Source organism: Primulina tabacum, chromosome 1 (assembly GCF_025594145.1).
Source record: "Primulina tabacum isolate GXHZ01 chromosome 1, ASM2559414v2, whole genome shotgun sequence".
Lineage (NCBI taxonomy): Eukaryota > Viridiplantae > Streptophyta > Magnoliopsida > Lamiales > Gesneriaceae > Primulina > Primulina tabacum.
The window spans coordinates 6,566,316-6,618,346 of NC_134550.1; the positions used below are offsets into that span (position 1 = coordinate 6,566,316).

The 52,031-nt window shown below is 32.7% G+C and overlaps 6 protein-coding genes across 7 annotated transcripts; 2 read left to right on the forward strand and 4 right to left on the reverse strand.

Annotated features, from left to right (window-relative positions):
• Nucleotides 1–1,798: 1,798 nt before the first annotated feature.
• LOC142537773 (uncharacterized) lies at nt 1,799–4,773 on the reverse strand. 2 transcript variants are annotated; one of them, XM_075643273.1, is made up of 10 exons: nt 4,512–4,773; nt 3,896–4,056; nt 3,770–3,807; nt 3,541–3,649; nt 3,404–3,427; nt 3,229–3,297; nt 3,100–3,141; nt 2,794–2,890; nt 2,653–2,704; nt 1,799–2,533 (listed from the first exon to the last, which is right to left on the reverse strand). In XM_075643273.1, exons 1-10 carry the CDS (start codon nt 4,567–4,569, stop codon nt 2,227–2,229), a joined length of 957 nt encoding a protein of 318 aa, XP_075499388.1. In that variant the 5' UTR covers nt 4,570–4,773; the 3' UTR covers nt 1,799–2,226. The 2 variants fall into 2 exon arrangements, with proteins under 2 accessions (XP_075499388.1, XP_075499385.1); XM_075643270.1 differs by having other exon boundaries at nt 2,794–2,899.
• Nucleotides 4,774–6,123: 1,350 nt separating this feature from the next.
• Nucleotides 6,124–11,242, forward strand: LOC142537783 (putative pectate lyase 12). Its single transcript, XM_075643281.1, has 5 exons — nt 6,124–6,711; nt 7,384–8,101; nt 8,219–8,410; nt 9,071–9,276; nt 10,958–11,242. The coding sequence occupies exons 1-5, from the start codon at nt 6,575–6,577 to the stop codon at nt 11,166–11,168; spliced, it is 1,464 nt and encodes a 487-aa protein (XP_075499396.1). The 5' UTR covers nt 6,124–6,574; the 3' UTR covers nt 11,169–11,242.
• A 689-nt stretch (nt 11,243–11,931) lies between these two features.
• LOC142537791 (serine/threonine protein phosphatase 2A 57 kDa regulatory subunit B' beta isoform-like) lies at nt 11,932–16,392 on the reverse strand. Its single transcript, XM_075643287.1, has 3 exons — nt 16,031–16,392; nt 14,587–15,890; nt 11,932–12,572 (listed from the first exon to the last, which is right to left on the reverse strand). The coding sequence occupies exons 2-3, from the start codon at nt 15,718–15,720 to the stop codon at nt 12,267–12,269; spliced, it is 1,440 nt and encodes a 479-aa protein (XP_075499402.1). The 5' UTR covers nt 15,721–15,890; nt 16,031–16,392; the 3' UTR covers nt 11,932–12,266.
• Nucleotides 16,393–21,370: 4,978 nt separating this feature from the next.
• On the forward strand, nt 21,371–23,383 carry LOC142517161 (protein NUCLEAR FUSION DEFECTIVE 4-like). Its single transcript, XM_075619904.1, has one exon. It carries the CDS (start codon nt 21,464–21,466, stop codon nt 23,249–23,251), a length of 1,788 nt encoding a protein of 595 aa, XP_075476019.1. The 5' UTR covers nt 21,371–21,463; the 3' UTR covers nt 23,252–23,383.
• Nucleotides 23,384–26,045: 2,662 nt separating this feature from the next.
• On the reverse strand, nt 26,046–28,082 carry LOC142537797 (protein NUCLEAR FUSION DEFECTIVE 4). Its single transcript, XM_075643292.1, has one exon. The coding sequence runs from the start codon at nt 27,938–27,940 to the stop codon at nt 26,150–26,152; it is 1,791 nt and encodes a 596-aa protein (XP_075499407.1). The 5' UTR covers nt 27,941–28,082; the 3' UTR covers nt 26,046–26,149.
• An 11,291-nt stretch (nt 28,083–39,373) lies between these two features.
• LOC142537804 (glycine-rich RNA-binding protein RZ1C-like) lies at nt 39,374–44,303 on the reverse strand. The gene is given in 6 exon segments (XM_075643297.1): nt 39,374–39,748; nt 39,750–39,807; nt 39,978–40,210; nt 40,212–40,475; nt 43,963–44,081; nt 44,169–44,303. Coding segments are annotated over 5 exon segments (861 nt in total). The 5' UTR covers nt 44,077–44,081; nt 44,169–44,303; the 3' UTR covers nt 39,374–39,556.
• Between the last annotated feature and the right edge of the window lie 7,728 nt (nt 44,304–52,031).

The window sequence follows — 52,031 nt, forward strand, 5'->3', positions numbered from 1 at the left end:
AGAATTGAATTATTATCGATTATGAGATATTGGAAGTGATATCTGACTAATATGATATTGTTGGGTATATCGATATTGTACCGTTATGCCATCGATAGTGAATTAGATTGAGTATTGAGCAGAACAGATTTAATTGGAGTAATGTATTGATATTATACTCCTCGATATTGTTATTGCCAGATTGATATTGTCAGGCTTTGAGTTCGAGACTTTGACAGAGTCAGAGTGACAGAAAGAAATGTATAAATTAATGTTGAGTTGGGATTGCACAACTCGAGTGAGGTTTGACTCGAGTTTCCCTAAATCACATACTTAGTTTATTGCATTGATATTTGTAATTGATGTGATTGATGTTTGTAGTCTATTGATTTATAGCCACTGCATGTATTGACTACTGATTCGTTTAGTCATTGGCTAATTCGCCTAGTCACCGACTGATTCGTCTGGTTATTAACTGATTCGTCTAGTTATTGACTGATTCGTTTAAACTTTGGCTGATTCGCTTAATTACTGGCTGATTCGTCTAGTTATTGGCTGATTCGGTTAATTCTTGACTGATTCGTCAATTCTGCGGCTGTTTCGCCCAGACACTGGATATATGAATTATATCGATGTCGTTTAGGGTTGATTCATTCCTATCGACTGAGATTCGATATAATTATCAATATCAAGACATTGGGATCCCTAGGTTAGAGTTGAATCGAGTCTGAGACGACGCGTTGTTTGAGTCAAGTCTGATACGACTAGTTGATTTACAGTTTTGATATCATACATGTTTGTTGATTGGCTGCATGTGAATGATATTTGTTATATGCTTTTGTATATGTTTATATATGATTGCGTGTTTACATTGTTTATACTGGGATTTATTCTCACCGGAGTTATCCGGCTGTTGTCTTGTTTTGTATATGTGCATGACAACAGGTGGGGCTGGATCAGGGTCAAGAAGAGGATGAGAGAAGACAGTTAGCGTGGAGATCCGGACTTAGGAGTATATCTGTTATATCACCTGAGATGTAGTGAAGAAACAGTAGTTATTATGATTTACGATTGTACAGGACTTGTACTTAGATCTGAATAATGATCTTGTAAATGATATAGGACTTATCTTATATGCTGCGTACTCTCGTATTTTAAAAAAAAAATTAAACCATGTTTATTTTAATTGATTAATTATTCCCAGAAAGTGATTAAGAACATGATTAGCGTCCGGGTCCCCACAACAATATTAGTGTAAACTAGTTTGATATGAATTCAATGCCTGGGTGAAGAAATTTGATAAAATCTAAATAATCGAAGAAATCGTTAATTTCATCAATTTTATTATATCAATAATTAATTTATCCAAATATTTGTAAGCTGTATTCAGATAGCAAATCTATGAAACAAAGATAATTTGCATCATCTTCTTACACCAGAAATTACGCACATCTAAAATGAGAAGAAGCTTAGGAAGCCCTTTATGTAAGTTTTTCGATGGAAACAACAGTTGAAAACCTATTCGAATCGTTCCATTTTCATTTATGATGAGATTGATCAATAGAAATGTTCTGCTTGGTTTTTTGCATTTCGGTTCCATCGAACCAAAACCAACCAAATGCAGACCCTTGATTTTTAAAAATGCTAATCAAATGAAAAAGACTGTATGTTTGACTCCGCTCTATGAGTCCAACAAACTTAAGAAGGGAGACGGCCGGTCACTACACAACCATCTAGAAATTATAACATCAGGAGTAGAAGACGATTTATAATGCCATAGCCAACGGGATATCAACCAATACTCAATAGGAGGCAAAAACATGATGATACTTACCTTTAATATTGCAATCCATCCTAAAGTTTAAATTCAACACAGGGTAATGCAGAAAAGAAGATTGCATGCATATAGAAATTTAGAACATTGTATACAGCCACTGGATTAGAATTATATTTCGCAAATCCCACAAAGTATCGATGCAATTTGGTTCTCATGTCAAACTAACCTACCTAGTCAAACTCACAAGCACATTAACATCTTTAACCTAAAATTTTATCAGGATGTGTTTTTGTAATGCACAGTAAAGGATTGTCATCAGATCTCACAAGATTTCAGTTACTCGGATGAAAAATACAACCAGAAAATATGGTTTTTGCATGTGCAGGGAGACAGATATTTGATATGCGTTGTCAGGTTAGCCAGAGGCCATGCAATGTTCTTAGCTAAAAGTTGGAAAGAGAAATAAGCCTTTACTCAGGTCTGCGCATTTTGACATTTAATGGAATCTCCTTGTAGGATTGAACCTTTCTGGCTGCTACGCGTGATGGCCTGCATTGATACGATCTTTCTAATTCTTGAGAGTCATATTGAAGGTCAGAAATGCATTCTTTATCTTCATGTTTTAATGATTCGATCACAAAAATTGGGCCATCCTCTAGATCCTGATTATCAGGCGATACAAGTTTCGAAAAATTGGTACCATCTTCATCATTCAAATTCTCAATTGGTTTTGATTCTGCCTTTTTGAATCTGGTAGATTGCCTCCTCACAATGGTCCTGGCTCAACAAACCAACCCAAAAGGGACCAAAAGTCAAGGACAGGGAAATAATCAAACAAAAGTTTCTCTATAGCATATACAAACCACATTTGACAGCAATTTAATGAAATAAAGAACCTTTTATTTTCAGACTTCCCGTCACATTGTACTTCCTCAGAAGAGGCGGAGCCTATGCATGACCAAAAGGAGAAACAATTTGTATAAAACCATGATTTCTTCAATATATTTATATGTGGTATTTCCAGGGTAGTTACTCACTGTTTGATTGCAATCTCCTTTTGGTACTATGAGGTTGTTCACGTTCTTCACCTTCTTTTGAGGACACCTCTTCCTCTCGAAACTTTCTCAATTTCGCCTGAAGGCACTCAAAAACAGAAAATTTACTGCATGTATCATAAAAAATAAAGATGTAGGTGACGGCGATACATAGAAATACCAGATGTATGCACAGGTTTGCATATATATAAAAAAAAAAACAATGTATAGCTACATCAAATATGCACATATCAATAAGTATCACAGGTGGAAAATACAAATAAATAATTCAAACTGCATTTTGCATACCTCGGGCTCAGCATTTTGGCATCTATTTGTTCTTTTTTCTTCCTGAGTAACAGCAGACTAACTGGTTAAAGATGATATGCTACGACAATTTTGCTAGCAGCAGGCTGCTATGACTTTAGACACACCGACCTCGAGTTTCAGTTTTAGAGCTTTAAACAAACCATTTTTGCATCCAAGCTCATGCTGTAATGCTTTCAACTGAAACAACGGAGATATCACATAAAGTTTTAGTTCCATACAGATAACATATGGAGTCAAATCATAGACATTGAGAGGCAATATTCATTCAAGATATTGCACCTACCCGATCTTTCCCTGAATTTAACTCCTGAAAAATTTAATAGAAGTAATATAAGTCAACACAATTTGGAATCAAAATTTTCAGAAAATCAATAAATATAAATTCACATGATAAAAAAATAAAAATAAAAAATAACAGACCGCGAGAAATTGTGAGTTTGAAAAAGCTAGCTGATGATTCTGTTCCTGCAATTTTAGCACATTCGCTCTCAACATATTCAAATCAATTCCACTCTTTTCAATGATTTCGCTGGCACATAACAATATAAAGGTATCCCATAAGTATAATGCGATTAGAAGCTAATTCACAGAAAAGATAAGTTTCTAACAAAAAGAAATGACAATCGTAAGCAGGTCCAAGAAGAAATACTTTCTCTGCACCAACATCTTCTTTAAAGCCAGGTTTTCCTGAATCATAGAAATAAATGTAAATTATAGACAGACATAAACTCCGCCAATCTTGAAATAATTTAACTCGTAAATAGCACAATTAAACCTTCTGGAGCTGGTCAATATGTTTGTTAGTGGTTGTTTGCATAGGCTGCGACTTCTCAGCTTTAATTTTTGGCCGAGGCTTTCGAGGCAAGTTGCTAATGTCTCCCAGCTGCCTCTGTGCCATGCTTCCAGGACATGGCTTTGTTGCGTTCACAATTTTATCTGGCCATTAACCAATCTTTTAGATTTGATAAATCTAACCCCAAAAATCAATTCAGCACACGATCTCTAATGAACAAGTCCCAATGCCACCAAATAACTTAAATAAAAGAAGGGACAATGTTGAACTGTGTAAAGTTATCAAATATCGTATAGTTCTAGCTATCAAATTCCTCGAAACAATTAACCCCACATTCTGTCGAAATCGTAATCCCTACACCCCCAATCTGTATCAAGCGATTAATCTGCTTCGCAAAAATCTGTCGCCAGTGAACCCTCAAGAACAAAAAAGCATTTTTAAGCTACAGATACACTTCACACGAATGCCCGTGATAAATAAACCCGAACAACTGAAGGGCGACAAGATGGACAATAAAAAAATTTCCAAATTCACCGCAATAATGTAAACCAATAGCCCTAGCAGACTGTTAACATCGAAACTAGATTCAAACATTAACCTCCGATGTTCCCAGCTTTCTCTGTCTCGAGGATGAGAAAACTGTCCGAATTCGACATCTCCGCGGGTTCCCAATCTCTCGACTTATGCTGTGATCTTCTAAATTTCTCTCTTCGTGGCCGATTGTACAGCCATTCCTCTGCAAGTGTGTGTATCAGTGCGTGTTTAGAGTGTTCGCCTCGAATGAGGAGAGGAGTTTTGAAAATGGGAGACGTCAAAACATTTGAAGTTGGGAGGCAACAAATATGGTTCTGTCTGCTTATTTTCAAAAACATCTGCTCAAAATTATCTGTTTTACAATGGGTGATTAAACTTTTGAATAAAATAGAAAAAATCGAAAATTAAACTCAATCAAAATATAATTTTAATTCGGATATAATTATTAAATCCAAAAATTTATATAATTTATTTTAAATTTTATTTGTTGAACTTAATCGATCGAAAAAACAAAAATTTAATCAAATTAATAATTTTATTTATTTAGATCATATATTTTATGAGATAATATTTAGTGAATTAAGAAATTTTTTAAATGTTAGTTGATTGTTACTCATTTAATTTATTTAGATTTTACGTTTTAAATTTTTACTAAAAAATTAACAAAAAATTAATATATTATATTTTAATTACTAATATAAATATTTATCAAAATCGAATAAATCGAATAGAAATAATCAAACCGTTGTTAGAAAATCGAAACGAATAGAAGGAAAACACTTCAGATATCGGATTATACATTTTCAAAATCGGAAACCAAAAAAACGAAATAAAAAATCAAAAACCGAATCGACCCATGAATATCTTTATTTTTTATATCATATTTTAGATTTTTATCATCTAATTTGTCGAAATCGGGTTTTATTTTCTGACATTGATAAGAATTATGATGATGTGATAATTATTGTTCTATTAGGTGAAAATTAGTTGTTTTAAATTTATTTTAGGCCAACGTGGTTGTGAAGGTTAATTATGGACAACTACATCAGTAGTTTCATGCAAACGATCAATTTATGCTTTGTTTTCTTTTTATGTGTCATGTTAGTTGTTTTTTTTTTTCAAGAAATACGTGATAAATATATTTACCTTTAAGTAAGATAAAATCACAGTCAAAATAATAAAAAAAATGAATAATGAACTGACTTTTTATTTGATGATATTTCAATTTAAATTCATGGTTCGAATCGAACCGCGACGAGACTTATTTGATGTTATGTGACACTACTTTAGTCTAACACATGTTTGCAGTTTTTTTGTTGTTATAAGATCATTTATACATTGGTTGGTAAAACATTTTACATGTTTCAGTGATTATTCATTTGACTCGTGGCAAGAGATGATGAATGACGAGATGATAAGATAAAAGATAAATATAATATAACTATTTTTTTAACTCAAATTATTATAAAAACTTTTGAATCAAACACGAAATGAAACAAAAATGTTGATTTTATAACATATAAATAAAGAACAAACAAAAATTTAATGGAGATGATGTCATTAATGGTCCTCAAAAGTTCAAAAGGAACAGCAGATGGAGCCTTCTTTGGCCAACCAACTTCTTAATAATCATCAGTATGAACCCAAAATCTAACCCAAAAGTTCCTCCAAAAAATTATTATATAATCAATGCCCAAAGTTTTAAAAAATCAAACTTTGCTGGATTGGCATTTCTTTTTAAAATATTTCTTCATGATATCACCTTTTTTTGGTAGTTTTTTATACAGTGATTTACCCCTATTTAGTCAGCAAGTTGGGAATGTGAACAGAGAGCTTCAGAGAGCTGCAGCCGGCAGACTGAGACTCTCTCTCTCTCTTCATTGCTTCCTCTCAGATCTTTTGTCTCTTTCATGGTGAAATTAATCAAGAAATCGTTATTAAAGTAATCCCAGGTGAATACAATTACGCATCTGCAATCTTTGTAGGATTTGTAGTGATTACTCTGCGTAAGCTTCGCATTTCCCGGATTCCGATTCCAAGAAAACGAGACTTGTTTCAGAAACCGAGTGCGAACAAAAGAAAATCTTTAGCTCTGCCTCCGGCATTGTGATTTTTCTGATTTTAAAGATGCTTTTTCGAAATCCCATTATCTTGTTTTGTCTCTTAGCCTATATTTGTTCCTCAATTTCCGCTGCTGGATTCTTGAATCTGACCGTCGCTCATCAACACCCCAACCCTGATGCTGTTGTTCAAGAAACGCAGAGGTACATATAAGATATTGAAAAATGAATACATATAATTTTTGTACATTTTTCAGTTGCATTTTACTTATCAAGCTTTGAATCTTGTGGGCTTTACTTGTTGGAGCAGTTTCATTGTTGTCTGGGTAGAATGTTTGAGGATTTACTAGGTTTTACTCTGTTGGAGATTTAGGAAGCTGGGTTTTGTTCTTTTGTTGTAATTTTAAACAGTCTGGATCTTTGTTGAGCTCCTGCATTGTGTTTTGGGCACATCTATTTACAGGACGTCTTAATTATTTCTCGGGTTATTTTGTTGTTCTGCTACATTTTTCTTTTCACCATGTTTTTGGATTATATTATGTGATAGCTTAATGGATTTTAACTTATTTTTGCATTTCAAGATCTGTGAACTATTTCTAGTATTGCCATGTTTTACTATTTCTCCCCTGTTATGTTGTGGTATTTTCTGCCTGCATATTACCCCCTTTAACATCGTAATCATTGCATGTTTGTTGATCTAGCAATCATTTTTTTAAAAAAAAACTGGCAATTGCTGTTTTTAATATTTCTTCAGTCTGTTTTCTAATTTTACTGCTTCGTTCATTTACTTTTACTGCTTTGTTCATTTACTTTTGGAATTATTTTGTACTCTCGGTTGTTTGCTACGTTTTCTGAAATAATGTGATACTCATATAGGAAAGTAAATGAATCCATATCAAGAAGGAGTATACTGCTTTCAACACCAATAATCCATGACCAGTCTCAATGTCTGACGGGGAACCCCATCGATGACTGCTGGAAGTGCGACTCAAATTGGTCAACCAATCGCCAGCGACTAGCCGACTGTGGTATCGGATTTGGACAGTCGGCAATGGGTGGCAAAGGCGGCCGCTTTTATGTTGTTACCGATTCCTCAGATCACGACACAGTGAACCCTACCCCTGGCACATTACGTCACGCCGTAATTCAAGATGAACCCCTGTGGATAGTATTCCAATCAAACATGGTTATCAAGCTTAAACACGAGTTGATGTTCAATAGCTATAAAACGATAGATGGGCGTGGTGCCAATGTGCAAATCACGGGCAATGGATGCATTACATTGCAGTATGTTAGTAATGTGATCATCCACAATGTGCATGTTTACAATTGTATGCCATCAGGGAATACTAATATTCGGTCGAGTCCTACTCACATTGGGTGGAGGGGAAAATCAGATGGCGATGGGATCTCGATCTTTGGGTCCAGAAATATCTGGATTGATCACTGTGCTTTGTCACATTGTACAGATGGGTTGGTGGATGCCATTATGGGATCAACTGCTATTACCATTTCTAATAACTATTTTTCTCACCATGATGAGGTTATGTTGTTAGGACACGACGATAAGTTCTTGCCAGACTCCGGGATGCAGGTCTGATTTTCGATTTTACATTTGAGTCGTCATGAAACATAAATTCATGGCTTCTTTGAGTTTTGAGTGATTATATTCATGATGCTAATGTTAATTGTCTTGTTTCGGATTAAATAGGTGACAATAGCTTTTAATCACTTTGGAGAGGGGCTTGTGCAGAGGATGCCTAGGTGTAGGAGAGGCTACATACATGTGGTGAACAACGATTTTACGCAATGGGAAATGTATGCAATAGGTGGAAGTGGTAATCCCACGATTAATAGTCAGGGCAATCGTTATACTGCACCGACAGATCCTAGTGCTAAAGAGGTATTTGTTAAATAATTTATACGACTGGCTGAATATTTACAGTGTGTATCTTGATAAAATACAAGGCGGCGTGTGCTCGATGCGGTAGAGTATTAATCACCAAATATTTGAACTGTCACCCATATGTTTAGTCGGGGCGGTTAAAAGAGATACATCACTTGCATTGACCTATGTGATCACAAAAGTTGTATTGATGTGGAAATAATGTCTTTTCATAAAGAAACTTTTCCAAGTTGAATGTCTATTAATTTGCTGACGTTTGACAGTTTGAATTAAACAACTTAACATGATAGGCATGGTTTTCCTTGTGCTTTAATTTCAGGCTCAAGAAGGAAGTGATATTTCATTTTTCTTTTTCCGAATTATGTTACTAATGTTGTGTTGAAGTGGTAATTATGACAATCTGAATTCTTGGGACATGATTTCGTTCCTTTCTTGCTCTACCATATGATCAATGAAATCTTGATTTCATAGCAACATTTCTACATGAACAATTATTTTGTTCGTCCGATTGTACATGAATTTGACCTTTTTATTTTATCATAAACTAGTAGACTCTTTGGATGTTGAATCATATTTATGATCTCTCAAGTATAATACATTATTTCCTTTAAAAATGTTTGTAATCTTGATAATGAATGTGGAACTACATGTGAATAGGTTACAAAACGCGTGGACACGAACGAGGGAGACTGGTCCGACTGGAACTGGAGGACAGACGGGGACATAATGGTAAATGGTGCATTCTTTGTGCCATCGGGAGGAGGGCTGAGCATGCAATATGCCAAGGCCTCTAGTGTCGAGCCCAAATCTGTGTCCCTCATCGATAGACTCACCATGAATGCTGGTGTTCTTGGTGGCCCCAGGTATGCAGCCTGTATTATAGTTTCTTGCCTTTGATACGTGTTTTTTTAACGATTATCATCAGTATCCCTTGATATTGACTAGATATGACGATAAAACATAAGAACACAAGGATCGATTTTCGGCGAGGGTGGCCTTGAAATTTAAAATAAAGTGATGAAACTTGCTGGTTTAGGTGTATTCCACATTGAACTCGAAGAATTTTTTTGTTTAAAAGAACAATCTGACAGACACAACGGATAACAACATGCCTCGCAATATTCTATAGCTGGTGACCTTTTCTACCCTCAACATCTTTGCTATATAGTTGCTACTGAGTCCTAAAACCGAAAACAATCGCTATTTTATACCTCATGAATCGAGGGTTTTATCGTCTTCTCACTCCATTGCTGGAGATTTTCCTGAGATCAAACCACTTGCTGGGATTTTATTTGGTCCATTTGGATCTTTTACAGTTTTCCTTTTTCACTTTTTGTGTCAAGTACCCCTCTGTCTTCCACTTAATTGAAGACGGCTCCTAAAGGTTTTACTTTTCCCACCTTCATAGAATGATAAGTATGGTATATATAGTAATTGATTTGATTCTGAATTTGGGACTTGGCTATAGAATTTATCCACCGCACTCTTTAAGCCCTCTATACCAGGCTTACCACTACCTTTGCTACCCATTTCACCCGTAAAAGCAATGCGTCTCCGAGGCGCGAAGAAAAGTGCCTTGACGTGTAGCGTGCTTATACAAGCTCCTTGAGCGTAAAGCGTGTTTCGTTGGTGCCGTAAAGGATCAAGGTGTGTTGAGCATTGTGTGTTACAAATTACAAGGGAAATCCAATAATGTAATGATCATCATGTTTACTGCCGCTCAATGTTTTTCTCCCTCCTTTGTAAAATTCATGTTTATTTTGTTATAATTATCATTAATATATATATATATATATATATATATATATAATTAAAATAAAATAAACAGATAAATATGGAAAGAAGCTCCTTGCCAGTTTATGTGACATTTTGTGGATACTTTTATTCTCCGATGTATGCTTTCCAGCCCATAGGTGTGGGGCCATTTGCTTTGGAAATTGTGTGGGGGGGCCCATTAAAGCGACCTATATAGTTTGGGCCCACTGGGCAACTTGCTACATGCATGTTCCTTGTGGCCCTCAGATATTTGACCGATGGATCAGATGTGTGTAGGATATATAATTGTGATATGACGAAATTTTAGCCGTCGGATCCTTGGAATATGACATGAATTTCCATTAAAATATGAGGGCTGTTCATTCAATACGAAAATGCATGTTGCTTCAATCCTTATTTTTGTCTTTCTTTCACTCATGTTCGTATATTTTTGTGTAAAATTAAAGAACATTATCTATATTGCATGATCCATCGCATACATATATAGACAAAAACTTGTGTGAGATGATCTCACGGGTCGTACTTTGTAAGACGGATATTTATTTGGATCATTCATGAAAAAATATTATTTTTTATGTTAAGAGTATTATTTTTTTATTGTGAATATTGGTAGGGTTGATCCGTCTCACAAATAAAGATTCGTAACACCGTGTCACAAGAGACCTATTTAATATATATATATATATATATATATATATATATATATGGAATGGAAAAAATCTTGTGAAATTAGTGATTCCAAATTGCTTTGTGCTTGTTATGAATTAGGGACAATGCTGTGAGCATATCATACGGTGGAGGGGCCATGACCGGAGGAGGCGGCACGGGTGGTGGTGATTACTTCGGAATGAATTTTGCGGGTGGCTCCGCCGCAACACTAACGTCTCCGACCGGTGCATTGTTTCTGTCTCTTCAATTTATTATGATTTTGTATGTAAGCAACACCAACCATGGTGGTCTCCTGTCTTTACTTCTATAGCTACTGGACAAATTTGACTCAAACTGCAATTAAATATATCAACGACGGGGGAATTTTTTTCTATTCCCAAATTATATTAATCTTTTAATTTCATGATTTTGACTAAAAAGATTAAAATTGATTAAAAAATTAAATAATAATAAGATAATAATTAATTTATCAAAACATATATACTAAAAACGGCATACATCAATACATACCAGACTAAAATCAACACTTTGCTTTTATTTGAACATTAACATATGAATTGTTTTGCTTTTTTTTTTCCCAATAAATTATAATTTAATATTATTCAGATATATATACAATAATTTCTAAATTTTAAAATTGCGCACTGTATTTTAAAATTAACATATTATCATTTAGCTTGGGGATGAAATATGAGATAAGGATAACATGATTTTTTTTTTTTTTGTATTCTAATTATTATAAAATTTGTGTTAAACAACATAAAATTATATAAAAATGTCGAATATTCGTCGACGGCCATATTTGTTCTCCTTTTGTTTCAAGCTTTTCAGACACCACGTGAAGTTTGGAATAATTACAGAGACACCCCTAAAGTTGAAATGAGTGCATTCTTAGGTCCAACACTTGACAAGAATAACCATACATTATGCTCAACTACATCCGGGAGAAAGAACACATGAATTACCATCCTTGTACAGATTGTCTAAACGAGACATTTACAAACAAACACGATCAAGAGTCGCCTCGACACTCAAGATTTTATAAAAAAAATCGATGAATCGCCTCGACACTCAAGATTTTACAGAACTGGTATCAATAGTCGGATAAAAAATGGAAAGATGGAAAAACATAACTATTAATGAATGAAAATGTGAAAAACAATTCGATGGAATTCGTCGTACCTCCCATTACTGGATGATTCTCATTTCCACTCGCTCGGTTTTTTTGGTGTCATTTGATACCCCATTTGAGCGATGATAAAACAGCCAAACAAGATAGTAGAAATACTTCATATATTTTCTTGAACCATTTGGTTCTAATCTACATAGATTTGCCAACTCCAGAAGTTCTGTCACTGTAGGATTCAAAAAATCCACATACAGATAAGTAAAAAAAGACAATGTTTTCTCAACCATTAGCTTGATCAGCAACTTCTTCTAGTCTCTTCCAAGTTAGCAAGCGTTGCTCTTCCAGTCCTCCGGCCATGGCTTCCTTTTCCTCGTGCCGTCTCTGACACTGTTCAAATAGCTTGGTGTCCATTTCCAGGAACATTCTACGAACATTGTAGCTCAAGCCATTTATTGCCTGGTTCCAGTGGTTATGTATATTATGTTCTAATGCATCAAATATGATTGGTAAAATAAAATGTCGATTATCTGCAATCAGGCCTACTATATGCTCGTTGTTCCACCAAAAAAGAGCACGTTCTGCTACCTGTGGACGAACAACTAAAATTTGAGTAGCAATAGATAATCATAATGGCGGAAATGCATTTGTAAGAGCGAGTTCATGGCCAAACAAGTGCAGTATAGATAGCAACTTCGCAACGTTCACGAACACAAAAACTTATATTTGACAAACATAAAAAGATACAACGACACTACAACTAAATGCAGTTTGTTATATGCGCAGAGACGAGCGAAATAAAATATGCACTAATATACTCGAAGATATCACTTAATTGAATGTGTTTTGCTGAAGTAGAAGTTTTAAACATAGACAAGTTGTAAGAGTGATTATTATTATTATTCCAAAGTTGCAGGTGTTTGCACAAACGGTTGTATAAATGGAAATAAGTGGAAAACAAATCAGTACGAAAGTTTCACTCACCATGCTTTTTCCCATATATTTTGAGAAATCAAAAACCAAAATCTGCCACAAAAGCGGTGCACAAACTGCACTTATGCAATTCTTTTGCACCAAGAGTGCCAAAGCATTAATCTCCAGTGTTCAGTGGGAAATCTATGAAGGCAAGAGGACTAATCTCTCAGGAATCAATCACAACACAAAGCATCTTGCTCAAAATCTGACATACATTGCAAAATGTGCCTCCTAAGTCCAGAACGGCAACTTAGAACCATAAACTTTATAAAACTTCTATCCTTCCCTTCCTCAATCCTTATTTCAATCTAAGTATGTTTGAAGTAATCTTCCCTAATTCAGTAAATCATTTCGGGCTTCATATCAGCATAAAAATATACAAATAAAGATGCTCCGGAAGACTTTTGGAGCACTCTGAGCAGCCCACTCATGGATATGACAAAGAAGTTAAATGAAAAGAAAACAAAGAAACAATCGAAATCCAGTCGAATCCATCAATGTAAGATAGACAGTCCACTGGCAGATTTTATTAATAAAAGTCGAATGCTCTTATGCAAATCAAAGAAATAAAAGTGATCATAGGTTTTAAATGCAAAGATTGACTTTCAAAACATTTATGAAGTCATAGAGAAGGAAAATTTTCCCAATCCATCGCATAGACCACTTTCTTTCCATCAAATAACTGGGGTATATCATGAAAACCAAATAACTACGACGAACAGATATGATGCAGGGACTTCAATACATCATGATACAGATACAGATACCAAAAAGTCTAAAACAATTAAAATGCCTTATAAGAGAATCCAAATATTTTATATATTTTAAAATATAAATATACACGTTCACATGTATATCTAGTTTTTTATACATGTATATGAGTGTACATGTTTGTGTCAACCATTATAAACCCAACTTATAATCCAATAATAAGAAATTTATGAAAATTGAATTAAAAGATATGCCAGTGATGTCATATATTCCAGATCATACAGGCAAACAACATATAAAATCGAAACAATATAGCTGTCTTAATTCGTTAAGTTTATCACCATTATGTTCTTCATCAACTAGGTAAGCAAAGATTCCAAATATGTATCACCCAGATTTAATCTCGTTTTGGCCTAAATCAACTGAAAGGCGCATCCAAACTTGTTTTCCTTTCCTAAACTAGGAAAACTAAGGCATGGATTAAGCATGATAAATATGTTCACTCAAAATGTCTAAAAAATATGAAGTTTCATGTTGCTTGTTGGCAAGAACACTTCTCCAATACAAATTAGCTAATACACACATAACTAAAAAATACAAGGAAAAGGAATACACTAAATTCTTAACAGATACAGTAAATTTAGCTTCTCTAAGTCGCTCAGAACTCATTCTTTGTGTCTAAAATATATCACATATCCGGTACTTGTACTCTATCAAGTCTATTGTATCCAATATCCGCAGATACAGATAATAGCATGAGTCAAATTTTCTGAAATCTGAAGTGAATTTTTTTCATAGAAATAATGTATACAGAAAGAGTGCTACTCCTGTAAGACTAGCATAGTGGAGTTCTTTGTGCTTAATGAAACACAAATACACTAACATAGTGAAATGTAAAAAAAACAATTTTTCATACCTGGAAATGTGAATTCCGGAGACTACGACCAATTTGCCTAAACAGAGGAACCATACAACGTTGGAATTCCGCAGGTTGTGTGACCTCCAATATCTCTTCTAGTTCTCCAAGGAAGAGAACCTCCTTTCCACAATTTGTGATTGGCCAATACTTCAGCACCCCCTTAATGACAGTATCGGCCAACCTGTAGTCTTTCTCGACAAATTGTGTTAAACAATAGGACAAATGCTGATGGTATGTTGAAACACATTTTGGCTTGTGCAAAGGAATAAGTGCACGTACAAGAAATAACTTATGTTCTTCTTTCATTGGCAACGCAAAACCATTTATTATACTTCCAAAAATCTCCAATAGCTCACCAGTCCCACTGAACCTCTCTGTCTCAAATATAAACCTGTAAAAGATGTTGTTTATTGCATTCCTTATAAAGGGTCTATGAACCATGAATTTCCCATATATCCGGTGAAGAATGGTCTTCAAATACTCTCTCTCCCTCAGGTCCTCAGAGTCAAACAAATCAAGTAATTTCAAGACAAATGAGTGATCAAGATACCTCTTGGCAACTTTAGTGTCCATATCAGATGACACAATGTATCGCAAAAGTAACTCATAAACAAGTTGCAAGTGAGGCCAGGTAGGATCCATGAACATCTCATCCTCCTCCGGATCTCCACCCTCTGATCCAGTATTCTCATGTGATGCGGGTGGCAAGCTCCGGAAGATATTCAAAGATATCATCTTGACCAAATCCTCCTGCATTATCTCATTCATTTTACACGAGCCCGATTGCACTAAGTCAACAAGCTCTGAAAGGGTTTGCCTCTTGATCTCCTTCTCACGTGCAGATTTCATCGTATCGGAAAAATCAAAGAAAACACAACAGACTTGAGCTTTTCGGATGAATATCACGTGACGCTCGGCTAGTGGGACATCCTTCAACAACGGCAAAACCTCAACTACCCCGGTGTTCTGCGGAACAGTGGCAAGACCCGCAGGCTGCGCTGTGGCAACTGCCGTTCGGGATGCATGATTAACAATCACATTGGGAGGCGTTGCAGTTGGTATCGGAGCCTCGATTGCTTCCGATGATTTCGAGGGCTTTCTTTGCCCTCTTTTCATAATTTTGTTAAACATTATTAAACACTCTCACCCAGATCACAAACCAGAAGCACAAAAACAACAGAACCCGATAACCACGGTCAGGAACACTAACACCTTACTCCCCAATTATTTTTTTTTACTCCATTTCCCTTTCATTGTTCCACAAAATTCCAATACAAACAGTACATAAACAAATCTGCACCCTGAAACAAGAACAGAAAACAAAAAAGAGAAAATACAACTAAATTCAAATCACAAAATCAAACATAACCATCACCCAATAAAGAAAATAGACATTCATTGTACAACACAGATTGACATGAAATCAGAAAACAGGTGATACCTTGTAAATGGGATGCCAAGAAATCAAGAAAACAGACTGAAAAATCTTGCCAAGAAAATAACTAAGCCATGGGAAATGTGGTGCTATACCATGAAACAATGGTCGTTCAGATCATAGAGAAACAGATTGAGAGCGAGAGTAGGGAAAGAATTTTGCGTGTTTCAATCTGGGAAAGGAAAGATCCGAAAAGGGAGGGAAGAACAATACCAGAACAATAGACAAAAATCAAATTATTATTATATGAAACTTTTAAAACAAGATTTTTTGGAACTATTTTCTGAAACCAACAATGAAGAAAAAAATAATAATTTCCGAACGTACGTTACACTACGATCGATACTCTTGTACTGTTCTTCGAGCTGTGAAATATTTCAAAAAAATTTACGACGATTTTTGAAACAATCAGCAGTTTCAAATATATACACACACTAACAACACTATACTATATTATATTATATCAGTAGTTTTGAATAATTTCAGTTTGAGGCATCTATCCCCCATGATTTAAAATTCTAAAGAAAATTATAAAATAAAATAAAATAAATTTTGGAAAAAAATAAATCATCCTACTTAAATAATTATTCTAAATAATGACAAAATATCTTCTCTAGCAATTCTTAAACTCAATATAATCTCGAGATTTTTTATAAAATAATAATGCAGCTCATAAAATGAAATCAATAGTTATTGTGATTCTATCCTACTTTATGGTAGTAAATTGGTTAAGAAATTATATTTTTGATAATAAAATTGCTAAACTACATATTTTAAATCTTGAGTAAATCTCTTGTGAGACGGTCACACGAATATTTATCTGTGAGACGGGTCAACTCTACCGATATTCACAATAAAAAGTAATACTCTTAACATAAAAAGTAATAATTTTTCATGGATGACCCAAATAAGATATATGTCTCATAAAATACGGCCCGTGAGACCGTCTCACACAAGTTTTTGTCTTAAATCTATTTGATGATTTATTTTTAGTTTCAATTAATTTATTATTATTATTATTATTATTATTATATTATTATTATATATATATATAAGTAGATCTATTGTGAAAGCGTCTCACATATACATATTCGTAAAACGGATTGATCCGACCCATGCATAATATTAAAAGTAATAATTTTGACATAAATATATATATATATATATATATATATATATATATACACACACACATATTTATATTGACATAGGAAAAGTGCTACTTGTTACTCCAATATCTTGGTAGTTTTGTAATGATTTTGTAGGTTTATCGAGTGGCCCCTAAAATTTTGTACAAGCATAACTTATTGTTCAATAGGATTGAGAATTGAGAAATAAGATATTAGAAATTCAAAGCATTGACACAATTTCGTGTGGATTAACACAAATAAAATGTAGGGTTTAAAAATTTAAGGTTAATTTTTGGTAAAACGACAATCATTTGATCATATACATATCAACTCACCTATTTTCGCTTTTAATGTATGAATAAATCAAATTGCATATCACCAGAAAAGAACACGATATCCCCAAACTAAATAATAGATATAGTGTTTGATTTTTCTTTTGATGGTACACACACTAAGGGGGTGTATTCAATATAGCAGATTTATTGATTTTTAATTAATTTTGTAGATTTTAAAAATCTAGATGTATTCAATTACATACTCTATAGAAGTCCAGTGATATTCAAAATAGACCTTCATAGAGTTTTAAAAAGTCAAGTGGTATTCAACTTTAACTTTTAAAAAATTTATAAAAGTCTATAGATATTCAATTTTTTCATAGATTTTTAATAATTTCATGAAATTCATTAACATACAAACATTAAAGCATAAGGTACAACTATAAATTGTAAAAAAATTGTATTTGGTTCAACCCAGAGATTTGGATGTATTTTTAAAACTTCTAACTCATACACAAGCTATTTATTTATCTCTATGTCGCTTCACATCAACTCTCTTCTTATCTTTTCTTCTCTCATCTATCTCTATCACTCTCTCAAATTTTCGAAGTGTATCTTTATATATATTTTCATTTTTGCTTTTCAAATTTTTCATTTTTTTGCTGATTGTTCATTTAATAATTTTTCATTTTAATATCACAGGAAATTTTGAATTCTAGAATTAATTTTGTTTTTAATTTATGATTTATACAAATTAATGTAATATTCAATATAATAAAAGATGATCCAAAAAAATGTTGCTTGATTCTTAATAATTGAATACTATTGTAACAAACATTATTTTTTAAATTCATTTTAGCATTTTCAATTAATATGTAAGCTATGATATTTTTATACAAAATTATATTCATACAATACTAAATAATATTTTTTTCACATGTATATTATCAATTTAAAAACAAGGTTACAGATTAATCAATTGATGTATTTTAAAAAATTTACAAACATACATACAAACCCAAATATATATACATGTAAGGACTAAATTATTTAACTTTTAAATAAGTAAATTTATTTATTAATATAAATATTGAAAAATTATTTAAAATGATTATGTTATATATGTCAATTAATTATTGGTTCAAAGAAATTAATAAAAAAAATAATATGTTATAATTAAGTACAAAATTTATAAAATTCTATAAAAAAAAAAAAGTCCACAAAAGTCTATAAAAATCTTGCAAAAATGTCTACATGAATCCACATAAATCTGTTTATAAATCTGTGAGATTCTGTAAAAGTCAATAAAAATCTATCAAATCCATAAAAGTATATCATTTGAAAAAGTCATTAAAAGTCATCAAAAATCTGAATTGAATACACCACGTAACACTTATACCAATTTTGTTAGTATTTTCAAGATAGTTTAGGTACGCAAATTAAATGATTTACATGCTAATTTGAGTTAACCAGCAAGAACCTTACGTAACACGATATCCCAATTTGGCAAAAATGTAGGTTTCTCTAGAATTTATGCAATTACTCACACCTCACTTTTACATTTTTTTCCTTTTTTTTTTTTTTTCCTCCATATTTTTTTGACCACTTTTACGTATTTCTTTATTAGCTGCAATCGAGGGTTTTCGTTTGCTCAAATAGTTATGTTAAACATAGAAATAAAGCGCAAAACAAAATCAAAGATTTTCCTCCTCAAAATTGATCAATACTACCTTTATTTCATTGTAATTCGAATTTTTATTAAATTTTAATGAGGATAAGACGAATATATACATCACCGAAATTGGGTTGATTTCATCATACATGTAGGGGCACTATCCCGTGATAGAATCAAGGACCCAAATTTAGCCACGCATACATGGATCCACTAATTTTTTTAAAATCACATATGTGTGAATCTTGTCCATCCAAACCATGTGGGGACAATGCCCCACATGTAGCATCGAAGCTACCCCGAAATTGAACCATGTGAAAATTTTATTTGACGAAGAAAATGTGTTGGAGGGAGGTTGGATTGTTCGAAAAAGTGATATACTTTGCTCAAATAAAATTTGTTTGTACGATTTATTAAAAATTAAACAATATTTATAAACAAATACAACAAATCACACACAAACACCATGATCGTCTATTTTTTTTTTAAAAAAATATCAACAATATATATATATATATATATATATGACGATAAATAATTAAAACAATTTATTGTTAATTAAAAATAAATATAATCAAATGTTTTGTTTTTGTGATTTATTATTTTTTATGCATAATGTTTAGTGCGTTTAATTTTTAATAATTCGTGCAAACGAGACTTGTTTGAATAAAATATAGCGCATGCTTTAGATAACTGCGTGGAACAGAGTATTGTGTCTCCTTCTGATCCTCATACGCTTAAATAAATTATATTTGTAATTTTATTCATGTAGTTGGCTTGTTTTTTTTTCTTTTCTATCTTGGTCCTTTTTTGTTCGAAGTTATTAAATCTACCGAATATTGTTATTTGACACTGATATTTTTCTATGTGGCTCATGTCTTAATCTACCTAAGAAAAAATAAAAGAAAATTAAAAGTTTTTCCTTTCATTGTAAAAATATTAGGTGTCGTTTTGTTTTTTTAAATATATATTAATATGTATAATGTAAGATTTATTTTCGTCAGTGAACCACATAGGAGATCAAAAATGTCAAATAAGAAATATTCGATACGATTAGTGATTTCCACCAGAAAAAAAGATCAAAACTAAAAAAATTCAAACTACTAGATAAAAATATAACTTCAATAAATTACATAACTAAAATCCTAAACAAGTCAATTTACAAAATTTCCCTTTATATCACAAGTATTCATTTTTTTTTTTTTTTGTAAAGCAGGATATGGTGTTTGATTGATGGAAATATTATTTTAAAAAATAAATATATTGGTTATTTTACATTTTTGAAATAGAGTAGGTCTCTTGTGAGAGAGTTTCACGAATCTTTATCTGTGAGACGGGTCAATCCTACCGATATTCACAATAAAAAGTAATACTCTTAGCATAAAAAGTAATATTTTTTTCATGGATGACCCAAATAAGATATTCGTATCACAAAATACGACCTGTGAGACCGTCTCACACAAATTTTTGTCTTTGAAATATAATATTGCCCAATTGAAACTTCAAACATTAATTCTTAGTAACCAAATGCAGTTTGCTAAAATAATATAAATAGAAGCTACAAGGTGTCAAGGTTCATAATAAATAAAACTTTACACTTAAAATTTCAAATTACGAAAGCCATATTACATATAAAATATAAATTTACTTTTTTTTTTTACATTTAACGGACAAACATGTAAATATATTGAAAATCGCCCAAACATATTTTATTATTTATTTATACAAGTTTAAATATATCAACAAATTCACAAAATAAAGTTAGTGGTGAAAAAAATAGACTTTCATAAGTTCTATTTTAAAGTCATGAAAAAAATAAAAATAAAAAATGTATAATAATTAATGAGAATGTCTCTTGTGATGGTCTCACGTATCTTTATTCGTGAGACGAGTGATTCATATACATATTTACAATAAAAATTAATATTTTTTTATGAGTGACTCAAATAAAATATCTGTCTCACAAAATTTACCCGTGAGACGTCTCACAAGTTTTTTTGAGATAATTAACATATATGTGCCGAATAGGTAGTAATTAGTATTTGTAATCGATAAATCAAAATCAAAATTTTCTAGTATTTCAAGGAACTTTAAAAGCTTCCCATAAAAGAAAATAAAACTATCCGAAGTTTTGTAAAAACAAGAATCATAGTTTGAATCCACAAAATCTGATAATCAGATTCAGTCCTATCGAATAATAACAGTTTATATCTTATCTCCCGAAGTAAATTAAAGTTGTTCAATGATTCAGTCCTCCAAAAACTCGAAACTCATTCGATTCATCATTATATAATCAATCACATATCCATAAATTCAAACCACTTCAATCACAACCACCGCACACCGTAAACACAGCAAGTGAATGGTGGCTCCACGCAACTCTACACCGCAAGCAGGATGCGGCGGGCCGCTATGCCGATTCACGGTCCAGTTCCTCATCGGCCGGTGGTTCATGATGTTCGCCTCGTTCTTGATCATGGCGGGAGCCGGTGCAACATATCTTTTTGGTGTTTATTCGAAAGTGATCAAATCCACTCTCGGCTACGATCAAACGACGCTTAATTACTTGGGGACATTCAAGGATGTTGGAGCTAACGTAGGAGTTTTGTCAGGGCTTATTGCGGAGGTTACACCGACATGGTTTGTTCTGTTGGTTGGATCTGTCATGAATTTTGCAGGCTATTTTCTGATATGGCTGGCTGTGTGCCAGAAGATGCGGAAACCCTCGGTTTGGATGATGTGTGCCTTCATCTGCATCGGGGCGAATTCGCAGAATTTCGCGAATACAGGTTCACTTGTTACTTGTGTTAAGAACTTCCCGGAGAGTAGAGGGATGATGTTAGGGTTGATGAAGGGTTTTGTTGGGCTGAGTGGTGCAGTTTTTACTCAACTTTATTTGGCAATTTATGGGAATGATGCAAAATCTTTGATTCTTTTGATTGGGTGGCTACCAGCTTTGATCTCTTTGATGTTTATATTTAATATCAGAGCCATGAAAATTTCTAGGCATCCAAACGAAGTTAAGGTTTTGTACGAGTATCTGTATATTTCTGTTTTCTTGGCTTTGGTTCTCATGGGATTAACGATTGCACAAAAGTATGTCACGTTCTCACATGGTGCATCTATTGCTAGTGCAAGTTTTGTGAGTTTCTTGCTTTTTCTTCCTTGCATTATTGCTGTCAGAGAAGAGTTGGCCACTTGGAGATTAAGGAAAAGAGAATCACAACAAACCCCTAAAATTATTATTGAGCAGCCCCCATTGGAAACTGGGGCAAAGATTGTATCAGAGATAGAGGAAGTTCTAGAAAACTCAAAAAATACCGGGGGCGTAACCGAAGAAATCAATGACCCACCTTGTTGTTCGAATATATGCCAAAAGCCGAAGAGAGGCGAAGACTACACTATACTACAAGCCCTTTTGAGTGTCGATATGCTGATTCTTTTTGTGGCTACTTTCTGTGGGCTAGGTTGCAGTTTAACCGCAGTTGATAATCTAGGCCAAATCGGCGAATCTTTAGGGTATCCGACACACATTATAAGCACATTTGTTTCTCTAGTGAGTATATGGAACTACTTTGGAAGGGTTTTCTCCGGATTCATCTCGGAAAACATTCTGTTGAAATATAAGACTCCAAGAGTACTTATGATGACAGCCTCCCTCGTTCTGCCGAGCATCGGTGATCTCTTCATCGCATTTCCCTTCCCTGGTTCGGTCTACATTGCTTCGTTAATGATTGGATTCTCATATGGTATGCAGTTAACCCTACTGTTCATCATCATATCCGAGCTTTTTGGGTTGAAGTACTACTCAACTTTGTTCAACTGCGGGCAGTTGGCTAGCCCTATTGGATCATATGTACTCAACGTGCTGATTGTGGGCAAACTCTATGATCAAGAGGCATTGAAGCAGCTGGCAAGTAAAGGGATGACTCGATCGATGGTGCACGAGTTAACGTGCCTCGGGCCTCAATGTTACCGGAAGTCGTTCGTGATTCTAGCTTGCGTCAATCTGTTTGGTGCGTTCGTGTCGCTTATCTTGGTCAAGAGGACTTGGAGATACTACAAGACTGACATTTACAAGAGGTTTAGAGAGGAGATAGAAGCCAATGAAAGGGAACTGCAAATGGCTAACAATGTTGCACAACATTGAAGCACAAGAAGATGATATCCTTTGGTCTTCTTTTCAAGTAAGAATTTAATTTTTTTTTTCTAGGTTTCTATTTTTCAAGTTATATTACATGCTACCTTGTTATTTTCTGATGCTATATCAGTACTTCGACGAAATCCAATTTTATTTTAATTAAGTTTCTATATACATCATTTTATTATTATTTTATTTGCCTCCTAAAATAGTCATCAGGGCTGACATTAATAAGATTGTAAACTTTTGAACCAATTCTACAAAACTGAGAAACATATCTGCCGAGTGCCGACTTCAATTTTTTTTTCACTTAATATCTAGAAAATGGATTTCTTAATAAATGTTTGCTAGTGTATATTAAAGCAAATTCCTAAAAAGTTATAGGATCCCAACTAGAACTCAAACAAATCGAATTAGCTCGATAATTTTTCTAGCTGATTATGAAATTGAAATAGGAATCAAACCAGGCTTGAGTTAGATTTTTTGAGCGAACCCAATTTATCTTATTCGATAGTTTGCAAGATTTAGTATATTCATGATATATACATATTTCTAAAATATATCCTTTTAAAGCATTCCGGACTACGCCTCTCTTGGAATTTCGCAACTTATATCTCCCTTTCCCTTCATATCCCAACTTCATATCTCTTCAAAATAACGGTAAAAACTTGTGTGAGACGATCCCACGGATCGTATTTTGTGAGACGAATCTCTTATTAAGGTCATATATGAAAAATTATTACTTTTTATGCTAAGAGTATTACTTTTTATTGTGAATATCGGTAGGGTTGACATGTCTCACAGATAAATATTCGCGAGATCGTCTCATAAGAGACCTACTCTAAAATAAAATTTTCCATGCTTGTTCCTCCATATACACTCTTTTTTGTACACACTGGCACGATTTTCATCCGAGTTCAAAGTCAAAATAATCATATATTCAAGTTTAAATATATTTGGATCGATCAGAGCTTGAACTCGAGCCCCAATTTTTTTGAAATATTCGACTCGATTTTGATTGTTTGCATATCTATTCTAATTGGTATAGAATTGTTATAATTGAGTTACATCTACATGTCGACCCAACGAGCAAAGCGGTCACCTACTGAACTCCAACTTATACCAGTATGGTCGATGACCAATTCACCTTATATCAAAAAGGCCCGACACCATATCTCCAATTTGAAATTCAATTATAATATATTTCTCTTGACTCATGTATATATATAATATTCAAAACAGAGTAATAGTTTTTTTAAAAAAATTAGTTTTATTTTCGAAATCCAAATATAACATCAAGTAGTATGTTTTTTGTGATATGGTCTCATGAATCTTTATCTGTGAAACGGGTCAACCCTACCGATATTTAAAATAAAAAGTAATAATCTTAAGATAAAAAGTAATATTTTTTTATGGACGACCGTAATAAGAGATCCGTCTCACAAAATACGATCTGTGAGATCGTCTCATACATGTTTTTGCCATTATACTATCGAGATCGATGTGAACAACGATCAGTGTCATGTATAAAATATCAATTTAGTTATTGTGGGATCCAATTTTGATAATATGTATAGTCAAAACAGAATATTATTGCAATAAATTAGTTTCTTTTTAGATTTTTAATTTTATTCCAATCCTGATATAATATCACATACGTGTGTAATATCTGGTTCTATGTGAACAACCATCGGTATCATGTCTGAAATCCAATTTTAATTATCGCAGGAGCTAATTTTGATTGGCTAAATAACTAAAATCAACTTGAGCCAATTTGGCACATCATATATATTACTTTAAATAACTTTTTTTAAAAAAAATATTTATTTCACCTATTTTGAATGGTAAACAATTTAATTTTTTTTTGTCGATTTTAGTCTATTTTTATCCAAATGACGATGTAACTCAAAAAAATATTATATCATCAAAAATTCCTAACGGGACGTCAGATATCACTGACGTGTTTGTTATTACTCCAACGAAAAAATACTAAAATAAAAAAAATAGTGCGCTAATAATGTGAAATGGTTGTTGATAACATGTCCAAAACGAAAAACTAATTTGAATTTCATTTTTGTAAAAATAAATCATTTAATTTTCTACTCTTATTATCAATGATTCAATATTTATTTCGTCCGATTGGTCAACATAATATCCCTGGAATTCTTCGCAAATAATAATAATTAAATTAATAAAAACCTCCAATAATTTGGCTCACATCACAAAGTCTCTTGTCGGACAAAATCTGATAGTTGTCCATCGACATTAACGTAGTATTAAAATAGCGAGGCATTTGATGATAGAAGGAGTGTCGGTTCACAGCAATTGGAAAGGAATCAAAGGATCCCAAATATTTAAATAGTTTTGATTATTTTTTTAAAAATATATATAATTTTTAAGAAAAATGACTGGAAATGTGACATTAAATGTTGCACATCGTGATCATTCATTAATCTTCATCAAGGCTTTCAAGTCAAAGAGTTCTTAGGTGGCATATAAATTAATTTTTATTTTTCAAAAAATAAAAATTAATTTATAATTCCTAATTTATAACTTTTTATTGAGTGGTGGAATTATTCAAGAAATAAAAATTTTGCTTTTCAAACCAAATTAAACAAGTGTTTGGCTATTATTTTATACACAAATTGATTGGTTTTTTAAAAATTGTGATTAGCATTTAACCAAACTTTGCATAATCGACCTTTACCTTAAATGACGAGCCATAATATTTTACCAAACTCAAAAGAAAAATTTTCTCATGCAAAATTATAATATATATATATATATAATTCCTACAAGAAAATTTAAAAGAAGTGTCACATATCTTATACAACGATGCCTATCTGAATAATATGTAGTTTTCATTTTCATTTTTCTACATCATATATAAAACAAGTTGATCCCGATTCATTTAGAAGTCCGAGCATGGCCGTTTCCGGCAGCCACAACTGCCATTTCCTCCTCCTCCGCCGCCGCGGCCCTCTCCCCCTCCTCCCGGAACTTCTTATAAATATCACTCTGATAAAATTTTCTCGTCCTAAACACCAAGATAAGTGAAATCATGGCCCCGAAAACAGTAGCCACGGTTATTATAACAAAAGCCAGCTTGAAGCACTCCACCCCAACACAATCAAGGTCCTCCCCCTTCTGCCGGAACCTGCCTGAGGCTCTCAGCTGCTTCTCAGCCTCCTTATCATACAAATGGCCTGCAACCCTCACGTTCAACAGATACGAACCGATCGGGCTCGCAACGGAACCGAAATTGTACAGAGTGGAGTAGTATTTGAGGCCGAAAAGCTCCGATATTATGGCGAAAAGCAGGGGCCATTGAGCGCCGAAACAGAAGCCTATGATCACTGATGCAAAGTAGAGGCCATTTGGGACAGCGAATGCTATCAATAAATGGCCGATGCATGAGATCAAGAGTATCAAAGTGAGTATCAAGGGCCTTGGAAACTTGAACTTTTTCAAGAAATGTTCCGAGCCGAAACCTGCGACAACTCTTCCAAGATAATTCCATATACTCACAAGTGAAACGAATGTGCTTATACTCTTATCCGGGTACCCTAGTGAAGCCCCGATCTGTCCCAAGTTATCTATCGCGGTTAAAGTTCCTCCAACTCCGCAGATTGTAGCCAAGAACAAAATCAGCATGTCCAGACTGAAAAGGGCCTGTAAAATAGTGTAATCTTCGCCTCTTTCCGGTGGGCCGAATATGCTTTTAGGATTCCAACAAGAGATCTTTTCTTGGTTTTCAGCCGGTGGCTGCGGTGGTGGGGCGGTTGTCGCCAACACCGCCGCCGGTTCTGTGGTGATCTTTAGCTCGGAAAGGTTGTCCAAACGTTGTTTCTTCCTCCTCCAAAGATTAATCTCTTCTTTCACAACGATAGCCATCGGCAGGAATAGCAAACCAACAACCACGGCCGCACTTGCTCCAAACTCCCCTCGTCTAAAGTTGAATTGTTTTTGTAGTATGATAGCCACCATTATAAATCCAGCCAGCCCAAGTGATACGTACAAGAAATTGTAGAAAACCTTCAGCTCATGAGCCTGCCGAACCACCTTCAGTATCCTTATCGTTCGAAGAAACGCGATCGATATCGCGGCGGGGAGCCACCCGATCAGGAGAATGAGAGATTTAGTGTCGTTCTTATATATTGCGTGAAATATCTGAGTTATGATCGCGCCGCTCAACCCCACGAATCCCTTCAGAAGCCCGAGAACCGCACCACGGCTCTCCGGGAAGTTCTTCACGCACGTGACCAGCGCCCCGGTGTTGGCGAACGACTGCGAGTTCGCCCCGATGCATATGTAGAGACACATGTGCCAAACTTTGGGATTGGATATCTTCTTGGTGACGGCGAGCCACATCATGAAATAGCCGAAGAAGTTAAGCACCGCCCCCAAGGACAGCACGACCCACGGCGGCGTCACCTCGTTGATCAGGCCGGAGAGGACCCCGACGTTGGCGCCGAGGTCCTTGAAGAAACTGAGGAGGTTGAGGGTTGTTTGGTCGTATCCTAGAGCACGCTTGAGTTCCTTGGAGTACAGACCAAACATGTACGTGGCGCCGGCCGCCGACATGATGAGCGTGGTGGCAAAGACCATGAACCACCGTCCTTTGATGACTAATAAGGTGAAGAACCGCATGCTCAGCCTCTCGCCGCCACCGCCGCCGTTGGCCGCTGCGAACACCATGTTAACTTTCTTTGGCTTGTGTCCTTTGTGAGGAAAAAAAAAAAGCTCCTAAAGATACGTGTTTTATATATGTTGTCACAATATCAGTTTTTTTGGAAAGTTTGGGTGAAAATGTACGAGTTTCAAGATTGTATGAACTTATGGATTTAGAGAATGTGGGGTATATATACAGGGTTTCACTCCAATTTTGTTGGGATTTTAACAGAGAAAAAAATATATTTATAAAAAATCTATATAATTTTTTAAATTTAAATTCGAGGGTATGATTTTATTAACAATTATTGAGGTCGGTCCCTATGATTACATCATAAGCTAGAAAAGTGATGGGGAATGGATAGTAAGAAGACTTTGCAGTTGACTACAGTGCAAGCGTGGTTCAAAAAAAGGGGAATTGAAAGTGAGACAAATCCAGGTTGGAATAAATTCCACGGTCATTATGAGAGAAACTCCCTGGCAAATACGATATCATTTGGATTCATTCAATTTAGTCCTCTAAGTTTTAGAGCTTTCTGTTTTTGTTATCTAATTTGTTGAAGTTAGGTTTTAGTTGTGTAACTGTGTGTTTTTTTTTTTCGATTTTCAGTGCTATTTTGCATAGTGTGCTAGTTTGGTGTCGGGTACTTCGACAGTTTTTCATGTTTCAGATAGCAATTTTTGTATTCGGAATTACGAATAAAACTAACAAAAAATAAAATTACAGAATTAAGATCCAAATTTGACAAGACAGAAGACCAAAGTAGATAACATATTCTTTTATTCTTAATTTTGTTTCTGTATCATGGACCTTGGTTAGCGTTTTCCCGGCTTGATTCTGTTAAATTACTTAGTTCTTCGCTCTCCGCTTCTGGGGGCAGGGGTGGGCTGGAGATTAAGAGGATAGAAGACATGAGGCTGCTTTATTTCCCCGAAGGGCTATTTGATCTGATCAATGCACTTGAAAATTTCCTTGGAGTAAGAACCAATATCAAAAGAGATTCTAGCGTAGATAGATAGACTCAGTATCCCTGAGTCAGACGGTCAAGCAAGTTGGGTGACCCTGATTCTTCCAATCGCCGGTATCCCCTTGTTAGTTGTCGAGGGAAGTGGTGAGGGTTCAAGAAGTGAAGCAAACTCGACCAAAAGGACATGTATTATTTGGTTCAAAATAGTTATTTATTCTAAAATATGATACAAATGAAATTTGACAATTTTCCCATGTTGGATATGATATTCAAATTTTTACAATTATATGTGTGTGTGTGTGTGTATCATTTTGACATGGAATTCGTAATCAATATCTTTCGGGTATGCATAGGATAAATCTCGGATATTTTACAATTCTATTTTATCCATATATATATTGATGATTTGTTTATTAATTTCAAATATGATGCGGGATTCGAGCGTTTTAAATCTCTTTTGTGTTTCTTCCTTCTTCCTTTCGATACATCAATTAAAATAGCTTCATTTGTCAATTATACATCTGAATGGACATAACTTTAAAATTTGAATTTTTTTAAAAATACAAAATCGCTGCAAAATATGATTTTTATTAATTTTTAAATCTATTTTGAAGCAGAAAATTTTATTTATCGATCTAGCTCAAATGGGTACAAATCCCTTTCCTATATTATGAGATATTATAAAATCTTGATAGTATGAAATTCAACTAGAAGATCGCATAATATAGGAAAGGGATTTGCACCCATTTGTTTACTCGTGATTCGTGGTGCACTCTATTATAGTACGTTCCTATACAATATATTAATGCCAGCGCAAAGGTTGACTCTTATATGTCATGCAGACTTGAAATGTGAACTGCTTGTCATCATCGTTGAATATTCATTTTATTTATTTATAAATAAATCAATCAAAGGGGCCAAACTAGGGCAATGTTACTTTTTATTATTGTATTTTTAATTAATTTATTTATGTATTTATCAATCAACTTGTCTTATTCTTTGTACCTGTCATTTTATAAAAATATCTATGCATGGTGAAGTTGCAAATATATATAATATCGAAAGTGTTATGTTTCGATAATTCTTCTAACAGATAGTTTTGCTTCATAATCTATGGAGAACATGTGATATTGGTTTTGATATCAATTGTAGTATTGAATATTTGTCTTTTTAGTAAAGGATATATCGATTATCGGATCGACTGTTTGTCGTTTTACTAAAAATTATAGTCGACGATAAATATACTGTTGAGATATCTTAAACTATAGAATTGTCGAACTACCATGGTTTGATTGTCATCCTCACAATGATATTTATTGTTTTCCACGATAAGTTATGAGAACGGCGTGACAAATGCAACATTGAAATTATGGGAAGTTTAACAAAAAGTGAATAAAATGTCAATTATCCATTTTGTCTTAGTTGAATTAATGGAGTGAAGTTAACCCGTGATATTAAATTATATAAATTGTATTTTTTATCCCATAAATTAACTTTCTAGGTTTCTTCCCAATCTCGTCATCAAATTATTTTTTTATGTTTTTAAAATCACAAATTATTTGTTTCGAATATTGCATTCTTTGTTTATTTATACGTATGTATCCAACGAATGTGGTGTACGATTCTCGAATATACCACGTCTCCACAAATTTACATTTTTATATTATAAAATAAAATAAAAAATTTATATTTAATGAATTTTTTTGTAAAATACTCTACATATTTTATAATTTATTATTATTACATAAATTTCTTTAATTAATTAGATATATATATCTCAATTGAACGATCTCTACCTCGCATAATGTCTCTAACATGTGATTTTTATTTTCATTATTTTTTTCAAAATAAGAATTAAATATACGCCTTCATGAATAAAATATTATATTTTTTTATTAATAATTTGAAATATCAGCTTATAAAATCAATAATCTGTTATTGATGGTGTCAAGAACTAATTACACAAGGCTGACTAGGAAGACGATACGCTGCCACCAGGTGGCATTATCTAATTATTTAATTAAAAAATAAATCTTAAATTAAACTACGAATTTAATCATATATTATATTAAAAATAAGAAGACAATAATATATTTACAAAAATATAAATGTGTCCATAATTAGCTGTGTAAATTTGGACAAAAATGTAAATTTGTCCACGTCTCATCTTTCGGATATGGAGGAATCAAAGCCTACTGTATTTTATTTGTCTTTATATCAAACTAATTACGTGGCTTTTTAGGGTTTCAAGTTTGGAATATATGAATCATGCGTGGACTTAATTTAAGGATTAATTGGGATTCATTTCAATTTATTGAACTTAAAAATCCAAAAATTATATCACATATATCCAATTCAAGTTGATTGATATTCAATTCAAGTTACTTGGTACCCAAAATGGATACAGTTGTATCTTATTTTCAACTATATGTTATCTGCAACATGCTATTAATGTACGCCAGTTACTTGTATTTATGTTTATTATTTTATTTTTCTTGTCTTCCATATGATGTAAATAATATACTAAATTAAAATTTATTAATACCTGATACTCATAAATTTATATCACAATTTCAACTATTTGTATTTATTTGAACTCGTGAAAAAATATCATGAAGCAGAAATAATAAAAATATGTAAGACCAGAGAGCTCAAACTAAGTTTTTTGACATACGGACTGAATCTTAGGTGGTGTATTCATTCTATACTTTCAAATATTTTTAATGACTTTTTTTAAATGATGGACTTTTGTGGAGTTGATAGATTTTTATTGACTTTTATGGAATCTCGTAGAATTGTAAAACAAATTTCATAGACTCTTATAGACTTTTTTCAAGATTTTTGTAGACTTTTGTAAACTTTTTCATAGAATTATGTGAATTTTGTATTTTATAATTGTGATTTATTTATTATTAATTTTTTAAAAATAATTATTGGACATAGATAACCTCTTCAATTTTAAATTATTATTTTTTATTTATGAATTTAAATGAATTTTACTTACTTAAAAGTTAAATCAATTTAATTTGTGAAAAACGACAAATGAACTATCCAATTTATTGAAATCAAAATTTCAATTCTTTATGTCAATTTAACATATTAATGAATGATATTTTTATAAGTTCATAATAAAATTTTATTAAAAGAACACTCAAAATAATGAGTAGTCTTTTATAAAAAAATCTAATCATTACTGACAATTTGATCAACATCGTTCTACATTTCATTGGCTATGATATATCCCTCAATGCATTAGCATTTGCTCGTTGTTGTTTTTGAGTATTAAATAACTGATCAAAGTCGTCACCTTCATAAACTTGTGCTGATGAAGACAATTGAGCTTCATTATCTAGTTCAATTAAAAATTCATCAAATTGACACTTCTTTCAAAGAAAATTGTGTAATATAGCACATGCCAATACAAGCCATGTTAGGGGTGGAAAAAAATACCGAATTTTCGGTATACCGAGATTACCATAACAAAAAAATATTGAATTTACCGAATTTTAAGTATACCGAAGATTTTGATACGGTACGATAACAATACCGAATTTTTCGGTACGGTAACGATATACAATTTGAAAATTTTGGTATATACCGAAATACCGGAAAAATATACAAAATTTTAAAATATATAATATTTTAGACAATAAATTATAAATTTTTTTAAAATATAAGGTTTTTTTTGTTCGGTATACCGAAAATTTTGGTATAGTATCGGTATGTATTTGGTTATACAATAATTTAATATATAGATTAACTAAAATTAAAGAAAATAATTAAAAATAAAATGTTATATAATAATTAATAAAAAATTTAAATTTTAATTATGTTTTTAAAAAGTACAAATAAAAGAAAAAATAAAAAATAGATGAGAAAAGAATGAAAGTTTGTATTGAATTTGGGAGATTTCTCAATTAAATGTACATCCAAATCTTTAGGTTGAATCAAAGACTTTTGTTGACATTTTATTGTTGTACCTTAGGCTATAATTCTTGTACTTAATAGAATTTCATAGAGTCATTAAAAGTCTATTGACATTTTGAATATCTATAGACTTTTGTAGAGTTTTTAAAAGTCAAGTTTGAATATCACATGACTTTTTAAAATTCTACAAAAGTTTACATTGAATACCACTAAACTTTTATGGAGTATATAAAAGTCTAGTTTGAATACCTCTAGACTTTTAAATTCCATAAAAGTCATTAAAAGTCTATAACCAATACACCCCCTTTAATTTATATTTAATGCCAGAGATTTAATCTCAAATTCCCCTTAATTTAAAATGTTCAATTAATAATTATATAATTATCTCAATTATTGTATGCACTTCGGAACCATAGTCATGTAAACACCCTTGGACCTAATTTAAAGGTTGATATAATAATTTAGTCGATAGGGTGTAGTTATGTCGTGATAATATGGAGCATAAAATTGATTTTTATTTTTAAAAAAATAAGTAAAAAAAAAAAATTACGAGCATAAAATTGATTTTTATTTTTAAAAAATAAGTAAAAACAAAATTACTACATTAATAAACAAAATTATTATGAATCACCCTATTAAAATTACTATAGATATATATGAAGTGTTGGAAGTCAAATTAAGCTTATAAAATAAGCTGAAACGTCTCCATGCATACATGTGGAGACCTTGATTATATATTTATAATAAGACTAGGTCTCTTGCAAGATAGTCTCACGAATCTTTATCTGTGAGACGGGTCAATCCTACCGATATTCACAATAAAAATTAATACTCTTAGTATAAAAAGTACTACTTTTTTCATGGATGACTCAAATAAGAGATCCGTCTCACAAAATACAAATTGTAAGACCGTCTCACACAAGTTTTTGTCTTAATAATAATGGCTTTGGATGAGCCTAAGACATCGAAAGGGTAAACGTAAGATTCGGATTCCTTGAATTAAGCATAGGAAAAGAAATATTTTTATATCAAGTGTTTTAGAAATACTTAGATGTGAGTTGAATAGAAAAAATAGGGAAATTGTTTGTTCCGTCTTCTATACTCGACGCTCTGCGATTTTGTTTATTTTTGTAATTTTGATATATTGTTTTGTAAAATTTTAGTCTTTTTTACATGCAAATTATTACGTGGTACTGGATACATTAGTGTGTCACGCCAGCACAACATCAATATCACAGTAGAAATAGATAGAACTGAAATTCGATAATATAAATTACCAAAATCACATAGATACAAATATAATTCACCGAAATTATAAGTTTCCCTAAAAATAAATGATAATACATTGAATTGTCTTTCTAGTTTAGGTTTGTCTTGTTCGGCCCCTCAATTTTAAGGTGTACGTGCTAATCTAGTCACCCAAATATGTTAAGCTTGTCTCGGTCACGTCCCCGACATCGATAACTTCCCCACCAAAACTTAAAATGTACAAGACAAAAATTTCAGTTTTTCTATCATGTCACATATTTTCACGTCTCGGTAACTTCCTATTTAATTAAAAAAAAAAATCAAGTGTAGAATATTCTAAACATGTTCAAATTAATGGAGTGGGTAACTCCAGAAATTATTCCTAATGACCGGCCAGCCTTATCTTATTGAATCTAAGCTCAATGGTCAATTATCGAATTATAAATTCACACGTAAATAATTAATCCTTAACCATTATTGATACCCCGGGAGGAACGGGTCTTGGGTATCAAATGATCTCGGGTCATAGATCAGGATATGAGAAGTTTTTGGCCAATCCGACAGATAACTCGGCAAATCTATGCTGATACATCATCTTCCTGGGCTACTAGCAGCTGGGCATACATCTCGAGCTACCAGAAGCTCGGGCTTCCAGGCAATCTCTCGGGTAATGATTTTCTACCCGAGTTACCTCGATAGTAGCACCGCACTCAAGTGCATCAGTATGAGATATCTTATTTTGGTATTTATTACTGTCAGAATTACAAGGATTTGGTGTGTCAGAGAAATTGTCAGAAAGTACAGTATGGACAGTCGTCTTGCCATAATTAGTAAGTGGGCACTGAAAACAAGGTCATCATTGATCTTTTTGCTATAAATATCATGTTTGCTCAAACTAAAAATATTCATTATTCACTTGCATATTTCCTACAATGTTTACTACAAGATTCTCTAAATCTCTTCACTGACTTGAGCGTCAAGTGGTCACGCTGGAGAATCTTATGGCGCCCATTAACGTTCTTTCTCCCTTGAGAGTGCAGGTCCAGGTACTCGGGCAACCATCTCGAGCTCATCAACCCGACCTAGTATAATCTCCTACCAAGCTCGCACTCGATTCACCCGGTCATCATCAATTATAATGTTCACTTTGTTATTTATGACCGAGCTAAGTCATGTATAAAAGCAATCGGGCGAAAAAATTGACTGAAATTGTCACGTCTCATGTCCAAATCCACACAAGCGTGATTCTTTCTTATAATATAACTCTATGTCCTTGTTGCGGTCTAACCCTTGATCTACCATCACAAGGAATATAGGGATATCTCCTTTAAGTTCAAAAGGTGATTCCAGTAGATATACTTTGTCCCCGAAGTTCAAGAGGCTACTCTCACTCATGTAGAATTGGTCTGTCTAACATTTATTTCTAAGTATTCCGGATGGTAACCGTCTCTAATATCATTTTGTTACTCCCTAGACCCGTGCAACCATGTTGAGCAATGGGTTCATGTAATATCAAGTTTATATTCGTCATCACTTTACAAAAATAGTTAGCTCAAATTATTATTGAAATAATGTGTAAGCCTTATATTAGCTTTTTGTAACTTCATTTTTGAATCCATGTGAGACAAGGCACAAGGGGCACTACATAAATTGGAAAAAAAAAAAGAGTACAGTTTATTGAACTAAAACTATGAGTTAATGAAGTATAATACCTCATACTAAGTACTTTTGATCTCTAAAATACTCTCTCAAAATGCCCGTTTTCCATGATAATGATAATTTTATATTTTTAAAACAAAAAATAACAAAATAGAAACTTACATATTAACTTTGAATGGGAAAAAGAAAATAAGAATAACTCCAATATCCTTACACGTTAAGGATGTTATCGAGTGAATCGGACCGGATGAGACCAGTTCTGCGTTGTGGGATAATGAACCAAAATCCTGTAGGATATATTGTTTGGACATGATTGGATTAAAAACAAATCTGAACAAAAAAAAAAAAATTTAAACCAGATCATATTTTTCAATAATTATTATTTATAAAGAATTTATTTATTAAGCAACATAATCAGGAATTAAATCGAACCCGACTAAATGTTTCCTTTCTGAATCCGTTTTTTTCAAGCAGTTCAAACCGATTCAACGTTGATCGAACCAATTTAATTAAATCGGTTCGATATTCCTCCGGTCCAATGGCCATCTAGAACATATTCATTTTCCTAGTAATTTAAGTGAACCTCGTGGATAACGGAGGTCCAAGTGACCTACGTAGCAAAATGCTGGTTTTCGTCAATGACCATAAATATAAGGCGTTTGATCGATATCTCATTTTCAGAAGAATGTTCGCTTTGAAAATTAATAAAGACGTGAAAACGAAGGGTATCAAATTGATTCAAAGATGTTTTTGCTGAAATTCGGGGGGGGGGGGGGGGGGGGAGTGGGTGAATTTCGGCCTTGGTTCGTATGTATCTTTTACACACAGACCCACGTGTATATTTGAACTGTGGTCTCATTCACACGAAGCCTCACATTTGCACAGTTCACGACTTTCCACACCTTTGCAAAGAGAAAATAATATATAAAAAATGGCTTATATGTATATATATACATACACATATAGACACACACACACAAATAGTATATTTTTGGCACAAGTGATCACTGTTGTTGAAACGATTTGTTTCGAATTTACGACAACATGCAGCGGAATATTAAAGTTTGTAACACAAATTCACTTTAAGTAAATAGATGGACGAGATTAAATTTGCACAAATATAAATACTTGTGCTGGTGCCTCAGGACAAAAATAAATCACTAGAAAATCAAACTGTTTACAAAAACCTATCACTAGTGATTATAGCAAAAGTCAATTTTCTCAACAAGTTGAGAAAATAAATAGCTTTTTAAAACAAATAACCAGAATAAAATGTTAACAAAAAAGCAAAAGTGTGATGCCAAAAGGGAATCCAAGAAAACGATCTTCAGCCAACTTCTTTGTGGATGTTGTCTGTAGATGTTCTCAACATTCAAGGCAACACACAATCAGCACTCTTCAACAGCAACGGCTTCGAGAATTATTTTGCCCTGAAAATCTTCACTTTGTGTATGTATGTATGATCGATATAAAAGCCGCCGCTTACCAATGTCCTTAACCTCTTATTTATTGATGAATGCTTTTATCTCCACAAGGAAACCTATAGCACCAAGGGAAGTAAGAGTTTTATTAGGAATAAACTCTTTTTAAACACCAATATCATATCTCATCAATAAATAACATATCTTTAAATATATTTGAATGATTATCTCATTATCTAAGAAAGACAAAATCATATTAGATATTTACTTAGTCAAAGCAACAAGGAAAATATGTTGTTAAGGAAATAATTTAAGTCAAGAAATATATCAATTAAATTCGAAAATAATATTTCCCTTCAGTGCTTGTTTGTGATGTCATGATTGACCCATCCATGGATATTTAACGCGTCCGATGAAGCGTCAACTAAGACGCTTAGTAAGCTGAGCTGTGAGTTTTAGTTCCTAGATATTATGTATTATACTATTGCAAGGTTGACACACTTGCTAGGGAGATACCATGTAGTATTATGATATTTTACGATATTTGAAATTTTTGGCGTGTGTGTTGCACCTTATATGGTTAAATGTTAGTTGATCTATCATGATTTGCATAGACACACAATAATTTCCGAGTACACTATATAAGTGTTCGCTAAGATTTTGTGAAGTAATAGATCCCAAAATTTGTGCAATATTTGGTTTGCTAGGACTCTTGCTCGGAACCACGACATAAAATGTACAATTCCTAGCCTAACAGTCTAGTCGAATACTTAAAATTCTGCCATGAGATGTAGATATGTCGTTAGGTGAATATATCTTTTTTATTAAAATATTTAAGTTATATAATTATCATCAAATATATTTTTATATTTTTCATTTAGTCCTTAATTATAAATGAAGGCAAAAATTTGTGTGAGACTGGTCTCACGGATCGTTTTTTGTGAGACGGATCATGGAACATATTCATAAATAAAATTTGATTAAATTTCACATTTTCGATTATCAAAATGTAAGAAACGGGAAATACGGCTCCGTGGGCCTAAACTTCTAGAAAAGCAGTGTGGAAAGTACATTGTGGACGTTGTTTTTGGCAACTAGACCATATAATAATTTTTTAAAATAATAAATGGTAAACGTTTCTCCAAGAAATAATAAATCGAGATTCGGTCAAAAAGTTTTGATTATGACTTTCCGTTTAAACTTGTGGAATTTAGATGTGATTATAGAAGGAAAAAAAAAACCTAAACGACCCACGCTATTTAATTTTGAAAATACGAAATAAAATAAATAGTTGGCTTCCAAGTGCCAAATTACAAAATGAAAATATGCTTTAATACTTATTATAATAATTTTTATATATAATATTTGAAAAAGAATAAGATTTATATAAAGATTTTAGAGCAAAATATTACCTCTAATCAATATTTGAAACTTTTTGGTGTACACTCGTATTTTTGCTTGATAAATTTACCTTAAATTGAGATTTATGTTATTTTTAAAATAATTTTTTTCCTGATTTAGTTGCCATGGCGTTTTTTTTATCCTTATTATAAATAGAAATAAATATGGAAAATATTTTGGATTTTCGAAAATATTATAAATTCGGAGCACAATTAAAAAACATTGTACTTTTAAAAATCTGACACATTTATCCTATTTAGATAGGTTTTACACGTGATTTTAGAAGAAAGAATTTTAAAATATCATTAATTTTATGTAAAGAATTATTATTAAAAAAATTGGGATTTCACAAGGGGGGATGCTATTTGTCCTCGTAACTAATGAAATTATTTTTGTGTCCTAAATATATATATACACACATTTTCTTTCTTTATACTATTCGAATTTTATTTTTTTGTTCTTCAGCTTAATGTAAAATATGACTTTTGGATGACTTTTGAAAAACGTAGGAGTTATAATTAGTTACTATTATATTTTGCATCTAAAGATACATTTGATTTGATTTATTATTGTGGACTGCATTTTTTGGACGGCATGGAGAAGAAAATGAAGCACAAACTCCAAGTTCGAGTTTTGACGTAGGACTTGCACCCACCAATCCCAAACTGTGCCTAAATGGTGTTTCAACTCGTCCCCACGCCTATAAAATTTGGCAGAGTTTGCTAAATAGTGGGTGCTCTCTACGTAACTTTTCTTTTGGCCTATTCAACAAAGGCCAGAAATGGTACCAACTACAAGAAAAGGACAACTCTACAAGAGATTGCAACAAACAAAAATCTCAATAAGATTGTGGGTTGGTTGTCGATTAAAGAAAAAGCAAGCAAGGAAATAGACCAAGTATCAACCAGTTCGTTCATACCAAAAGAACAATGCTTGAGAAAAACAAAGGCTTAAATCCGAATTCATCTACTGACAATACTTGTTAAAGATCTAGACAAACTGCAGAAATGCACGGCCTTTTAGTAGCGCTCCATTGAAGGGGGTCGACCTCCCCTCCTGGGGCGGTCATAGGGAGCAGGCCTCTCTCTGTAGCCTCTTCCATCATATCGTGCAGGCCCTCCTGCACCACCACCATATCGGTCGCTGCCACCAGCCCTAGGGCCTCCATCTCTGTCATAAGTTCTGTCTCTGCTGTAGCCATTTTGTGGGTAAGCGTTCAGCAGCACCACCATACCTTTCGACTGGAAACCGATCTACAACTGGGGGGTACCTGAGTACATGGATTTACGCAAAAATTAATGAACTGTGAATAAGTTGCCTGCAATCGGCAGTTACAAACTAAGATGTTAACTTGCAGTCTTAACATTACCTATAAAGTAAATTGAAAATTTTCAGACAAATAAATTATATTACTCTAGAATACTTCAAGTTTAAGAATACCTGTCGCTGGGGATTCGATCACGATTCCCATATCTATCATCCCTGCTGTCGTAACGATCTCTATCACCATAACGACCTCTGTCAATCCTATCATCCACATACCTATCGCGATCACCAGCATAACGATCTCCACGGCCATCTGGAGCACCATACCTAGAGCGTGCAGGTGAGAATGGACGACCGCCTCGACCCCCACCCACTGATGGGCAATCTCGGGCCCAATGTCCTGGGCGGTCCACACTTGAAACAAGTGTCCTGACCTGCTGACCTATCGCCACCATAACCACCACCACCACCCCTACCACCTGATGAATAAGATCCATATCCATGAGCTGATTCTTCACCTCCCATTTTCGGCTGGGCCTTGTTGACCGAGATGACACGATCTCCAAACTCCCTCCCGTGCATATCCTTGATAGCATCCTCCATCGCCCGTCGGTCAGCAAAGGTCAAGAAACCAAATCCACGAGGGCGACCTGAATCTCTTTCCAGCATAACCTACATCAACAGCTTGGTTTAGAGGTACCAAAAGAAATAAAACAGTCCATTAGAATATACGTGCAGTGTTTGTAAAATTGAATAATGAATACTCTGTCAGAACATCATACTCCGTACCTGCTTTACACAACAAACTTGCCTGTTAAGCTCTTGGTTGTTCTTTTCTTTTCTCTTATATTGTTTGAACATTAAAGAAAAATGAGAAGCTAAAAGATTGTCAACTGAAAAACCCTACACAGGTTGCTGAAGGTTCACCATGCAGCAGCAGAAGAGAATACCAAGTAATAAATCTATATGTCAAAGACCCCACCAAATTTCACCTTTTAGGTTCTTGCCACAATTCAAATTCGAACAAATCAAGGCATTGGCCAGTACATCAGTTGAGACAATGACATCAGAATTTTTGCTGCAACTTTATACTGGCTCGGTGCTTAATATGATAGCAGACCATAATGACCAGTTTCAACAGTAAAAGGACAGGATTTTGAATATTTACTCAGTAACTCGGAAATTGTTTTTACCACACTCAACCGGCAGACTTGAGTGTTCATACAATCAACCAACAATCAGCCATACTCTCGGTCAACAAAGAGAATTCTAATTGCTGCTAAACTTCATGAACCATAACACTTGGTCAAAATTTCATCATCCACAAGAAACCTAAAAGTCACTGGAATGTGTTCTTGGCTGCTTTAAGAAACCTTAAAAAGTTGTTTGGCAACAAGGTCGGAAACCAGAGCAGAGTCTTTCAGCAGTTTATCTTTACCCAAAAGGAATAGGCAACGAATCAGCACAACAATAAATTGATAATATGCTTTGCGGAGAGCATTCACCATCATTGGTATCAAGAAATTCAATGTCATCCAACAAAATGAAGAATGCAACCCAATGGACACTACAACCGGATGAACCACACACTACTTTGGTCTCTGGTTATAGAGGTGTAGGACACAAGATGCTGGAAAGAACTTGAATCAAATCATAAATCACATCTGACACCGTTTTGTAAGATCAACCTCCCTCTGCCAAAACTACACATGTGACCCTCAACAGATATTGATATAACAAAATCTTGGGCTACAAGCTGTACGACAGGTCATATTTCCCACTACGATAAGTCGGTTAGCAACTAGTCCCACGGGTCACAGAAAATGTTCTGATTTACAGGAAGGTAATCAATCAAAGAAGAAAAAGGGAAAAACACTTTTCTGTAACTGTTTAAAGGATATAGAAACCTCACTGAACAATAAATTGTCTACATAGGAAGGCGAACACAAAATCTGACATCTGTCATCCGAACATCGTGGGTATTCGAGTATAGAATGATGACAAATATTAAGATTTAGCGTCGTTAACTTGCTTCCTGTGTTTTGCAACTCTTGAAGCTCAATTTGCTCTACGAAGGTGAACCCTGATGTAACAGCCTCGAAATGGCTGCTCCGGGCAGGTTGTGTAGCAAATAACTATTAACTTGTCATGATGAAAGTTGGACAGTCTTGGAACAGACACATGACCGGCTTCCAAAATATTAAACCTCAAACTCGAGTGAAAGAAAAAAACTTATAAAACACACGATGACTTCGATTGGATGCAACACAAACAGACCGGATTGTTGCAACTTTCATCCAGAAAATTTGGCTTTACAGCCCAAATTATCAGAAATAGTTGTTATATGTTCAACATACAGGCAATGAATCGGCACCATGATTCATGACATGTCAAGTAGAGAGCACCCACCGCGACAGCCACACGACATTCAAAGTTATTGTGCAAAACAGAGCATTCAACACTAGGAAGGCAACACTGGCGAATGAACTGTCCACTAATTGGTCTCTTGCTACAGAGGTTTAGTACACGCAATTCTTGAAAGAACTTGAGCCTAAACAGAGACCAAATCTGAAAACGTTCTCTTCCACATCTTGGAGTGCCTGAGCGCTGAACCCACAATATTACCCCAACTGTCTTGACTTAACTGAAAGCCTAAGTGTACTGACAACTGAATGTCAACGCAGATATAAATTATTCCTGATAAGGTTTTCATTACCAAAGATTCTCGGATTCCTAACCAGCAGCTTAAGATGTGCAATTACACATTGAAACGTGAATTCGGCGAACTTCAATTGTAAAAAGAACAAGGCAAATAACTCTTTTGCTACTATTAAAATAATAAAATAACTTCTCCAATCATTAAAATGTTCATCACAACATTTTGAACCTGAAATCTGGCATCTGAACATTGTTGCAAATGACACACACAACAAATATAAGTTGAAGCAGGAAAACTATTTTGTCTCAACTTATGACTAAGATTTGATATAATGCAATCAAAGCATCAGACTGTATTATCACAACTCTCATCCTGAAAATCTGAACAGCCAAGTTGTTGAAGTCCATACGATTTATATTAGAACCAGGAAAACTTCTACTAGTTTGCTATCTTATGGGACTAGCTGAAGTATCATAAAAGTATTATCATAACCGAATTCCATTAAACAAAATCAACCTCTTGGCTCTGAGAAAAAAGGTTCCAGACTTTAATTTCTCAGATAAGTCCACTGTTTATTCCACTTTGAAAGATGTGGGGAAATAGTAGTGATGCTTTTTTGAAAGATGCTAACATATTCATCTGACAATGCGGCGGCAGTCATGATCAACAATAAAACAGACTCAGCCTGTCCCAAGTAAATCCGCGAATGCCATCCCATATTATTGATTCTACAAAACTAGTCGATTACAATGTCAATTCAACAAAAAAATATACACCAGTAATGCTGGACATTTTAATGGAATCGCAAGTCCTTCCATAACAAATTTGAAGAATGTCGGGAAAACTTGAGCAGCGTTCAAGAAACATTCACATATTAAAATAGCAATTGGAAAAGTAAAAGGAAAAATAACATAAATAAATGAATAAAGGGAAGATGAATATCGCAAATAACTATGATGCATCCTATGATGAAGATCTTAACAAAATTATTATAACTAAAAAGTCAAAATCAGAAACCAGATTTTGCCTCAATAACAAAGTCTCCTAGATTTTAACAAAATAATGATAACTAAAAAATCAAAATCAGAAACCAGATTTTGCCCCAATAACAAAGTCTCCTAGGCTAAACATTCATTAATATTTATTCAAGAGTTCCTATATCAGCCAACACTCCTTACCATCCATTAGAAAATGAACGCTCTCTAATATGTTGAAGACTATAAAAGTTCTACCAACAAACTTCATATTCAGCGCTAACACAGAAAATAAGGTCCCACTGATTTTGCCCAAAAACATTGAAAAAAAATCAACAGCTCAAACTCAAGTGCACAACCCTACAATCCAATAGTAGGGTTCCAAACTCTTAACAACTTTCGCAACAACAAAACACAGGCAAAAATGCTTCAACACAAAGAAACTACACAAAATAACGAATTATCAACAGAATAAAGGAAGAAACAACACATATTCCGCAGTCATAGAACGAAATTGAATTCGAACCTGGCTGTCGATAATTTTTCCGAAACGGCCAAAAGCACTTTCGAGCTGACGTTCGGTGACGTCCCACGACAAACCTCCGACAAATATACGGTAGTCTTGCTCTTTGTCTGCCATTTTTCCTGGAGAAAAAAACCCTTGAATTCAAACCGAAGGAAAGAAAACGAAAACCCTTAATCTAAGTAAAGTGAAAAGGAAGAAAGCAGTACAGATTTAGGCGTAGAGAAGTTGGAATCTTGGCCGTCTAGGGTTACGAGAGACTTGAAAGAGCGAATGCTGATTGAAACAGCAGAAGAGATTTGGTATTTGTACGCAAAACCCTAATCGACTTTTCTTTTCTTTTTTTTTATTATTATTATCTTAATAAATAAATATTTTCTAGATTTTAAATTTTAAAAAAAAAATTGTTTTAAATTACCTAAAATAAGTCATTTACAGTAAATGATAATATTAATATATATGAAATAGAAGTTTACCAAAATTCATATTTATAATGAATTCGAGAATAAATATTATTTTTGGGTCATTATTTTTTAAATTGTCTTTTTGGGATGATCTGGTCATTCTTGGAAAGGATTTATAAAAAAACACTATAAAATGTTGTTATATAAACATATTAATTATTTGCTTTTTATACGCAATGCGTACATGTATAGTCGATTTTTTTATACGAACACTTATTTATACAAAAATAGAAAATAAATTTGAAAAACTTAAACTAATTTTTTTCATTTTTTATAAGTTTTTTTCAAAAAAAATTATATAAATTTAATTTTCGTGCTAAAAAGAAGTGTTTTGTAAATATAAAATGCGAGAGAGATTAAAATACATGAACAGTAAATATACTATAGGAGCCCTCGATTAAATTTAGGCAAAATCTTGTGTGAGACGGTCTCACGGTTCGTATTTTGTTATACAGATATCTTATTCGGGTACATCCATGAAAAAATATTATTTTTTTTGCTAAGAGTATTACTTTTTATTGTGAATATCGGTAGAGTTGACCCGTCTCACGAATAAAAATTCGTGAGACCGTCACATAAGATACCTACTCTTAAATTTAAATTGCTTTAAAGAGAGTCAATATCAATAAGCTAAGAAATATACTTTACAAAGCTATGGAATTAATTAGAAACTAAATTTATTATGGGCTCTCTAATTTGGGCTTTTTGGGGGTAATAGTTAGGCTTTTTCTTTGGTCTTTGCTATGTAAAATTGGGCTTTCGTGGACTTCTAAACTTTTTTATTGGACTTGGTTATGTGATTTAAATTTTTTACTGGCCCTTTAGACAATATTTCAGTTGATGATGTTATTTCTTGTTTATTTTTTCACGTAGATTTTAAAATTTTCACTTGCTTATTTTTCAGATTAAGAATATTATTCTCAAAATAAATTATTCAGAATTATTTTTCAATTTTATCCTTATTTAATGAATATTTTAGTATTATATAAAAATTGTTGGTAGTATTTAATATATTTAACTACGGAGGTATATCGGTTAAAAAATATATAAAAAAATACTTTAAAATATAAATCTTTGCCTACATGGTAGAATAAATTAATAAAATGAAAACAAAAATTTGTGTGAGACGGTCTCACGAGTCGCATTTTATGAGACGAATATCTTATTTGGGTTATCCATGAAAAAGTTATTTTTTATGCTAAGAGTATTACTTTTTATTGTGAATATCAGTAGCGTTGACTCGTCTCACAGATAAAGATTCGTGATACCATCTCATAAGAGACCTACTCAAAAATAAAATGTAGACTATATATCTAAGATGTTTGTAGTATATTATAATATTACTAAAAACTTTATTATAAAAGTTTATGAATAATTATTATAGTTTTAGTTATATATAAGAAAATTATAATAGATTTCGACTTCTGAGTATCGATCAATTGAATCTTTCGATCCATGTATTATTTGTCTAATAAGGATGCAAAATAGTCGAGCCGAATAAAAATAAATAAATTCATATTTGAATTTTGTTCGGACTTTTTATAACCGAACTCGAGCCCAAATTATTTTGTTTTACATTTCGCAAGGTAATATAAATATAATTATATAGTATATAAACATATATAGTTCGAATGACATGTTAACATGTTCAAATCTTTCGTGTCGCCGAGTTCGAATTGAAGTCGAACTCGAGCTTTGAAGTCTTCTTCATATTCGACCAATTCGACTCGCTTTACACCCTTGTTTTTCCCACAGAGAAGCTAAAAAAAATATTGATAATACTTTTTTCCATCCCCTCGAATCTTCTCGGTCGACGAATTATTTTCGAGGATTTTGTATATAACTCTTCAAGTTGGGCTTATTGCTATTGATTCGATGATCCTACGGGACTTGCGCCACTTGAAAAAAGTCGTAAAGCAAAATAGCCACTTTCCATGTACACTTGAATTTTTTTATTATAAAAAATATTGTCCACTTGAATTATGTTCTCATTCTAATGCCATATATATATATATATTTTTTTTTAAAAAAAAATATTATACAAAGAAAGTGGTTTCCAAAGGCAAGAGTCGTTGACTAATTGAGTGCAAATATCAATATAATTTATATAAATTTAGAATAAATTATTTCATAAGTCAAATATATGTCGTTAAAGTATTTTTTGTATAGTAAAACATTTGTTTGTTTTGAAAATAGTATATAACTCCTTTTGAGATCAATTAAAAACAGAAATATTTAATAGATAAATTTTGATTTCCCACGAGTTTACGTTTCGAGCGTATGAATTATTTTTTTGGTGTAAAAGTTAATTTTGTATGTAAATTATTTAAATATTATGGTATAATTAAAAAAATTTAGAGATGATTTTTTCATGATTAATTATAATGGTTATTAATTAAGTAGAATGAGATTTTATTATTTTTAAAATTTATGTCCGTATATAATAATATTTTTGGATTTTTTTTAATGAGATGATATGATATTTTATGACTATATAGAATTGCATTGTGGGTCATATTTGTACATGAATCACATTATCAATTAAAATACATCAAAATTTTAAGAAATTGATCTATTTTTCTTTTCTTTTAATTTGCTGCATTGCAAAATCTCAATAATTTATTTGTAAACTAAAAAATTCTTAAATTTTCTTTATCATCTATTTCGACAGATAGATTTAGGCAAAAATTTATGTGAGACGGTCTCACAGATCGTATTTTGTGAGACATATATCTTATTTGGGTCATTCATGAAAAATATTATTTTTTATGCTAAGAATATTACTTTTAATTGTGAATATCGGTAGAGTTAACCCGTCTCACAGATAAAAATTCGTGAGTTTTACAATAATTTGAGTCGAATAAGAGTTATGTTGTCCTGATCATTATATATCTCATTTCACGAATCAAACGATCTGCATATTTTTAATACGTCAACTTTCACACTAATTTATGAATTCAACATTTCTACGACATACAAGTTTATCTATCATGTATACTAATTGTGAATGAATTCATGACCGTAGTTTTGAACTTTTTATTATTTACTAGTGATTTTCAACTAATTGACATTTTGATTATATATATATAGTGTTAGATTGACATCACTTTGATCTAATCGACTTTGTAAACATCATTCATTTATTAATGAGAACGACACTATCGTACGAATAAAGTTGTTTTAAATTTAACGACGGTTTGCGATTTCTAAAAAATTATTCTTTTTCTTTTCTAAAAATAAGTTTTTTTTTTTTTTTTTTTTTTTTTGTGTTTTGTTACCCCAAAATTTGTTTTTGCTTAATATAATCCAAATCCAGAATCTGTTCTCGTGTTGATTCTGATTATTCAAAAATGATTATGATATTTTGATAAAATAAATGATTTTTTTTTTCTGGACAATCTTTATCTCTAATTTTCTTGTCTAAATCCAAATTTATTACACAATCAAACACTATCTCCAGTATGCCTACTTTTTATACTTTATTAATTTATTTACCAACGACTCTATCTTTAAAAAAAATTTGCATTTCACTTTTATTTTCAAACATTAACATTAATATGATATTTTCACATTTCTCCGTAATCTTTTGCAAATCACTCTCTTGTAACAAGTTTCAATTTTATTTTAAAGTAATAAATTTCACATATGTGTAAGACAAAAACTTGCGTGAGACGGTCTCACAGGTCGTATTTTTGTGAGACGGATCTCTTATTTGAGTCATTCATGAAAAAATATTACTTTTTATGCTAAGAATATTACTTTTTATTGTGAATATCGGTAGGATTGACCTGTCTCACAAATAAAGATTCGTAAGACCGTCTCACAAGTGACTAAATTTATGTTTAAATAAATGTTTCTTAAAAATATGTTTTGTGGTTATCAAAAGTCAAAACCTCATATAGCACCTGAAGCGGCTGTACAATGGCCAAATTTTGACCCAACAACAGTGACGGGGTCAAGGGACGGGTGGGTATCACCGCTCCTCGATTTTTTTTATTTTTATGATTAAAGTTCTAAAAATAATTAATTATATTTTTAATTTTTCTGTCTAATATTTACTCTTCTCCTTTAATTTTTTTAAAATTTTTTTGCCCTCAGTTTTCATTTTCTTGCTCCGTCTCTACCCAACAAGCTCAATTTCCGGAACGTTCAAGATCATATTTCATAAGAATTGCCCATGACAAAGAGCGACATGGCCGAATCTTAGCGCTAAATTTGGAACGCTTCGAATCTTCAACGGGCATCAATATCATCGACACTGTCGAGTGCATGAACTCGGATTTTTGCAAAGACTAATCGAGAATTATTTTTGTTTGTGATGATATATAGGCAGGTGCGAGACTCATATTATTATAAGTTGCTTCCTTTACGATTGAGGGGTTTCGGGGTCAAATTTTTGGAGGAGCTCTAACGTGATCGATCGATACATACGATTGTGCATGCCATGATGCTCAACTTGATGACTATGAATCAGAAGGATTGGGTTGGATGTCACAAATATCAGCTACCCATTAATTTCATAATAATTCATATAATGCATGCATGCACCATACATAGTAATTTCTTATTAAAAATCATTATTGTTATTAAATTTAAAATGTGATTGATTATTATAACAAATCTGTAGGACCGAGTGCTTACCGCTTTACCAAAAGCTATAGCTAGTGGTAATGGTGCAACTCAAATCTTTTAAACCGCACAGCAACTCAAGCACCACGATTCGATCGCTATACCAAGCAGGAACAATTATTGCACCCAATAATTGCACTCATCGCAATCAATGAGAATCGAACCCGTGACCTTGGCTTTGATACCAATTGTAGGACCGAGTGCTTGCCGTTTTACCAAAAGCTATAGCCGATGGTAATTGTGCAACTTAAATTTTTTTAGTAATAATAATTACACCGAACAAAATCAAATAATTTATTTAACAATAAAATGTCTCAATCGAATACCTACCAGAATTGATAGGACAGAAGCATGCGGGAGAAATTTGGATGTATTATTGATTAATTTTAATTACAAATTAAATAAATCAGACTGTTATCAATCGATTCAAAGTCTTGATCTTATATATACTAGCTTATATTTTATTAAAATTTTTAGTTATTTTTCCATTGAAGTGCGGACTTGATATTAGATACGTCAACAATATGTGTCTCATTGTTAGCATTTTCTGATGTTAAATCGTCATTTTTGTTCTCATGTCAACGTTGCGGTAAAAAAGATTAAACATGAAGAAAATTGCAAATTAGTGGATAAACATGACTTTTTTTTTTGGAAAAAACATATAAATTAAAAATATAATTTTCCCAATTATTAAAGTGGAATCTGCCCAATTTTTCTAAACTGCCATTGTGATCAGAAGACAAAATAAAAGTAAAGCATAATAAAGTCTAGAAAATACAGGTTGATTTTAACCCACTCCGACCACTGATTTATTAGGATAAATCTTCCCCCAACACTAAAAAAATATTATAATATATAATTAATATAATGTAAATGTTCAATCAAATATATATATATATATATATATATCATTCAAATTGCTTAACAGTGGCCGAATTCCCTACTCTAAGTTGCCCAATCTGAACGTCGTGAAGGGAAGCTGCCGAGTCATCCGATGGGTTCGCCCGGAGGTCGTACGCACATTACTCTCGTTTTAATTCTCAATGCTAGAGGACGCATAGACTAGCTTGATATCATTGATCGGTCCTCGTATTAGCTAGGGATATCCTTGGATATTTCATAACTTGAGGTTCCAACCCATGGCTATAATTGACAATAGCGGAGTGAAGAATATGATTCTAACCGGGTTAGAATTTTAAATTATAGAATTCTTTAATATTTTAAATTGAACTAACCGAGCATATATTAAATTGATCCAAAAGTATAAAAAAAATTACATATAAATCTTTTTCAAAGAAATTGGATTATCCAAGATAAAACCCTGGTGCTAACGAATGTGGCTCCACCACTGGGGATCGGTGCACGATAAGCACGAACCCCATGGAGAGTTTAAAGATTTATATTGTTTTATCTGTCGTTTTTATCCTATGTTTTGCGCTTATTTCATTTTTTTTTTTGAAGTACGACTTATTTCATCTCTTTTTTTTTTATTGTTCATTCATATTTTCAAGCCAACTTATATAACCTCCAAAAGATAAATCTAATGATTGATATTTTACATCAACATTTAATACTGATTTTGAATCAAACACTTTCTCATGTATTTTTCATGATAGTAATAAATTTTGAGGGTGGTCCCAAAATTTTAAATTCCTAATAAAGTTTTATATATATATATATATATATATATTATGAACTTAGCATTGAATGATAGTGAGTTGGTGAGAATGCTTTTTATTTGCGTGGTGTAGTGTAGTGAGTTTAGTCAACCAAGCTTTAAATGCATAGATTAGATTGCGGGAATTACTTAATTCCCAAAAACATTATGTCGTTTCAATCTTCTTTCCCAAATCTTTCAAATAATTATATAATATCGCATAAAATGTTAGATGTAGGAACGACTTCGGTTTATAAGCCACACCTCTTGACTTTCTGAACATTTATTACGAACATCTGCATATATCTCGATAAGTGGTGTAAGATTATCATTAAAGCAAAACATTTATGTGAATATCGATAAGTGACCTAAAATGTGCACGATTGATGTGGAGTGGAGACAATATGGAAGCAATCATCATATGCATTTACAAGTGTAATGAAATCCTGCTTTTATGTAAATTTGTGATCCAAGATGGTACTTGAAAAGTGTGTCTAAAGGAGAAGAAAAGCAAATCACAGACTTGTCGTTCTCTCGTACAAAAGAGCAACTGAGAGGGCCGCTTGTTTCTTGGTCTCTGTCACAATTCACACACCACCCACACTCACATGTCCCAGTATTCTCAAGAATATACACTAGGCAATCCACGCATGCAAATCATAATTTAGCGCAAAAGTTTTTTTTTAACTAGATTAATTATTATTTTTTTAAAAATATTTAAGTTATTTGTTACACTTAACAAATTTTTTATAACTTTTATTTAATGAAAGAAGAGATATTTTTGTATATCCTAAAATTATAAAAAATATTATTCTAAAAGGTTGTTATATTATTATATAATATATATTTTTATCGAGATCCAATTATAATAATTGCTCCCTAGCTCAACTAAAAAAAATTACAATTTATCTCAAATAATTAAGTGATACCTCGAATTAATGAAATAAAGGTTATTAATCTAAATATATAAATAAATGACAAAAACTTGTGTGAGATAGTCTCACTGGTCGTATTTTATGATACATATCTCTTATTTGGGTCATCCATGAAAAAATATTATTTTTTATGTTAAGAGTATTAATTTTTATTGTGAATATCGATAGGGTTGACCCGTTTCACAGATAAAGATTCGTGAGACCGTCTCACAAGAAACCTACTTTAAATAAATTGCACATCATTATCTTAGATAAGTACTATTTTTTTTTTGTTATGTTTTATGTATACCAGTAAATCACGTAGTTATCATCGTAATTTATATAAAATTAATTAATTTTGTTAATTGTTTAATTTAATAATAATTGACAAAAATTAGCGAGAGTTCG

What these genes read in the sequence shown, in the direction of transcription:
- LOC142537797 (XM_075643292.1), bottom strand. Translation starts at nt 27,940, where the DNA reads ATGGTGTTCGCAGCGGCCAACGGCGGCGGTGGCGGCGAGAGGCTGAGC.
- LOC142537783 (XM_075643281.1), top strand. Translation starts at nt 6,575, where the DNA reads ATGCTTTTTCGAAATCCCATTATCTTGTTTTGTCTCTTAGCCTATATT. An exon ending in CAGATCCTAGTGCTAAAGAG is followed by an intron (nt 8,411 to 9,070) that starts GTATTTGTTAAA and finishes ACATGTGAATAG; the next exon opens with GTTACAAAACGCGTGGACAC. An exon ending in GGTGTTCTTGGTGGCCCCAG is followed by an intron (nt 9,277 to 10,957) that starts GTATGCAGCCTG and finishes GTTATGAATTAG; the next exon opens with GGACAATGCTGTGAGCATAT.
- LOC142537791 (XM_075643287.1), bottom strand. Translation starts at nt 15,720, where the DNA reads ATGTTTAACAAAATTATGAAAAGAGGGCAAAGAAAGCCCTCGAAATCA. An exon ending in TCCGGAATTCACATTTCCAG is followed by an intron (nt 12,573 to 14,586) that starts GTATGAAAAATT and finishes GTTCGTCCACAG; the next exon opens with GTAGCAGAACGTGCTCTTTT.
- LOC142537773 (XM_075643270.1), bottom strand. Translation starts at nt 4,569, where the DNA reads ATGTCGAATTCGGACAGTTTTCTCATCCTCGAGACAGAGAAAGCTGGG. An exon ending in CAAACTCACAATTTCTCGCG is followed by an intron (nt 3,428 to 3,540) that starts GTCTGTTATTTT and finishes TAAATTTTTCAG; the next exon opens with GAGTTAAATTCAGGGAAAGA. An exon ending in GCCAAAATGCTGAGCCCGAG is followed by an intron (nt 2,900 to 3,099) that starts GTATGCAAAATG and finishes TCTGTTTTTGAG; the next exon opens with TGCCTTCAGGCGAAATTGAG.
- LOC142517161 (XM_075619904.1), top strand. Translation starts at nt 21,464, where the DNA reads ATGGTGGCTCCACGCAACTCTACACCGCAAGCAGGATGCGGCGGGCCG.